Raw genomic sequence first — 72,089 nt, forward strand, 5'->3', positions numbered from 1 at the left:
CGGATTAGCAAATGTACAATTTTATGAAACAAAATTACATCGAGGTAGAAAGAGGCATTGAGTATATGAATTATCAAAAGGAAGTTGCCATATTAACTGATTTTCGACAAAAAACAGCTAAAAGATCCAAAAATGAAGAAATTAATAGAAAAAAAACCAAAAATTAACTAAAAAATCAAGAAATATGTGCCAATTTCGCATTTGAAACGCAATTTCAGGCTATGCAAAATACTGTGCTATCGATTTCCGGGGTTTACATTTCAACATAGCATCGATTAAAAAATATTTCTACAAAAAACCAAATTACAAGAAAAAAAACTAGGCCACTTAGACGAAAAAACGGCTAAAAACGGTTATCTATATGTGCCATTCAGTCAAACCTACTTTTCAATGTCAAAAAGTCATTCACTAAACGCAGCGCATGATCAAAAAACTTCTCTCGCTCAGAAAAAATTAGTTCACACTGCAATTTTACTCGCTTTCGCTTTTAGGTCAAAACATCGTCTGAACGAATAGTACTTCCGGTAAAAAAAAAACCTTAAGAAAACCAATACTCCTCTTCGAGTCGTAAAAAAAACCAAGAGAAGGCCAATAATAGCCCCAGCTATCGCTGTGCGGCTATTAAAGACCAGCAGGACTAATATAACGGCTGCAAACCTCGTTTGAGAGCAATTAAAAAACGTTATTTTCCTTAAGTTTTGAGAACTCAAATGTCTGGATTTGATAAATCCAAAATAACGTCAAAAGGGTCTAAGCAGGCGCCATTACTGTAAAAATGGACCAGTGTTGGAATCGAACCAGCATCCCTTAATTGCAAGTCTAGTGTGCTAACCATTACAACTGCTCTTAAGCTCGAACTTGGGCATCTCCTATATCCCTTCTCACTCGTTCTTCAAGGCATCATTTATCTAGCCAAGTATACGTTGAACAATGAGAGCTTCTTGTCAAGCTTATGTTATGTATAATTTATATTAGCTTGTTCTCTCTCAAACTTCTAACAACAAACTCGGCCATAAGGGTAAATGGGAAAACTCACTTCTGTTTTCTAACGAAGTAATCATCAGAACAGCGAAACAGAATCCCAGATTTGGAATGAAAGATAGAAGAGAGACAATTCCCACATTTATCTGGTCGTAGAATCCGTTCGGATTGCCGGGGTCCAGGAACAACCAGGGAAAGTAGGTGAAGAACCATATCACACCAGTCATTACTGCGGCAGTGTTAGCTAAAAAGAAGAGTCAGTTCATTGCATTATTTCGGAACTAAATTTTGGTCTTTCATTCGTATCAATTATCCAAAACTTTTGCATCAATTCTCTCATTGTTGCCGCTAACTTCAAATTACGTGAATTTCTTTAATCTATTGTCGTGCTTTAGATGATCGTCCTTTAGATGTACTTTAGCTTTCCTATAAAAACCAACATTAACGTTCATGGAAATTGTGTTGAATATCTAAGAAGTTTCAAATGTTGCTTGAGGTGCTAAATTGGGATACAACTTTGCAAAAAGCAACTCCTTAAAAACATCCAGCACCAATATCAGAAATATTCAAAACTTCGCAAAAAAAATTTCGCTGAACTTTAAATCAACTTTTATCAGGGTCAACCCAACTTGAACATTGCAGTCTTGGACAGTCCTTTATCCCAACTTACCGTTTGAAAATAGCGTTGAGAGAAAGAAGCAGCATGCAATGGCTTGAAACGAATAGAAGAGGAACACGAGTAGAATTCCAATCACAGACGAGTTCGGGAATATCGCACCCTGCGCCACAATCTTTATACTCAAAACCAGCGTCATAATAATTGACACAACAAAGAATATTACTCCGAAATGTATTAGCCAGGCCACGTTATGGACCCAGGGTCGCAATCCCATCATCTTCATGGACTCTTTAAGTCGCCGCTCTTTCTCCAAAACCAACTGTTTAACCACAAGCAACACTAATGATATCATTGAGATCACGAAAGCGAATGGCAGCAACGTGGCCACAAATGTATTGAAAACATTATCGGTCCATGGTGGGTATGGCATCCGATTCATGACAATTTCTGTGGCGTCCAGGTCAACCTCTTGACCAAGTTGTTTGAGGATCCCCAGGTTGACTCCCAGTTGGAGAGTGAGAAAACCCTCCTCGTAGTATCCTAAAAAACATAACCATTCACCTAAATTCACTGTCGTAAGAAACCAATATAAACATTTCAATGCACAACTATTGTATTGGAAATGCGGCTCAGTTGTGTTTTTGAATCAGTGATGGACTTGGATAATTTTGAATCAAAACAATCGCATATTTTACATGTTTACTGTTTCGTCTTAGCATTTCTCTGCCACTTCGGCCTTAAATCTTCATTCCTACGTGACTCACCCAATTTTTTAAGCAATATTTTTGTGGAGAGTCACGTAGGAATGAGATTTAAGGCCGAAGTGGCAGAGAAATGCTAAGACGAATCAGTAAACATGTAAAATATGCGATTGTTTTGATTCAAAATTATCCAAGTCCATCACTGATCCAAAAACAACACTGAGCCGCATTTCCAATACAATAGTTTTGCATTGAAATGTTTCTATATTGGTTGTCTAATAGTGGCATTTCAATACGAATTCTTAAGTTAAACTTGAACTGTCAATCTTCAATCAGACAGTCAGATGATCAAATAGGAACCAATGCCTTTCATGTATCTCCTTTTTGCAATTAAGTAACCTCTTCTATCTTTAGTATCCCCATTGATTGTGTGAGACCACAGAGTTAGAGCTCTGAGCAGGCGCACATAATGTCAAAAAGAACCAGTACTGGATTCGAATCAGTACCTCTTACCTTGTAAGCATAGGTACAAATAAGTGGATTATTTTGAGTTATTAAAAACCGAGTAACGTCGGAAGAATTGCTCTCGAACGACTTGTGGGAGCTCTAACCTATTGCAGCCTGATTCAGACGGGGTGGGGGTATTATAACATCATTGGAGGTTATATGACTATAGTCAGTATCAAAATAAAGCCAAAAAAAATTATTTGACATTTTATTTGAGTTTAAGTAGTAAACTGCCGCCACTTGAGTTAAGCCGCTGACATTTCTAAATGAGAGAAATTTAGATCACGCAAAACTAAAAAACCAAGTGCGCAAAAGTCAACAAAAGAATTACGTGGTCTCATAAATGAAAAACACCGTGTCTTTAATGCGTGGAAGAAAAACCCAAAATCAGAGATTTATAACATTTACAAATCTTTACGCAATTCAGTGAATAGAAAACTGAAAAAAGCTGCAGATGATTACACAAAGAATTTTTTCCAGCAGCTACCAACTTCAAGAGAACAATGGAAATTCATCAAAAACAGGATCAATTCCAACAGCCAAATCGAAAAAATTGACAAATTAAGGGAAGATAGTCATTTTGTTGAGGATGACAGAGAGATTGCCAATGTTCTTAATAATTGTTTTGCGAGACTAGGATTATACAAAGGCAAAGACGTTGCTCCAAACTGTTCTTCCCTAACATTTGATGGACCGGAGTTTAGCTTCCGACCAGTCACCAGAAAAGAATTGTATAATGTTATTGATAATCTACCTAAGCATAAATCTCCCGGACCGGGCTATATACCAGCATGGGCGCTAAAAGATAGTAAACTGTCTATTGGAACTCATTTACAATTTGTCGTCAATGAATGTATAAATAAAAACACGTTTCCTAATATTTTGAAAACAGCGCATGTTACACCTGTCTATAAGAAGGGAGACCGACTAGAACCAGAAAACTATCGACCCATATCAGTCACACCAACTCTAGCAAAAATTTTTGAGCGATTACTACTTGAACAACTAACTCACCACCTAACTCTTAAAGGTCTGATTAACAAGAATCAATTCGGCTTTCAAAAGCAAAAGTCCTGTCTCGATACTATCATTTCATTAACTGAAAAGATAAACCAATGCGTTGACGAAAACGAAATTGTTGTCACACTCTTTTTAGACTTAGCAAAGGCTTTCAACTCAATATCTATAGATGTTTTTATGAACAAAATAAAAAGGTATGGAATTGGAGAAAATGCAAGACTCTTATTAAACTCTTTCCTTTGTGATAGAAAACAGTGTGTAAAAAATGGGATAGCAAAATCAGATTGGGTTGCCATAAATCACGGTGTTCCTCAGGCAACTGTCTTAGGGCCTCTAATTTTTATACTTTATGTCAACGATTTCAGTGAAGCTGTATCAACGAATTGTGATGTATTACAGTTTGCCGATGATACAGCAATTCTATGTCATGCAAAGAATGAAGCAAATTTGCAGCTAATAGCTGAAGATACATTAAACAAGACAGATCAATATATGAAACAAAACAGGTTAACTTTGAATGAGAAAAAAACGGAGTTAATGGTGTTCAGGAATGAAAAATTGCCGATCATTGAAACTGTCGATTTCAAGGGACACCGATTGGAAGCATCTGAAAAATGTAGATATTTAGGTGTAATAATTGATAGGGAACTGACATACCAAAATCAACTAAATAAGGTTATCAGTAAAATGGCTTCAGCAATCAGATCATTATATTTGGTTCGTTATCAGGTACCGCTAAAAACAAGATTAAATCTTTTCAAATCACTAGTTTTGTCTCATTTAGATTTTAGCGCAATTTTTTTTCAAAATTTACCATCTTACTCTATTGACAGAATTAACAAACAGATAAACTGGGGAATAAAAGTTTGCTTTATGAAAACCAAATACGATACTGCCAGAGATCTACTTCTGGAGACTAAAATTCTTCCAGCACAGCTCCAAATAACACGGGTGTCTTTAAATAGGTTTTTCAATATTCTCCAACAAACAAGAAATCGCTCTAATAAACATTTCAGATTTTTAGAAAACGTGCCTATTATTGTAAACAAACGAACCCATAACCTTTTCTTAGAACAAAAATGTAAGTCAAAATGGAGTAATGGTTCAATTGTTCGAAACTTTATTCGAAAATGGAACACACTTCCAATTACAATTAGAAAAGAAACGTCGAAGACCAAATTTAAACAAAAAGTTACAGCGGAAATGCTTAAACGACACGAAAGAGTTCCAATAGACAGAAGGGTTGCAGGATTTAAACATATTTTTTATTAAATTATTTTACGAAAACCGAACCTTAGTTTGTTATAAATTAGAACAAAATAATGTTTGATTAATAAATTCCTAACATGTAACATTAACCAAGTGGTTAGTTTAATTTACATGTTTGCAGATTAAAAAAAATGTCAAGCAAAAATTGTGCATAAAGAAGACCAGCAAGTTTAAAATAATTGCTTAAAATTTTCTGAATAACAGTAAATGAGAACTTAGCCCACATATTGCCGGAAAATAGCCACCGTTGATGCGCTTGATGCATATCGGGATTAAAACAGAAAAAGAAAGAGAAGACAGAAATTTACTCAGAGAGTTTCAAATTCGATTTCAAATTCGATGTAAAGACAGAAAGTTTCAAATTCGATGTAAAATTTCAATCGGATTCTAAAACTATACTTAATTCAGCTTCTAGGCTGAAATCTATTAAGCTTAATACTAAAGCCAGCTAGTAATCGCTTTATTGAACTTTGATAAGCTAATGCACTATGACATAAGGGCTCTATATGTTAATCCCGTTTCTTTGATTTTGCTTTTTTGACATTGACAGTATTCACCATATTGCGTAATTGAATGCGTGAAAGAATTTTAAAATCAATTCAGTTGAAACAATGAGTGAGGTAAGTCAGAAGCCAAGCGTGAAAAACGCCATCAAAAGGTAAGGCGAATTAAAAAAGGGATAGCGCCTAAATAATAGCCGTTTGAGTGGCTGACGGCGGCTATTGAAAAAACATAGCCGAAAGATTGCCAGTAAATAGCCGTCGTTGACGCTCTTGATGCACATCGAGATTGAAACAGAAAAAGAAAAAGTGACAAAGTGACCGAATTTTCTCTTAAGTTTCAAAAAGTGTTCTAATTCGATCTGTACTTTCAGTCAGATTCTAAACCTATACTTCTCAGCTGAAAATAATTAGGCTTAATACTAAAGCCAGCTAGTAATCGCTTTATTGAACTTTGATAAGTTAATGCACTATGACTTAAGGGCTTAATATGTTTATCCCGTTTCTTTGATTTTGCTTTCTTGAGCATTAACGAAATGATGTTAAAATCTCAAAGCTAAGAAACTTGAAAAAATTGAAACAAACTAAACAAAATATTCATTGCAAATAATCTTGAAGCTTGTACACTGAAGCCCAATTTGATCCATTTAAATACACCCAATAATCCATGCACACGCCTAGACAGCTTTATTGGCCACTAAAGATTGAAAAACAAGAAATATGACAAATGCTTTTAAAATTGAAAAATTTAATTTTCTGAATTTCACAAATTTAATATGGTCAAAACCACTTTTTTTCTTTCTAGAATCTCTCCAGCAACCCATCTAGTTTACCTGGCCACTGAAGCACAAAAAACTGAACAATAGAAACATTTTCGAATATCTTGAAGAGCGAAATTTTTCACGCCTACTTTTCTCGCTCTCTCTGAAATCAGCGATATGAACAGAAAACCACTCTCTCATCTCATCGCTAATTTGACCTAAACACTTTGTTTTCACGCATTTCCTTCCGGTTTCAAATACACTCCATTAAAATTACCGGTCAAAAAAAAGAATCCACCATGCTCCTTTTCGAGTCTGAAAAAGTCAGAGCACCAATTAAATCCAAATCTTGGATTGTAAAAAAAGAGAGCGCCTATACAATAGCCGTTGAGAGGCTGACGGCGGCTATTAATTACACAAAAATCAAGCGTGAAGACGACATTCGAAGTCAAATCGAAAAAATGTTCTGAAAGATAACAGTCAAGCAAAAATTTTGCATAAAAAAGAATCTCGAGATTACAATAATTGCTTTAAATTTCGGTCAAGATCAATTGATCATGGTACTCGCACGTCTTCAAGAACTATGAATTAGAGAATATATCAAAGTTTTTGTACAAAACGATATTTCAAGGAAAAAATTTATGAGTCTTTTTCCCATGTTTTGTATTAAGCAATTCATGCTACCATTTTTAATTGCCTTTTCAAATACAAGATCTGTGGAATTTTTTCGTGTTAACGGCAATTAAAATTTATTCAAAAATAGTTCATTTGGCGTGTTTTATGTTTAGTACAAATACTTTTCTATATAACCTTCAGTACTTTTTAAACATATATTTCTGGCACAGTTCCATATTCATATATACCATATTCATAAAAGATCTCAAGAATTGTTTCGCAACGTTTGAATATAATCGCTTTTTTGCAACGAAACCAACTAGTCTAACTATTATCTTGTTGCTCCACAGTATATCAAAATACCATTCTCAATAACTTTGCGATATCTTGTATTTGATCATTTCGATGTGGTTGTCAAAAATTAAGCAACCTATCATCAATCATCAAACCAAAATCTTTCCTTGAGCCTTCAGAAGTTTCAGCGTTTCCATTTAATTAAACCTCAAATTTTCTGTTTACAGAAAAGTCAAAATGCTACAATTTTGGAGATTGAAAGGAAACTTATGATCTACGAGCAATATCTGGAAATTTTAGTTCCGTCGTATCTGATTAATTTGTACTTCATAATTCTTTAAGAAAATTAGTATTGAACATGTGCCTTTCTTATAGACCATTCTCTAGAACTTGGGCCTCTCATATAAACCCATCTCTTGAAGTTTGTGACTCTTTTAAAGCTTTCTCTACAACATTTACGAGTTGCTCCACGCTTCATATCTCTAAACAACATTACTATGAACGAGTCAAGCTTCCATTTTAAGGGATGTCAAGATTTTCATGACGAGACACGTCATAATTGACGTATCTCATTTGATGATATTTAAACACGCAGCAGGTAAAATGGAAGTAACATTGCCACCGCTGACCCCCTTGACGCGCATTAGGACTGAAACCGAAAAAGGAGTGGGAGAAATCGGAAAATTCTTTTCGAAGTGTTAAAAAGTTATAATTTGGTGTGCAGTTTCAGTTAGATTCTAAAATTAAACTTAATGCAACTTCTAAAGTGAAGGCTACTGAGTTTAATACTAATGCCAGCTAGAAATTACTCTAATGAACTTTGATAGCCTAATGCTCTATGACTTAATGGCGGGCTTTACCGGATTATCACGTTTCGTTTGATTTTCCTCTTTTGACATTGACCGTATTCACTACATAGTGAAAGTAAAAATATCATGAAACAATGAGTGAGTTAAGTCATAAATCAAACGTCAAAGCCGTGTCTTATGTAGGACGAAAAACGTGATCAAACCCAAAACAAATTTCAAGAAAATTGCAGGACATGTCGACTTACAATTCTAAAAACTTTGATTGTCTAAGCAAAAAACAAAGAAAGGACTAAAAGATCGGGAAAACCGTTTACAAAACTTCCATAGAAAAAAGCGAATGTTATATCCACAGTCAAATTGAATATAGAACCACTACAGAAAAAGCGAATTTTGGTTCAAATACCTTTTTCAATCTACTTTAAAATTTGAGTAAATTTCAACCCGCAAAATACTGCTTTTGCGCTCCTCTTCCTTTTGCGGCGTCATCATCGCGTCAATTTGACTTCAAAGGTCAACACTGTGAAAAATTTTCAAAAAACAGCCGGAAGACACGACTCGCAGTTACAACTAACTCAGGCCCCATATTATCGTTAGTCACTTAATAACCATTTCTTCTGACTTTTACGATTCCTTTAATTAAAAATTTGAGTAAATTTCAAGCCGCAAAATAGACTGCTTTTGCGCTCCTCTTCATTTTGCGGCGTCATTATTGCGTCAATTTGACTTCAAAGGTCAACACTGTGAAAAATTTTGAAAAAACAGCCGGAAGACACGACTCGCAGTTACAACTAACTCAGACCCCATATTATCGTTAGTCACCTAATAACCATTTCTTCTGACTTTTACGGTTCTTTTAAATAAAAGATCTCTATAACAAAAAAACAGGCTGCAAAAAGAACAATCTGATTAATTTTTTTGCAAGATCATCAAGTCGTGACAGTGAACCCCTTCTTTTCAACAAACATTCTTCATTTTTGTACGTGATAACATGATGCATAATAGAAAATCCTTATACTCCATACTGACCTATACAACTAGAGCGGAAAAAGAACAAAATAAATTCAAAATCCGAGTTCAAATTTTTTGCACAAAATATTGTACAGGTTGAAGGATAAACTTTGTTAAGAACGCCTGACATCAGGAAAAGTCCATAAAATCACAAATGAACGAACAGATTTTCCTCAAACGTTCTAAATATGCAGACGATAATAAGAAAACCCAAAAGAGTATTCCAAAAAGGATAAACATAGCTGACAGACTGCCAAAAAATAGCCGCAAAAGCTTTGTAGGTCTGCAGCCTCAAAAAGATAAACAGACCAAAGAACAGTACTCTTTTTTATTAAATCCTGAGATGATGATAGATTTTGATTTAAAATCTGTATTATTTGTTATTGCTTCTATTAGCTGCTCTCAAATACCTTCAGTTAGATTGGCACAAACTCACTTGAACTTATCTTTTTGAATTAAAGTAAAGAAAAGTCAACTTCAGAGTTAGGAAGTCATTTTTGAGAGTGAGGTAAGTCATGTGAGACCAAAAAACTTAATCACGCAAATGAACAAGAAAACTCGCTCCACTAAGAGTGAAAATTTACGTCACGCACGCAATTGTTTCAATTGCATGACCTAATGAACAAAAAGCAGATTTGAATTGGTTGTGTCGTCATAAGGACGTAACAAAAATCTTGACGAAATAAAAAACATAGCAGGAAAAGTCCTGACCTACAATGCAAAGAATTTTCATCGACTTAACTACAAACTCGGCCTAGAATGGTTTATGAACGGATTGGGGAAATCTTGACGAAATTAAAAAAAAACCAAGCGAAGGCCAATAATAGCCCCAGCTATTGCTCTGCGGATTAAAAGCAAACGAAATACGCAGAAAACTTAAAAACAACGCCAAAATTTGTCAAAAAATAATCAATTTGCTGTACCAAAAGCAACCCATAACTGATTGCAATCGACTGAAAACGGCTAAAAAAACTGACTCAAATAACTCTCAAAATACAGCAACAAAAAGAACAGAAAAACTGCAAAAAAAAACATCAGAAACAGCAAAAACGACAAAATTAGCTGAAAAATGCATCTAAAAGTCTAAAATTTACTTCTAAGCGTACAATTACGAGTTAATATAATTGATGAAACCACGTTGACTGAAAAAGTTAAAAGTTGAAACCAATAAACTGCTTTGAAAAAGCCACATCTGATCAAAAACTTATTTAGCCTAAAGTAAATTGTTTCGCCTATTTTCTCTCGCTAGTTTTTCTAAAACAGGTATGAACAAACACCACTCTCTCTTTTCTCCATTCTTCGCTTGGGTTCAAAAACATATCTGGCAGATTGCCGGAAAATAGCCGCCGTTGATTCCCATAACTCTATTGGGATTGAAAGAAAATAAAATATCAACAAAAATTGACTTTTGTATAAAAACATTTTTAAGTGCTATTTATTTTGATGTCATTTCGTAATTGAATATACTCCTGTCTCTCAGTGAGAGAACACAGGGTCTAGTATCAATACCAATAATGGCTTTATGGGTTTATCCCGTTTCTATTTCTGACTTTGATTTTTTTTATACTGACTCTCTTCATTTTGAATTGCTTTGCTGAGCAGCTGCTGTTTAAAAGGACTTTGAACAGAATGAAAGATGAGTGAAACTAGCTTAGAGAAGTCAAAAAGGTTTCACGCTTAAAATGTCGAAAAAGCGGCAAATTGGTAAAGCGAAAGAGTTCGACGAAGTAAAAAAAAACATAGCAGGACAAGTCCTGACCTAAAATTCAAAGAACTGTCATTGACTAAACAGAAAACTAGACCAAGAACGGAATATGAATGGATTGGGAAAACCATTTAGAAAAAATCCGATCCAAAAATTCGCAAAAACTGTAAAAATCAAAGTGAAATTGCCACATGTGAACAAAAAAAACCACTAGCGAGAAAGCGAATTTTTGTTCAAAAACCTTTTTCTCACTCTACTTTAAATTTAGAGCAAAAAATTTCATTCCGCAAAACCACTCGCTTTTCCGCTCCACTTCCTGTTTCGGCGTGACCAAAATCACTACTCCAATTTTACTTCAAAAATCATAAAAATGTGTGAACAGATCTTAAAAAAAACATAGCCGGAAGAATTCCGGAAAGGACTCGAAGTGGAAATCCACTTAAATGCCATCCAACTACTCATACTCAGACAAAACGTGCCTCCACTAATTTAGGATTATCTTGAAACAAAGCCGTAATACAAAAAAGTAAAAACAATCAAATCTATTAAAATATGATAAAAATCGGATCAAATTTTGTCATAAAAAGAGATACTGAATTAACTATGTCTGCCAAAATTACTTTGTCAACACATCCAGTACCTACTAAAATCACTCATACGAAATTTTAAAAATACTTTAAGCCAAAAAATGAAAAAAAATAAGCTCTTACAAACAACTTTGACTAAACTGGAAAAAGTTTAGAAATTTTTTTAATATTACAAAAGCACCTGAATTCAAAGAAAAATTCTTTCCAGCCAATAGGGTATCCAAATGCTCGCACAACAATAGGCAAGCCATAATAGGCTTAAAAACTTGTCTGAAGTCCAGAAAAAAACGAACTGCGGAAAATTAAGAAAAATAGTTCCAATTTTTGCCATTTTCAACGAACAAAAGCTTTATATCAACAAAACTCCAGGCTCTTGCAAACTAAAAATTGCTCAAGTAACAGGGCTCTTTTCAGTGCCCATTTGAGGCACTAAAACAAAACAAAAGTCAAAAAGTCGCAAAGATAAGTTCAAAAATCATCAAAATACATGAGAAACCACCTAATTAGAATAAAATTCAAATAAATTTCCAGAAACGTTCAAACCACTGCCAAAACCAGCCTAAAGTTTAAAAAATCATAACCAAACCTCTTTCCAAAAAAAACTAAAAAAAACTGCTTTAAAATTCCGCACGTGAACAAAAAATTTCACTCGCTTACAGAAATTTTTTCACACCTCAATTTTTCGCTCTCTAGAAAACAGCGATATGAACAAAAAACCACTCTCTTTTCGCTCCACTCTCACTCTTCATTTTGTTCAGCAACAAAATCACGCCAAACTTTTTCACGCGTTTCATTTCCCGCTTCAAAATTCACTCCAATAAAATTGATTAAAAAAAGGACTTCTCCAATATCCTCTTCGAGTCGTAAAAAAGACCGCCCCAATACAATTCAAATTCTTTGAATTGTTAAAAAAATAGGAGCGCTATAATAGCCGGCTGAGAAGATGAGGGCGGCTATCAAACAAATGAAAATCAAAGCTCTAATACGTGCGACTTTTTGCCTTTTTTCAGAACAACTCGACCTATTAAAAAAATAGATCACCATGACTCCCCTTCGAGTCAGAGCGCCCCAATACAATTCAAAAAGAAAGCGCCCAAATACAATTCAAATTCTTCGAATTGTAAAAATTCTTTGAATGCAATAAAATGGGGAGCGCCTAAATAACTGCCGTTGAGAGGCTGACAGCGGCTATAAATCATAATTTTGATATCTTTTCTTGCGTCTTGAGTTACCTTATCTTGAGCTTGTATATGATGCTCTTTTATATTGAGTACTGTCAGAATTTATACAAGTACACAGGAGTTCACTTGCCCCCACGCTTTGACCGACTATCCTTTTAGGGGAAGGTCTTTCTTTAACTGACGTGTTTTTAATATTAACCTGGCGGAATAGGTGCAAAGCGTGAGCCATACTGTCGGGGTCCAAACGATTCACGTGGAAATTCCTCCCCCGTCTGCCAGTTGTTAAATCGGGGATTATCGTCTACTGTTGCGTTCGATAATTCCTCTATGCCATACCCATCATACCTGTAATCAAACTGATAGAAAATTCAAGCTTCATTTCCACTGTGCAGCTAACTCCATGAGCTATACACTGCTCATTTCGACTATTAATGGATTGGAACAAAGCCTGTTAGCCAATCATAACCCTGAGTGAAATAAATAAATGCCATCATAAATCCACATTTCTTCTCGTACATCTATGTTTCTTCTCGTACAACGGAGAGAAGAATCACGTACGATTGTAAATTTATAAACATAGCCATCAGATTACCAAAAGAGACTTCCATGCGGTAGAATATCGATAGCAACAGCTATTGAACGGAGTTGAATGGCTTAGCGGCGTGAAACAAAATCAACAAAAAATAAGAGACAAAGTACAGTTAAACAAACATAACCGACTAACGTCGGGCGAATTGCTCTCAAACGACCGGTGAGCGGTCGTTTGAGAGTCTCCAAAAAGTTTGAGCTGTGAAACAGAGCTGAAAGGCTCTAAGAGCACTTAATGCCCGCTGGGCGCTACCTGTTTATCCCGTTTTTGAGGACGAAAAGTCAAAAGCGTCAGACGAAAAATCGGTCAAGCGAAAAATCGCATAAAAAAAAGACCAACAGGACTAATATAATTGCTACAAACTTCGTTTGAGAGCAATTAATCAATGATGTCGGAAAAAAATGATTTAATTATTAACAATTCAGTTAAAGCACACTTGACCTTTTCCCTCTGAATTAAAGTAAAGAAAAGTCAATTTCGGAGTGAGGAAGTCATTTTTGAGTGAGGTAATTCATGTTCGACCAAAAACTTAAACATAACCAACTAACGTTGCCCGATTTGCTCTCAAAAGACCGGCGAGGGGTTGGCTACGTCAGTAGCCAGCCACGGTTCAATGGGACTAGCTTTAGCTTAATTGAAGAGGCGTGAGATGTGCACGGGAGCGTGCACCGGGGGGCTGATGGGGGCAACAACGGGGGAGGGGGCAACGGTGGGAGGGTTGTATTTGGCTGCACGGGGCCCTTACGGCCTGAAAAATGTGCAGGCGTGGGGATTGGGGTGGGGTGAAGTTAGGGTGGCTGATGTGGGGGGGGGGTTGTTTGGGAGGGGGTGGGGGTCAACCTCTTAAGAACCGCTCTTCACGCCATACGTATAGGTCTCCAAAACAGTTTCTGTGAATCGCATACTTCGAGACTAGTGAGCTGAAAGCTCTAAGAGAACTTAACGCCCACTGGGCACTACTTCTTTATCCTATTTTTCACGATGAAAAGGCAAATGGGTAAGACGAAAAAAGGTCAAGCAAAAAATGCACAAACATAGCCTACAGATTTCGGAAAATAGCCGCGATAGACGCTGGTGGCCTTCCATGAGTTAAAACAACCAAAGAAATAAGATAAAGGAATAGACCAGACTCTATTACTCAAGAATTAGGGCATATTAGTTTGGCACTCCTTTGATGCACACTTTTGATCTTCAACCAGTAAACGCTCATAAAAATTAAAGTTCATTAAGTGATTTCAGAAATAATTTTTTGAGTGAGGTAAGTCACGCAATTGACCTAAAAGCACAAAAGACGTCACGAACACAAATTTTAACTGCAAAGCAGTAGAAGTCACTGAAAAAGTCAATTCCAAGAAGTCAGGTTAAGACGAAACAAAAATCTGTTAGACGAAGCAAAAAAAAATTAGGACCGCAATAATAGCCGCCTGGAATTGCTGACGCTGCTATTAAAAAAAACCAAAAGGACTAATATAATCGGTAAAAATTTCATTTGAGAGCAACTAATTACGCAAATGAACAAATAAACTCGTTCTACTAAGAGTGAACAATACGTCAAACCTTAATTTCAGCTGAATTGCATGAATGAACAAAAAGCAGATTTGAAGTGGAATTCCTGAAATACAGCCCAAAGAATTAAATAACGAATTTAGATCCGTTTCTTTCTCTTCTCGAAATCATTATGTAACGCTTGTTGTACCTCTCCATTAGCTAGTTTTATATTTGTATAATTTTTTGAAGAATTGAACTTTTTCTGACAATCTCTTTTACTGTCACCAACTTCCGTCTTTCCAGATAATGAATTATCTTCGGCAGGGTTGATTTTTTGATAATCCAATATTCATTTTTTATATGCAGATAATTGTTTATAAACAATGTTTACATTGTTTATATAGATAGATAATTGTGACTGCCTCTATTGACCTCAATACTGCACACTCGCCTCTGTTATCGGGTTTATTAATTGATGTTCATCCCAGTTATTTCAAAGTCAAGTGGGGTCAAACTCAAGGAACCTTCATACCATAATACAAAACAATACAAGACTGATAATGCCTTGTATGACGTTCTGATTTATAGATCGTTCTAACTTATCGAACAAGAGCTGGGAGCCCGTAATGGCATTTTAGAGGTTCAATTGATGTTATTTCCATAGTATTTATCATTAATGCAAGCTGTCTCTTTAATGCTGTGAACAGGACACCTCATCAGACACTACGAAAGTTTAAATTAACTGGTCAGACTTTTTCAAAGAAGAGCCTCAGCCTAAACAACAACTGAAAACATTCTTAACCTACATCTACTATTGAGAAAAACCCCCTTGAATAGGCGATCTGATCTAATTATTTGGCACGATGTAATCAATAATAGTATTACACCACATCACAGCAACAAAAATCGACCTCTTTCAATTGAAGAATTAAGCAACTCACTGAAAACTTTTGAGAAACAACTTACAGCTATTGTTTACAACCGTAGATTTGGAACACCTGATTTATTCGATAAACTGGTACAATTGAATTGCTGCCCTTTCTTGAGTGTCAAGCGTCATCTTATTTCACGTCGCAAACGAACATCATATTATTATCAACAGCAACTAAAACAAATACATCCATCAACCCGAATCGAAATCAACTTACTGAGAACGGTATTACACCAAAGATAGATTAGATAAATTGATTTTCAAGAAAGGATGAAAAAGCAGAAAAAGGAAAAGCAAGAAGAAATCGAAGAAATAACGTTAGTAGTGCCCTTTGTCTTGTTGATCTAGTTCATAATAAAATTACTAGTGCGGTTTTTCCTTTGATTTCATTCTTAATCCTGCGTTGAATCCAATAAATTTCGTATTTTTGATTTTCAATAGCTTTACTCTCGCTGCTTCTTGAATCGGTTTGAGATTTAATTATCTTGGAACTGGTGATTGAAGCCGCTGATTGTAAAGATCTAGTGATTTATTTAATGCAATCAACAAAGTAGTTTTCCCCAATACTTGCCTTGACTTACCCAACGTCAGTTTAATATTCTAAAGGTAATAACTGACGGTGTTAGTTGTACACAAAATTATCTTGATTCTTTTTGTCCTCAACCATTCATTTGGCGCTGTTGATAGCAAATATACTTTATTTGTAGTTCTCTCAAGTTGCGTTTTCTTCTCAAATTCAGGGAAGCAAGTATATTTTTGTTTTGAAACTAGTAATTTTGTATATAAACTTCTTCCTGCGATACACCAAAATTTCAACTGCACGGAACATCGACTTATTTGAAAGAAACATGATTCAAAACAATGCCTTTGAAGTGAATGAACACAATGTATCGGTAAATGAAGCAGTGGCAACTAACCATGAGCTATGGGAATGCCCATTAAAGAGCAACGAAAACCAAGAAGTCTTGTTGTGCAAACGAACACTCCTCCCGTAATCCATCCACCAAAGGAATGGAAAGATGATGTGCTGTGCTAAGTCCCGTAAACAAAATTTCACTAGAACAAGCTGTGGTGAAATCAATTGAAGAGAGGATTCACAAATCAATCACTAGCCTTATTCCAACTATCATGGAAACTATTCGCAGCGAATTGAGAGTGACGATAGACGAAATAGTTGACAAAAAAGTAAATGAGCTGAGATCAGAGATGCAGTGTGAGCTGGATATACAAGCTGCGGACGCCAAATTAAAACCCCTCTCAGAAACAGAAATTTTTGAAACATACAATAGAAGGGACAATATTAAAATCATTGGGTTACAATCAATACATCGCGAATCTTATGAGGAAACGGCCAATTTGATCAAGGAACTAGCTTCTGAAATGAACGTTCACGTTGATGAACGAGATATTTCGATTGCACATTGGTTACCATCAAAAAGTGCAAACAAACCAGTAATTGTCAAGTTTACTGGACGTGTCAGCAAGATTAACATGCTCAGAAGTAAACGAAATTTGAGGTCTTCCAGTAAATATGGAAATGTTCGAATTTACGAAGACCTGAGCAAAGCGCGTTTAAATTTTTTTGCAAAAACTGACCCGAGAATTGAAAACGCGTGGTCGAGAGAGGGTGTAATTTTCTACAATTGGGAAACTTGACGGAAAAACTTTTAAGTTCAATGATCTCTATGAAGCCGTAGTAAGCCTTGACTATAATGTTGGATTAATGCTGAAATGTTTCAATCACTCGATGCTTTCCTCACAAACGAATTACGACCACACTATTTCCGAAGCCACTCAAATGGAAACAAGAACGGATTCGGATTCGCATCAAAACGAACAAACTTTTTTTCGTCGCTAATGATAATGTAAAAAAAACAACCCTTTGAATTACATAAATATTGTAAACGTTAATATTAGATCAATAAGGAAGCATTCAATGATCTAGAGGCATTTTTTTTGGTCAACAGTGTCAACCTGATCTGCTATGTAAAACGGAAATATGGCTTACTGATGAAAACGACCCTGGTTGCATGCTAATTGCAGGATATACGAGTTTCCTTAAAAAAAATCGTAAATTTAGAGGGAGTGGGGTAATGATTCATCGCAAACCAAGTTGCCAAATTATTAAGGAACGCGAAACAAGTTTTGATGAATCACTCTTTGCTGACATTAATATAAAGGGTTACAATTTGAGATAAGCTGTTATTTACAATCCACTCAGAACAAAAAAAAATTGACTTCATTGAAAAATTCGATCGACTTTTAGAGAACAATAACTCAGCCGATCAACCAATGACCGTTTGTGGGGATATGAACCTCGACATAGGCTCATGAAACCAACTAACTCAAAACTATTTAAATTGCATTGAAGCAAATAATTTTAATATAAAACCACTCGAAGCAACACGTGTGACCCTAAGCTCAGAAACAAGCTTGCACCATTTTATTTTTCAAAATTTGTTTAAAGAAAAGTGGAAGTGCTTGAACTGCAAGGTATTGCTGATCATTACCCAGTTAAAATAATGCTGTCAGCAAAAATTGAACGCAAATATAGCAGAAAGGTTTTTCGTGATATTAGTTTTACAAAAAGCCCTAGTCTTGTACTTGAATATAAGAATTCATTGCTACAACATATACAATCCAATGGAGATCTCATATATCAAAATAATTGTCCTTGCTCAGCTTTCAGCGAATTCTCTCGACTTTTCCGTGAAGTAACTGATTTTTTGCACCAATAAGAAATGCAAAGAAGAAATCCAAAATGCCCTATGGTTTAATAAACGTTTAAAGAAATTACGAAGCAAGCGACGCGAGGCACACTCCAAATGGAAAAGAGAAAAGGAAAACACGAAACTACTTGAGCAATTTAGAAATCGAAGACATTTGCTTGAGCAGGAAATAAAAATAGCAAAAAGTCCTTCTATCTGAATAAATTTAATTCTTGTTTAGGAAATTCTCGACAGACTTTCAAACTTCTAAATGAGTCGAAAGGCAAATCTTCAAATTCAACTAATATACAGCTTTTGAGATCAAGCTTCAACGCCAAAACTGAACCAACAGATGAAGATAATGCCAATCTTTTCAATAAATTCTTCGCTACTATTGGATATAAAATAAGTAAACACCTAAAAAAGTCTTACTCCGAATTTTCCATCTGAAGAAACCTCTATGTTTTTTACCAGACAAATAGAATCGAAGTAATAGGAATTGTGGCGCAGCTGGACAACAAATTTTCGTCAGGCGATGATCTAATAAATAATGTTCTAATTAAGACTTCGGTGGAAGTGGTAATACAATACTTAGTCTTCTTGATTAATTTTTCTATTCAGATGGGAGTTTTCCCAAAAGAATTGGCAAAAGCAAAAGTTTTCCCGCTACATAACGGAGATTGCAAAATCAAAGAAAACAACTATCGACCAAGTTCACTTCAAAATGCCGGGAGTAAAATTTATGAGCGTGTTGCTTTTAATCGAATTTACTATTACTTCGAATCACGACAACTCTTTTACTGTAAACAATTTGGCATTCGGTCTAAACATTGTACTGCTGTGTTAGTTGAACTTACTGAGAAAGTGAGAATGAGACAGAGCTCCTCAAACGTTTTATGTTTTTTTAGACCTAAAGAAAGCTTTTGACACAATTAACCGCGACATCTTACTTTATAAATTTGAAAGATACGGACTAAGAGGTAATTGACTAAGAGTTGGTTAAAATCATATTTGGAAAACAGATATCAAAGACTTGAAGTAAATGGAGTATCATCAACTTGGAGAGATATTAACCAAGGAGTTCCTCAAGGATCAATTTTAGGACCGTTATTATTTCTAATTTATATAAATGACATGCCAACGTCTGTAAGTGTTAACATTATTCTTTTTGCCGACGATACAAATATTGAAACCATAGGATGTACTAACAAAGAAATTAAATCAGATCTTGAAGCAATCAATGATTGGCTCGAAAGGAACAAATTAGTACTAAACTTGGAAAAAACAGTTCAGATGAAAGTGAAATCATTATCCGTAGACACAACATTTTACCTGAACTCCAATAATATAAAAATGAAACCTGTGTGCAAATACTTAGGAATAAATTTAGACAGAAAACTCTCATTTCAGTCCCATATTGACTATGTGAAGGAAAAACTCAGTAAGCAATGTGGAATCGTCTCTAAGCTCAGACATTATATACAACAAAAAAGTTGTTAGAATAATATATTACTAATTCTGTTCCTATTTTGCAGCACAGTGCTTTAGTTTATTGCTGCTGCAGCTATTCGTCTCTAAAACCCATCTCTCTTTTACAAAAGAAGATAATTAAACTTATTCACTTCAGAAAAAAAAGCGATCACTGCGACGACTTATTTGCAAAGAATTCAATCTTAACAGTGTATGAACTACACATTTACGAACTTCTCAAATTTCGTTCTGAAAGCTATAAACAGTCAACACACACAAGATTTTTGCAATAATCTTTTCACTTTTAAACAATCCTGCGTAAAGGTAACCAGAAGTTCCCATCTGAAATTGTTAGAAGAGCCCTTTTGTAAACGAAAGATCGATAAAAATTCCATTTGGTTTCGAGGTGCTAAACTTTATAACAGAATGATTAAATTTGGAGTTACTTCATCAGACTTGGATTTGTCTTCTGGAAAGAAATTTTTTGCCACCAAGTAAAAAAACAGCTATTTAGTCACTAATTATGAACTAATAAGGTTTATATTCGAATGAAAGTCAAACATCTTATATATTTGAAAATCAAAAATTTAACTCGACTGCAATATGATGACTAGTCAATCTCTGGATCATGTTTTATAGTAACAAATTTCTTTCCCCGCTGGACTTTCCATTAATCTCTTTAGAAATATTTATCATTAATACTACTCCAATTGTTTGTTAGTTCGAGATACACTGAATTTAAATGATGCTAATAGGTTTTTAATACATTATGATTGTTACGTGATTATGTTTATTTGTAATTAGTGGCAGATTGAAATAGCAGATCAGCTTGATCTCGTTATCTGTCCTCGCTTATTGTTAATTTGTATCACAATAACGAAATTAATTCTTTCTTTCTTAGATACCTAATAAAGATCGTTTGAGAGCAATTCATAAAGCAAAAACTGTTCGAGATTGTATCATTAACAAGAGGATGATTCACTGTTATTAATATGCTTATTGATCATTATATGGCATCTATAAGTCAGAACGTCATACAAGACATTATCAGAGCAAAGACACCCATTATTTTGCTGACAGGTTTGTTTACACGGTGGGAAAAGAAAAACACTCATTAATTAGTCTCACCGTCTTGTGTAGCTCAATCTAATCGAAAATTTGACCTCTGACGGAAAGGAACCATCTGTAGGCCAATCTATCATTGATCCGTCAGCAGATAACGCCTCGAATTCAATCATTCCAAGTTTGCTACTCTCAGCCCAGATTTCGTCTTCCAGGTCAACAAAGGCTGCATCACGCTCCGTTGTGTCTGCTAGACCCTCGAAACTCACTAAAAATCACATCAGATGATTGGTTTTAAATAAACTGAATAGTAGAATATCTTTTTAGTCATAACTGGCCATGAATTGACAAATTATTTGGTTATCAAACGCATCGTTAACAATAGTATCTTTATCAGTTTATGGAACTATCCAAGAACAGTCTATTTATCCAAGATTTGATCCACACAATTTAGACATTGAAATGCCTACAAACTGAACCACACCTAGCTGGGTCTTAAAATTATGTCAATGGACCCACAGAATCGAGTCTTCAGTTCACGAGCGCGTGACCAAAACAGTGAAATAAGAGACTCGCATACATCTGCTTTCGCAAAGCTAGTTCTGAACTGAAAGGTGGTCAGCAACTTAGATAGATATCGCTGATCAATGCAGAACTCACACCTAATTTTGTTCTTAATTTTGATTCCTCAACAAGCTAATTGAGAGACACTTGAGAACGGGCCATCGGCCCAATATTGCTTTTCCACAGTCAAACTTCAAGAATAAATTGAACAATTGACTTTGAAGATTCTGAATGACTGCTCGAAACAATTTATTGTTATTAATAATTACATGAAGTGAGATCCGCTCGTTGGATATGCAACAAAATGATGGATATTGTTAATTTATTAACAATTCACCATCTAATGTCGATTACGGAGATATCGCTCAAGGAAGACAAACTTTTTCATGTCAATGCAATTAATTGCGCTAATTATATCTTCATTGGAACAAATCGCCATGAAAGATGTGGAGTTGGTGTCTTCCTGCCTCGGTCAATGAAGTTAAAAGTACAATTAGAGTACAATTATTAGAGTACAATCCTTGATGACTTTAGTATGCCCCGATAAAATTGATCTGGTCAAAAGTTTAACAGGTTTATAGACAAAATTAATTTGATCAAACACGTCTCTGTGCCCACAGAGGTCAGTGGAAATTTATTGGATCTCATTTTTTTAACGAATTTCCAGTTAACTATCCGATTAGATATTGTCCATATTTTAAAGACAGGCCATTTTTGTTTGAAATTTGAACTTCCTTTTGAAGGATTGAAGCCATTGAAGATGCGAGTAACCTCTCAAGATCTGCTTTTAGATGGCAATCACTAAATGAGAAGATGTTTCTGGACGATGTTGCATCTATATTCGGACCAGAAACTGCCCTCATATGATTGTAAGTGTTTTTAGAAAATGATTGTAAGCAGAATCCTCTATACTGAAGGTGCGAGAACTTATGTCCTGAGTACGACATACAGGCCTCGAATTGGAAGACCACGGTACTTTGACACTGAAGGCAATGGATCGAAAAGAAAGAAAAAACAACTCGAACGTCAGTTGAAACGTGATCTTTCCAGTAGCAATGAAGTGATATACGAATCACATTTATGTAGTTACAATGAGTTCTTGATCAAAGACGAAATGAGTTTTTTCATGACATAACTTTTGTGGATTAGCGTGAACGCGGTTTTAAAAGAAGGTCACTTATGACACACGCGACATTCATAGCATGCTCACAAGTCACCTGAGTACCAGCAAATACGTTCAGTATCTTCTACCAAGAGAAAGAAGACGCCATTAAAAAAAGCATACCAGACCCAACCTTACATCTGCGAATCTCAAAAACTAACTGAATTCAACCCAGATTGTGAGACCGTGGAAAAAGTGTGGATTCCTTATCCTCAGCCTCTCCGTTTAAAGAAGGTATATTTACGCCATATACAAGACAAGTTGACAAAGACAAGGAATCTCTTTCAAGCTACCGACCCGATAACAATCTTACTTGGAAGTTACTTGATCGTATTGCGCAAGAGCAACTAGCTGATCATCTCAACGAAACTGACAAGTGGCGTGCAATGCAATCCGCTTACCGACCAAACCAATCAACTGAGACCGCCATGATTTGGCCTTCTAATCTAGTACTGAGCAATGTTTCAATAAGTATCTCAATGATAATCCCTTGACATCAGTAAAGGTTTTATTAGTGAGCAGCATGAAGTACTTGTGGAAATAATGAAAACATCATATAGATTTAGTGGAACATTGGCAAAATTTTTCGACACATCTACGAAATCGCACTGTGAAAGTTCTCATTTCAAATTATTTATCTGAGGGCGTCGAGCAGCAAACTGGAGTTCCCCAAGTAAGCATCCTGGACCTTTATTTTTCAGTCTGTCTAAACCGTCCTTTTGGGAACTTGGACACATTTGGATGCCTCCACAACTTCTATGTAGATGATGTAATTTTTCTCCGAGATAAATCATGAACACTTGACACCAAAACAGTGAAGAAACTTTAAGTCATGATGAACGTTTTAATTCAATGAAAATGAAACAAAACTGAGATAATCGTTTACAAGCCAACTCTTTATAGCAGAAATGCACTAGGTAGAGCAAGTAGGTAGAAAACACTCTATAAAAGTTCTTGGCGTTTGACTTGACTCAAACCTTGATTTCGACGATCAAATCAGCGCGGACAGAAAATCCTGCTAATTTTATCTTTGAAATATTTAAGTCTGCAAACAATTCCGTGAACAAGAACAGCGTAGTTTGTTTGTAAGATGTTACATTTTATCTCGACTCGATTACTGTTATGCACTATATTTTAGTGTACCTGATTAAATACTGAAAAGACTTCAAAGAACGCAGAATGCTGCAGCACGATTTAACTTTGGAAAACCAAGATCATCAAGAACAAACAATTTAACAAAACATTGGCATTCGCTGCCAATAAAGCATCGTATTCATGAAGCGGGCTGTGTGATGCATCAGGTCAAATGTGGGAATGCTCCCAAGTAGTTACAGAACCTATTTCGGCTGATCGTTACCTCACCGAACCCTTTGCGACATTAACTATTTCGTATCAAAGCTGTCAATATTAATTACCAGAAACAAGCGTTCATGTAAAACGGAGGAGGTCAAAACTGGAACACCTTCTTTGATTAGCTGAGGAGTAAGTTGAAATACAAGCCTTTTAAAAAGACGCTAAGAACAATGCCGTTCTGTCAAGCCGGCTGACTGTAAGCCTGCAACCTTGAGATCACAAAAAGTAATTGAACCTCCATAATCATCAAGTTAGAAAGAATGTTTACAGTAAAAATGATAACCGAACACAAAAAAAACACATTTTTTTGAAGATGAGCATTGTGAAAGAAGGTGCTCAATATAAATTTGAAGCAGCTCGATGTAAAAATCATTAGATCACGCATTAAACCAGTTCATCGCGGCAACAAACAGAAAAGTGACTGATAGCAGGAGTCGAGAGCAGTTTTTTAATTTAGGAAAACTGGTATTGTCAATATAATCCGAATTTAAAAATAGAAACAGCCAACAATCAAAAAAAAATTCCACCGCACAAAATGCATACTTCTTGAGAGCAGCAAGAAATGGTTAATGAATGAAAAAAAAACAGCCAGAAATGCAGGAAAAAATCTAACATCAATTCAAGCCCCATCAAAGTCAACCAACTCAAGCTGTGTACTAATATTTTCACAAATCTAGTAAACATCATTAGGAAACACATATGTATGGTTCTTTATTGATTACATGAATTGACAAGGAAACAGAGTGTTCTCAGAAACCTCAAATCAAACCTATGAACTGGCTTCTGTCATATTCAAAGAATCAGAAAAATAACCGATTAACTATTGAGGCAACATATAAGGGTCAATTGAGAGCACTACAGGCCGTAATAATACAAAACCGTTCAAAAAGCGAGACGACCGCATAAATATTTTTGAAAAGCGGCCTGAAGACATGTAGATAGTGATTTCGTTAATAATAAATTTAAAAAACAACAAAACTATAGGCAACAAATGAAGGAGATTTTCCCTCTTTTACAACTTTACTCCGTCCAAAATTTGAATGTCTGTCAATTATGAAGCTATTATACAAAAGCAACAGGATCAAACATAGCCGGCAGATTGCCGGAATAGCTGCGAAAGAATAGGCCTGCGTGCCATATAATAGAGATAGAAACAGATACATATCTAAATTGAAAAAAAAATCGACGCCGCTCAAAAAACTAGGTAAAAAAAATTTAGCGATAAATTAATAAAGCTTGTTAAAATTCATTCCGCAGAAGCCTCTTATTAAGGACCTTTACTGCACATATGAGTTCTTTTGACCTTAAACAAATTCAAATTAAACTTAATTAAGTTTCAAAGTGCAAAAGTCATTTTATTGAGTGAGGTAAGTCACTTGTGATCAAAATCTAATCACGCAAAAAACTTTTGCTAAAGAGAGTGAGAAATGACGTCACGCGCGCAAACGCCGTTAGTGAGAGGAAGAAGTCATTCAGAAAATTTGACTTTTTCAGCTTTGCTGTGTGAACAAATGTAAAACCAAAAAAGAGCGTCAGACGACGAAACAAAAAAAAACCAAGAGCACCGCAATATAGCTACGCTCAGCTTACAGCTTCGCAGCTATAAAAAGGATTTAGTATCTCGCGCATTAGCATCCTGACTGCGACATGGATTGGTAAAATCAATATTTGTTTCGTTTGAAATTCGGAAATGGAACGAAAAACTCATTTTGACAAAAGGAGGCCTCATTTGCATGACATGTTTCGGTCCATTCAATTTTTGCTTTAGTTCTTTCATCGAATACATTTAACCAAAAATTTTGAAAATTTCAGATGGAAAAGAACTGCATTGAAAATAAATACAATAAACTTTGAGAGCAAAAATAGAGGTTCTAATTTCTTGGAGAAAACGCCATCTTTATTTTTTTAACGCCAATTTCTCAGAAAAAGATATTCGAACGCTCTTCACGCAAAATTTCAATTTGAAAAGACTTTCAATGACAGTACTTTTGCTTTTTGGTGATCGAAGTTAAAAAACGAAAAATTCAAGGTAATTATTTCAACAAAAGGAGGCTTTCTAACGTTCATTTGCATATTTGCAGCAAGATTGAAGTTATTCAAGGCTCCAAAAATGCAAATTTTTTGAAAGAAAACCTGATTGATATGATTGAATGCACTAATTGATTTAAAACGGCCACCAGATGTCTTTTTCAACGGCCAGTCAATGGCCAAAAAACGGTTTGGAATTGCCGCCATTGTTGCAAAAGGAAGTCACGATCTCAGTTGGTTTTCCCTAAAAATTTTGAGAAGTGTTAGCTAAAAAGCACGACTCTAAAAAGCCAAAAAACATTATGGCTCCAAAACTTTAAAGTGCCCAGTGGCCAACACGCTGTTCCTTGTTATTAAGGACCACTGCAGTCAACAAAAACGATTTAAATTTACTGGAATGCATATCTCAACGTGCAACAAGTGGCGTATTTCAATATTTTCAATGAGCAACAAATGAAGAAAAAAATTCAGTAAATCAACTGAAGTTTTTTTTATCAAAAGTTGCATTAAACTGCAAATTTGTGATACAACCTCATTTCCCAAATTAAGCTTGACAAAGTTTTTGAGCTTATATTAGTTTTGGTTATTCAACTTCCAACTCTTTTTTGCAAATTCAGTATTCAAAAATTAAGGTAAACGTGCATCAGCTCCAAATTTCTATTTATAATTATTTCAGCTATTCCACTACCTTGTCGCATGGCATTGTCAGTGCTTCAGTTAGAGGATGTTAGCTTCAACTTAATTGAAGGGGCCTGAGTGAGCATGGGGAGTTGGTGAGCGCGCGACTGGGGGAGGGGTAGATCGAGCTGGTTTAGGGATGAAATGATGTGGACGGGAGTGGGGGAGGAGGAGAGGAGTGAAGTGAAGTGAAGGGGAAGGAGCGAAGTGGGGGAGAAGTAGTGAATCAAATACTTAGACTAGCGAGCCGTAAGGCTCTAAGAGAACTTAATGCCCTCCAGGTATTACCCTAGGACGGAGAAGTCAAAAGCGCCAGACGAAAAATTGGTCAGGGGCGAAAAATCAAACAGACCCCAGCACTAATATAATTAATACAGACTTCGTTTGAGAGTAATTAATAATATCATGAACATTCGGAACACCGCTTTATTCAAAGTAAACGCAACAATATTTTAGTACTTGATGTACTTGCTATCAACGCCATAATTTCGGCACATCAATATACTGAAGCAAAAGAACGAGAATTTTCAGACTTTTGTAAAAGGAGCTGGCCTTTCACGTTTTGATTATCATAAAAAGCCATTGTAATAATTGGTTTCTAGGCTTCTAGACTCAGCGAAACGCTTTTGAAGTTCAACATATAAACAGTTTGCTATCAAATCACGTTCTTCTATTTGACTTTCTCAGCGACTTCAAACTGAGGGCTAGCAAAATACAGTTACCTGTCGAGGATTTCCTTAATTTGCCTACATACTTTTTATCTCTTGTCGCACAAAACAATAAATCTCATTTTATGTGATGGCAAATAATTACAAAAGGACTACCAAATGAGGAAAAATGACAAGTTTGATCAACTATAAAAATTACAAAAACATGGCTAGGTAATATGTTATAACAGAAAACTCTAATCAACTTTGTATTGAGTCAACTCGCTGGCGGCACTTCGATTCTTTTTGAGACAAAAAAAATGGAGTCATACATCAAAGGGCATCATATAAAAAACAAAGATAACTTAATAGCTAGAAGAAAAAATGGTAATTTGAAATCGAGGGTTGAATGGAATTCGTAAGTTGATTAGAGACAAAAATTGCCTTTTCATGAATTACATTGAAACCAATGATTTTAAATTTAAACACAACTTTGCAAAAAGCAACTCCTTAAACATAACCGACTAACGTCGGGCGAATTGCTCTCAAACGACCTGCGAGGTTGGCTTCGACAGTACCTAGCCACGGTTTATTGAGGCTAGCTTTAGTTTAATTGAAGGGGCGTGAGCGCAGCGGGGGCGGGGGTGCACCAGTGGGGGAGGGGGGCAACAGTGGGGGAGGGGGGTGTGCAACGGTGGGAGGGGCTACATTGAGCCCTTACGCCCTGAACGATGTGCAGGGGTGAGTATGGAGGTGAAGTGAGAGGTGGCTGAGGTGGAAGGGATGTACGGGTCAACCTCTATGAACCGCCCTTCACACCATTAGTTTAAATCTCCAAAACGGTTTCTGTGAATCGCATACTTGGAGACTAGTGAGCTGAAGGGCTCTAAGAGCACTTAATGCACGCTGGGAGCTACTTGTTTATCCCGTTTTTGAGGACGAAAAGTCAAATGGGTCAAACAAAAACAAAAGGACCGAAAGGATTAATATAATTGCTACAAATTTCGTTTGAGAGCAATTAATTAAATGCTTGAATTATTATTGATGTCTCAAATAAAGCTGCTTTCAAGAAACGCCATTAACCAGGAAAAGTTATCAATGTACAAGGACATACGCAAAAAACATCACAGACATGAATGAGTAATAGTATTAGAAGAAGAGCCTTCAGATGACCGCAGCACCTCGGGTGTAATCTTTCGTATTAAATTTGGGAGTAAAATTGTGTGGATTCCAATTCTCAAACGATACTTAACCGCCGAGTTCATGTTTAACCGCCGAGTTCACGGCGATCTGTCAATATTTTATAATATTTTTGTTCGCTTGGTAAAAAAAGGCTTTCTAATTTTGCAAATCGGACCCAAAATTTTTTTACCACTTTAATTATACTTTGTCTACTATCGAGCCAGACGCTAAGGACATTATTCTCCTCCAAAGCATAATTCCCATTCAGAACTGATAACAAAATGGGCATTACTTCAATGAAAATTGAGAGGTGCAAAACGCAGAGCGCTATAAGTTCATCTTTGCATAAGTTGTTCCCAGAGATCTTTGCATAAGATCTAAATCGTCGCTTCTTGATCTTCCGAATCAGCTCGTATTTTTTCGCGTCAGTTCTATAATGGTACCAAAACGGATAAACATAAGTGATGACTGGGGCATATGTGGCCTGTGCAAGCAATTTTGGTTGTGAGCGATGGCTTTTAGGAAGTATTCCTTTTCAGAAACTAGAAAGCTTCTTCTTACAGCCTCTCACAGCTTTCCGTACAGCTGTGACTACTCATAGGTCTTTCTGCCACTTTCCAATTTCAACTTCAGTGGTTGTTGATTCTCTTTTCACGCATCAGATTTTGCTTTTGTCCAGATTTAGTCACATGCCATTCGCGCGGCTCAAGATTTTCAATTCTCTTCACAATTTTGATGGCTTCTGATCAGTTTTCTGAGACCAGCATAAACAAATGAGTTGTAACTAATCACTGGGCCTGGAAAGCCGTCAGCGTAGACTAGAAAGATTAGCAGACCCAGGATTGACTCGTGCGGGACATCGTTTCTTATTGATATGGTTTCAATGAAACTGCTCTCCAACTGAGGAACTTTCGATCAACATTATTGAAGTAACGTGCTAAAAACTTTCCGCCATTAACTTGGCGCAGCTTAGGTATCAGTTTTTTTTTGTCAAAGGCTTTTGAGAAGCCTGTGTAGAGAGATTGCAGTTTGAGTCGTTTGTTGTTTTTCACGCTTATTCGCTTAGCGTATATGTCATATACATCATATCACTCAATGATTGTTGCTCTTAAAAGATTGTTGGTTCTTTTAGGTTTAGACCATTTTTAACATGGACGTTTACCTCATGTTGAAAATATCCTAAACAGCGTTCAACGTTGTTTGATAGTTGCAAGACCTTTCGATAGTGTCAAGTTATTCGATACCATGATGAAAGATATCAGAATGACACAAAAGCAGTTAAAACTGCTGACTTAAAACCTAACAGATTCAAATAATTATTAAATGCAATGCTCCAAAAGTTGCCGCACATGTGCAGTGTATGAACAAAATTATCCACAAGTACGAAATTGTTTGACGTCATTATTTTTCAACAGTATTCTCATGAATTTTTGTACAGTTCTCTATTTCTAAGTTACAACAGTTCAGAAACACAAGCATGTACATACATTCATTCTCGACATCTTGAGCACAACTAATTCCGACACTAGAGCGTTCTTTTCTTGATTATCAGAAATAATGTAATTGGATCTGAAACCACTTAATATTGTTGCAAGTGTTTTGAAGTTCTCTCTTTTCCAAAGCTCTCGTTACATAATGTTACCGCATACCTACGAAAATTGATGTAATAAAAATACAAGAGCACTTCTATGGCCTGTTCTATTTGCATTTCACAGTCATATTACAAAAATAAAAAAGAACACACCTGTATCAACATAGGCGCCCGCATTTGACATAATTCCATCTGTAAGAGAGTTAGATGGGTAGTAGTACACTGTGAACGTTCTGTTTGCAGTTACCGTACTGTAAGAGCCCCCTAATGTAAACATTGATGCCCAGGGAAGCACAGCAAACGAGTCATAAGCTGTAGGCGATTCATACACTTTATTGTCTACAATTGTTCGCAGCCACACCATGAGGGCAGCAAAGACGACTAAAAACCAGAATCAGAGAGCTGACACTAAAAAAATTGGATCTTTTCCTTGTGCCCCCCGCTTAGTTGGTGCATATTATTTGCAGCCCCCAGACGTACGTGCCATATTGTTACATAAGGATTTACTATGTGATGGCGCGTGCTCTGTAACTGGGGGGTGCATAACGTACGGGGGCACAAACGGAAAAGATCCAAAAAAAAACTAAATAGATAATTGATAAATTCACTCACTTGGAAGTAGAATAATCAAAAGCGACAAAATCCAACTCCTCGTTTGAAGCAAAAGATTTTTCCAGAGCAGAAGCAAGAGCTGCTTCGAGGCGCCAGCTTTGCCAGACATTGCTTGATTTACGACGTATTTGTTCCCTATTTTTATGCACTTGTAGTCATTTCACCTGAAATGGGACAATATTCGTTACAATTGCAAATAAATAGAAGTTATGCGGAACAAATATCTTTCGCAAGAAAATCTCAGAAATCAACAAAAATTATTTTAACAAGTGGAAATCTGCTCTGATCGATAACAACACCTACCAACAAAAATGACTACAACAGAAGCGGGGAACATATTAGTTCTAGATGCATTGGCGCCAAGTATACAATGTAACATTCATACGCACGCAAAATAGCAGAAAGGGCAGAAGTGATATGAATTGGAGTCTTTCCTATTATAGCCCCCCATTATGGTATGTTTACCTTAATTGAGGGGTGAGGTTGTATGTTAAATGACAGCTACGCTGGGGGGGGGGGGGGTTATAGTGGAAGTAGAACCAGAAATTGAAGATAGGCTGTTTAATGAACGGTTTCACACAAATCAACTTAACATTAAGAGAGAGCTTGTGTGAGTCTGTACATGGCACAGAGTTCTAGCGTAGTCAGCTCTATAATTAATGGATATAAAATAAAAGATTTTTCAAAACAAAAACTCACTATGTCACCACCGAATTTAGATTGCTGCATTCGAATGTCAGGCATCTTTGTTTGAATCATTTTAAATTAAACACTTGCACACTAAGAAAACCACGCGTAAACATTAAACCAACAGGCAGCATTCTTTAGATTTCTTGAAGGCTTTTGACTCAATTTGCCGTTCAGTCAAGGAAACAGCTTACAAACATTGGATTTGAGCTCTCCGTTAATAATTTCAAACTTTACGCCTGAACGTAGTAGCAGTAGTGCAGGATTTAGAGTAAGACTCTTGGGTTTCCACCCAATTTACAGTTCAGATCAGTTTTATCTTCTTTAGTATGTTGCAGTTTCCACATCTGCAAATCAGTCTCCATGTGCATTCATTCTCTTCCACATTATGATTTGTGAAAAAATTCCAGAATATTTTCTGTAAGGTAATTTTGTTTAGTGTCTTTCCAACTCTAGAAACGTAGTTGAAGAGCAATTTCGATCTCCTAAAAAGTTATCGTTAGTTTTGTTAATTCTCGCTTTTGTGATTCGATATTCACCCCGTTCAGTCTGACATGTGGTTTCTAATCCCCTCGAATAATGGATAATAGAAGCCAAAGATCGTGAACTTCAACACAGAGACTCAGTGGCAACAGTTTTAAGGTCACTAAGTGATTCCTGCAGCTCTGATTTCAGTTGAGTATCCATTTTGTCGCATGATGTTGGACCTTTTCAAATTCGTAGTTACTTCTGCTTGGCAGCCACGTTTGAGAGGCATAGACGGCAATCGGCACAACATATCCAGAGTATGCATTTAGTTTCACTTTCCAGTCACATGAGCTCGACAAATTATGTTTCATTTGAAAGGGTGCGCTCATTGCTTTCCCAGACCTACTAAGGTAATTTTTATTCCAACTTAAGTTTTACTGAAAAATGAGTCCCAGATCACGTTGAGACTTGACTGATTCGAGATCTTTCTCGCCAATTTTCGCCTTAAAGCTCCCTTTAATGATAAGTGTATGACATTTCTTTGTATTTAATTTCATTTTGTTGGTCTCAAACCATTTCTGAACAGTTTCTGTTGCCTTAATTATGTCCTTTTGGTTGCGTGCTATCGCTTTAAAATCATCTATCTAACCGTAGTTTTCAAACTCTTGCATCATTTTGGGCAAGTCATTAATGAACAGGAGAAATAGAAGTGGCCCAAGAATTGACCTTTAGGGTACACTGCTTGCGACATTTTGGAGGGAAGAGCTTTAGCCGTTTATCTGAACAAATTGCTTTCTGTTTGAGAGATACGAGTTTATTAGTCCCCTTATGCTCCCACCAATTCCAAGAAATTTCAATTTTTCAAGTAACACGGCATGCGAAACAGTGTCAAAGGTTTTGTAAACATCAAGATACAGTACATTTAATTCTCTAGTTTCTTCAAGATCATTGTATTCAAAAAAGATTGATCTGAAGTGTGGCAGATCGTCGATTCCCAAAAACCGTACTGACTTGGGTGCAACTTTCTGTCGTAAAAGTAGTAAATTTTGTCAAAAATTAGGTTCTGAAAAACTTTTGAAGAACTGCAGAGGAGAATTATTGGCCGATATCATGTCACATCAGTCTTTCTACCTTCTTTAAAGATTGGCGTTACCTGGCTTATTTTTCAATATGTAGGAAACACTGTTTGTTTATGCATGCCTGGAACAGTAATTTCCTTGATCGACAGGAAGTTTTGTGGCGTTTCTTTAAAATGAGGTTCTCAATCGGGTCCTGTCCGGTGATTTTTCTGGATATAGATCACATGAATTATCGTCGATTTGCTTTTAATCACATGTCAGTTTATTTAAACTTTCATTGGTATTCGTAGTTATTACTTTTTCACACTTGATAAATACTGAAATGAAATACCGATTGAAACATTCTGCCTCGTCCTTGTCAACTGACGTCTCCTCATCATTTAATTTCACTATTGGTGGTATCAAGGTATTCTTTCTGATGCTATTCAGATATTTTTGAATCTCACTAAACTTTCTCTCTTCAAAAACCCATTTCTCGAAATCTCGTAAGTCAATGTTACTCGACTGTTTGATTTGTTTCTCTAGCGTTTTCAATTTAATCAATTTTTTTAGCGGGCACGCTGTTTTTTTATTGTATTCAGTCGTTTTAATAAATTTGACGTAAAACTTTAAATCCATGGAGCCTTGGTTGTTTAGATTGGCTTGGTGTTTAGTTATCCTCGGACCATTTTTGTCAATTTTTTGCGTAACCATTTGTACCATTGGAGCAATAGTTCGTCAAAATTGCTGTAGCAGAAAGGTAAAAACGGTTTTTGTTTAATGCATTCGTTTAATTTCTCCAATTGAACCTTTTGAAGGCATACATTTTAGATTTTATTTCGGACAAAGTTTCAAATTTGGACGACTCAATTCTTGTTTTCATCGGCTTGTGGCCAGAAAACGGGTTCTTATTCTGGAAAAGATCTATTGACAACCTTTCTTGATATTCACTTTTATCAACAATTCAGGATTATTACAAAGGACTACATCAATTAGGTCATTAGAAAAATTACTGAAATTAAGGTCAATTAGTTTTCCTAATAGCTCTTTATCGTAAACATTTTTTGACAACGCTTAGACCATCTTCTGAGCTGCTTGAATCATTCTCATTTTCATAAATAGAAGTTCTTCAGAAGGGTACCCTTCTTTTGTTTTCAAACACTTCTAGAGTAAGATTACGAACTCTTATATCTTTGGAGATTAGTTTGTTTTTAGAGCTCCCTATTAAATCTCTCCGCTTTTTGAGACTTTCGTTTTACTTTTTTGCATCCATGTTATTGATTTCTGGGCTTATATAGACTGTTTTCATGTACCTGTTGTAGACATTCAACCTAATGGCAGCTCTTAGGATGAGATCACGGCTAATAAGATTTTGAGTATTAATTAACAAAGTTCGCTGCAAAGTTTTGTTACGATCGTATTTTCCAAGCCTTTGCGCTTTGACAATTTTTGTGTCGACTTCAGCAATCTCAGCGTGTAGCGTGTCATCAGCAGAGGCAGTTTCTACAATTGTTTTCGGGATACCTCTACTGCATATTCCCAAAACAAATTTCTCATGAACTGGCACCGATTTCCCAGGTTTTACAGAACCAAGCGATTGTTTAAGAGTTTTTGAATCCTTTTTTACCGTTTTCAATTTCGTTTGTAGATTTGTCATAACATTATTTGACTTCTCATTTTTCTCAGATTTAATATTTGCTCTTGTTTTTTTCAATTCATCATTGGATTTTTTTAAATTGAAGTTAGTTTTTTTCTCGTTCAGGCTTTCATTTTTTGATTCTAATTTGTCCGAAAAATCTTGTTTTTTTGGTATACAGTTGTTGCAGACGTGAATGAGATTATTCTTGAATTTTACTAGAACATCAATACAATACTCATCAAACTCAATACACTCAACTGTTAAGTGAAGCCTTTTGTTGCAGATACAGCAGACAAATTTGCTGTTTGTTTTTATTCGCGACTGGCACGTGGCACAAATGTCTCTAGTCATTTCAGTTTTCACCTGAGTTTAGTTGTGCCCAGCCTGATGAAGTCGATCCCGAACGATGCGTTCCTGTGCACCATATTGGAACTCCTAAAAAATACCCAATCCATTTCGTTACGTGGTTTTGGAAAGCTTTGACAGTTCGCATATCACTTATAGTTAAGGTGTAGCACATGGATCCGAAAAGTGCGACAGTACAAGAAAAGTTCTGATCCAGTACGTTTCTCTTGGTCAGCCAAAAGGCCGAATTAGACTTCAATAGTCTTGTTCACAAATGGCGACAGAAAGAAAAGTCACTCACTCTTGATATGAACATGCAAATCTCTGACATCAACTTTTTTCACAGGCAGATTGAAGACTGTTAAGGGCGCAAAAGCATCAACGAAACGAGTTGTATAACACTTCTCAACAGCTAGCTCTATGCCATTTTGACTAACCCACTTTTTAAAATAAATAATTTCTTTATTTAGTTGTGCAGAGTTGGTATGAAATAGCTTGAGGTCATCACCAAACAGATAAAGTGTAGCCTCATTGGAAATGTTCGGCAAGTCATTAATAGAAGGGCAGAAAAAGGGCCATAGTAAGGAGCCCTGAGGCACTCCACTTCGCACTTCGACGACACTAGAAGAAATAATATTTTTTTCTACTCATATACATTACCTTGCGCATTCTAAAACAAAAATACCAAAGCAGAAGTGGACATTTTCTAGGCAATAGTCCCACAGAAGCCCCACAATTGTTACAAATAAGGCTAGTATTAAAAAAGAAAAGAAATCTGAATTCACACTAGATCAAGATATCGAATAAATTCTTTTTTATTAACAACACCTGGAGATGATCTATTGAACGTTTTTAGTGATGTGTCGTCTCCGCAAACAGGATCAACAATTAAGCCAATACCAATCATATAATTCAAGAGAACGCATCCACTTCAGGCCAATGTATTTTTATTTGATGCTTTATTCAGGCGTGGTTTCTTGAAGATGCAACATGAAACGCTCCTCGTAGTTCAAGTGCTGATATCTATCGAATTATTCGAACAGAAAATTACGATCATTGTTGTGATAAACATTTAAAAATTTCAGGGATGAACCAGCGAGGCCATTGTGTACATTTTTGGAGCTAGTGTTCTCGTGAAGGATAAGGAGTCATTACCCTACACTGCATTGAGTTGGGAAACTGTCAACTATAAAAATCAGATCTTTGCCCTAGGGGGTCTGAGCTTTAATCACAAGTGCAACTTCAAGAATTTTGTTCACCTTCTCACAAAGGGTTCTCTCAGCAGACGTTCAGATATGGTCCTTTGGCACGACGCGATCAACATTTCGGTGTAAAAGCACGACAGCAACCACAACACCGAATTCACCACCACAGAGATTGTGACACTGCTGAACAGGTTTGCTCCCCTATTCAAAGCAATAATCTACTATGGACATGCCGGGTCCACTGATCTATTCCAGGCACTTTCCAAAAAAGTAAACGTTCTGATAATTAGTGTTAAACTTCTTCTCTCAATACGAAAGCGCAAATCAAACGGGAATAACGACCAGCTAACCGAAGTGCACCCATATTAAAATATCCATTCAAATTTTGTGGAGAACATAATCCACAATCGACAAAACCTGAATAAAATCACCCTGAAAACAAGATCAGAAACGGGAAAGAAGAAATAAAAAAAACAAATGTGGCAGCATACGTTCACAGAAAAGTGGAAGCAAGAAGTATTTACCGGCAGTTAGTTATCTCCTTTCCCCTTGTTTCCTTGTGTCCAGTTGTTGGTACTCTCTTTGTTCGTAGCATCCTGAGGCTTCTTGTCCTTTGGAGCGGACAAAAGCAATTAGATCTCTATCAAACCCGCCCCCTGAGAAATGTTTTCTCTGCTGGTAGTTTCGTGACGTTTTTGTGCTTTGGAATGGGCAAAAGTAAATAAATCAGTGCTTTTTTCGTTTGCTGGTAGCTTCCTGAGGCTTTGTGCTTTGGAAAAGTTCTGATCCAGTACGTTTCTCTTGGTCAGCCAGAAGGCCGAATTAGACTTCAATAGTCTTGTTCACAAATGGCGACAGAAAGAAAAGTCACTCACTCTTGATATGAACATGCAAATCTCTGACATCAACTTTTTTCACAGGCACATTGAAAACTGTTAAGGGCGCAAAAGCATCAACGAAACGAGTTGTATAACACTTCTCAACAGCTAGCTCTATGCCATTTTGACTAACCCACTTTTTAAAATAAATAATTTCTTTATTTAGTTGTGCAGAGTTGGTATGAAATAGCTTGAGGTCATCACCAAACAGATAAAGTGTAGCCTCATTGGAAATGTTCGGCAAGTCATTAATAGAAGGGCAGAAAAAGGGCCATAGTAAGGAGCCCTGAGGCACTCCACTTCGCACTTCGACGACACTAGAAGAAATAATATTTTTTTCTACTCATATACATTACCTTGCGCATTCTAAAACAAAAATACCAAAGCAGAAGTGGACATTTTCTAGGCAATAGTCCCACAGAAGCCCCACAATTGTTACAAATAAGGCTAGTATAAAAAAAGAAAAGAAGAAATCTGAATTCACACTAGATCAAGATATCGAATAAATTCTTTTTTATTAACAACACCTGGAGATGATCTATTGAACGTTTTTAGTGATGTGTCGTCTCCGCAAACAGGATCAACAATTAAGCCAATACCAATCATATAATTCAAGAGAACGCATCCACTTCAGGCCAATGTATTCTTATTTGATGCTTTATTCAGGCGTGGTTTCTTGAAGATGCAACATGAAACGCTCCTCGTAGTTCAAGTGCTGACATCTATCGAATTATTCGAACAGAAAATTACGAACATTGTTGTGATAAACATTAAAAAATTTCAGGGATGAACCAGCGAGGCCATTGTGTACATTGTTGGAGCTAGTGTTCTCGTGAAGGATAAGGAGTCATTACCCTACACTGCATTGAGGTGGGAAACTGTCAACTATAAAAATCAGATCTTTGCCCTAGGGGGTCTGAGCTTTAATCACAAGCGCAACTTCAAAAATTTTGTTCACCTTCTCACAAAGGGTTCTCTCAGCAGACGTTCAGATATGGTCCTTTGGCACGACGCGATCAACATTTCGGTGTAAAAGCACGACAGCAACCACAACACCGAATTCACCACCACAGAGATTGTGACACTGCTGAACAGGTTTGCTCTCCTATTCAAAGCAATAATCTACTGTGGACATGCCGGGTCCACTGATCTACTCCAGGCACTTTCCAAAAAAGTAAACGTTCTGATAATTAGTGTTAAACTTCTTCTCTCAATACGAAAGCGCAAATCAAACGGCCAGCTAACCGAAGTGCACCCACATTAAAATATCGATTCAAACTTTGTGGAGAACATAATCCACAATCGACAAAACCTGAATAAAATCACCCTGAAAACAAGATCAGAAACGGGAAAGAAGAAATAAAAAAAAACAAATGTGGCAGCATACGTTCACAGAAAAGTGGAAGCAAGAAGTATTTACCGGCAGTTAGCTATCTCCTTTCCCCTTGTTTCCTTGTGTCCAGTTGTTGGTGCTCTCTTTGTTGGTAGCATCCTGAGGCTTCTTGTCCTTTGGAGCGGCCAAAAGCAATTAGATCTCTAACAAACCCGCCCCCTGAGAACTGTTTTCTCTGCTGGTAGTTTCGTGACGTTTTTGTGCTTTGGAATGGGCAAAAGTAAAGAAATCAGTGCTTTTTTCGTTTGCTGGTAGCTTCCTGAGGCTTTGTGCTTTGGAGCGGCCAATAACAAAGAATTTCCCCATTCTTACTTCCCCCCGTGTTAAAATTTCTCCGATCAACAATGTGTCATGTAAAATACAACCCCGAATAGTGCGATCCACCTAAATCATGAAAAAGCGAGTGGCCAAGTGACACACCTTCAACGGAAACATTAAGAAAGATCAATTCTAATGCCTGTTCTGCTCAAAGTCAATGCATTTGACCCCAAACTGCAATGGGTTTTATCAAAAATGCATTGATGTCATAATGAAAATGAAAGAAAACCTTCTCCGCAAATGCAACGACTGCACAGACAATCGCGAAGAAAAATTCTATGAGAGAAAAAACATGAGTCATTAAATATCGAATCTGATTTGAACAAATTAATACGCAACTGGAAACTTTCCAAAAAATTATAGGAAAATCAAATGTCTTGATCGAAACAGTCCAGTAGGGACTTAAACGAATGAAAGAGAACCAACAGAAAAACTATAGCACAGTTGTCGCAAGCAAAACAGCAGAACAATCCACAACTAACCAATACCACCTCACTGCTCAGAAACTTGGCATTAGAATTGCGGGAATTCACCAAAGCTTATAAAAGTCTCCCAACGAACGAATGCACTCGGCCATTGAAAATGTTGAAGAAGTCCTGGAGTTTCTCAAAATCAAAGATAAACGACTAGCAGAAATCCACAGGATGGGAATAAAGGAGGCCTGAAAAGAAGGCTCGCGAAAGGTTGATATCCAGATGGAAAGTGAAATCATCACAGATCTGGTAATTAAATCAGCTCACCTGTTGAAAAACTACGACAAAAAAGTATTCATTAGCCCTGAACTCTCACACGAAGATGCAAAAAAAGAAAATGATTGCCTCCGAAAGAGACGACCGATAATAAAGAATCATCTCAATGACTTAAAGAATTTGCGAATCAGAAATTTGGAACTGGAACACAAACTCAACAAAAAACAAGTTGTCTATGAGGGTGAACCCATGGAGGACGCTTCGGAGAGCAATCGCGAATGACTACAAATAATCACATTATTAAATTTTAACGTTCGAAGCCTACTTAATTTAGGCAGAAGACTAACCCTAGCAAACACACAAACTAGAACTGGCTATGACATACGGTGCCTTGTGAAACGTTGTTAACCGAAGTCGTTCCAAACAATGCTTTTTTTCTTACAGACTTCAGCATCTACCGAAGGGACCGCAGTGCTAATAGCTCTCAAAAAGTGTATTAATCATGACAAAGTGTCCTTCAGCAGTGCTCTTTTTAATGTGTTGGCAGTCAAGATACTCACAAGACGAAAACTCGACTCATCTGCTTTGCACACGATCCACTTTCCAGAAAATCCTACCTCTGGGATAAGCAAAAGTTTTAATAGTATCATCAAGGAACTCAACAATGAGAGCAACTGCGAAGCTTATGAATGCACACTGATAAGAGCAGACCTAAATCTTTTGAAAACTAACTGGAACACAATGTCGTCATCCAAAGACTATGAGGCTGAAATAGTTGACCTTTTATCAGAGTCAAATTTTACTAACATCACATCACAGAAAGTGGATGTTGTATCAACCGCTAACCCAGAGCAAAAAATTGAATCAACACAAAACGAATACTTAAACCGAAAATATTCATTCCATGGTAAACCAGTGTCAGACCGCCTCCCAATTAAAACGACCATACAGACGACAAACATGATTTTCATAAAAAAACAGAAAAAAAACCAAATATGCCTAAAAGAAAGCAGACTGGGCAATTTGAAGAAAACAATTTTAACAAATCCTTTCAAACCACACTGCATCGTCAATGTCGGTTTCCTGCTTAAACAATGGTAAGATTGGATTGAAATCCATATCGATAGTAACAATCCAAAATTCACAAAACATCGGCAAGCCTCCCGCCCTTGATTGCTCCCCCAACGTCTCATATAATAAAAAACTGCAAACCAAAAAACGAAAATGGAAAAATCTAAATCTCAACAGAACGCTCAAACTGAAACGCCTAGAGCAAGAAATCAAGATTGCAACAAGCAATGATCTCGCAAACTATGAAGCGGAAATGTTTCAAACAAGACAGTTCAGTAACATCCAGAAGTACTTAGCCAGCATCCCAAAAGGGAGGCAAAATACCCAAAAGTGCCTGCGATAGTATACCTCGGCAATAATAGAGGTGAAATTGACAGAAAGAAAGCTGACCTATTCGACCGTTTCTTCAAAAGTGTTTTTAATGAAAAGAATACAACGCAGCTCAATCTCCAACATCGAATTCTAAACAGCATTGAAATTACAGATGTTGAAAATGAAAAAAAAATATTGGAAAATCTGGAGTTAAACAAAACAACGGGACCAGATGAACTGGGAAACATCATCTTGAAACAGTATCAAAATCTGTTAGGAAGTCACTAAAATTAGTACTCCAGACAGTACTAAACAAGGGCGCGTACCCGAAGTACTGGAAAATTAGTCAAATCTCACCAATATTCAAAGAAGGTAATAAAGCTGACGTCAAGTGTTACCGACACATTTTTCTTCTTTGCTGCAACTCTAAGATCTTTGAAAGGTTTATGACAAACTCACAATCTTGTTTCTCAAACTCACAAAATTTCCCATCAAATCCTTATAGAGAAGGTTAAAAAATTTGAAGTAGGTGCTAAATTGTTGACACTTCTGTATTCATAACTTGAAGACAGGCAACAGTACGTAAAGATGAAATATGATCGCTCCAATTATCTGGATGTCACGAGTGGTGTGCCCAAAGGATCCATACTCGGACCCCTACTGTTCCTGTTTTTCATTAGTGATCTACCCAATATGAAACCTGAAATAGAAAACTGAGGCTTTGCTGATGACTTTAAAATGATCGCACAAAGCCAAACGGAATTGGAATTCGGAACCACCCACATCGAAATGTGGTGCAAGGAAAACCAAATGGACCTCACTGCCTGAAAATGCAAGGTACTGAATCAAAAATGTCATACCAAAACTGCAAGGTCGGAGTGAATACGATGTTGAAATTGAGAACATGAAGAGAAAAACGAATCAAATACTAGGCAAAAGAGCAGAGGTGAATTTGAAAAAAAAGAAAAATAGTCTTGCAAATGCAGATGAAAACCTCTTCCGTCGAATAAAACAAATTTACAACATTGTCTCCCGCGTATACAGAAACTACGATGAAATACTCAACAAGCAAACAGTTACCAACATCTACAGGGAATACTTCACAAAATTTTAATCAACTGAACAAATGCACCTGGCAAATAATGTGCAAGTGGGAAACAAGTAACAAGTGGAAAAAGATAAACTGAAATAGACTGATAAACACTGGGATTGACATCCCAGTGGCAATAGCCCGAAGCTTGTTGTACTACTACTACTACTACTACTACTACTACTACTACTACTACTACTACTACTACTACTACTACTACTACTACTACTACTACTACTACTACTACTACTACTACTACTACGACTACTACTACTACTACTACTACTACTACTACTACTACTACTACTACTACTACTACTACTACTACTACATGATCTGAAGGACAATTTGAAGCGAAAAGTGTAAAGCTCATACCAATTTGAAACAACATTTTTGTTGAAATGCCAATTTATAAAAGTAGTAAGGGTGGTTGTAAGGGTTTCAAATTGGCATTTCAGATCAATTTTTTTAATATGATATTGAGATTAAGTTTTTTACTACTAAATTTTTACAATATTTTTCAAATTGGTATTGAGAATACGTTTTTTACTACCAAAATTTTTACAGTAGTTACAGACTATTTTTTAAAAAAATTAACTTTTTCTCAAATTTTACAGACTTTTTTCTCAATTTTTACAGACAAACAAACATTGCGTCGGACGTTTGGTCTATTTTTCACTACTAAAATCGTCGGACGACTGATTAAACATAGTACTCTTGGTAGAAAAGACAGGTACTTTAGGTAAGTTATGATTGAACAATTAAATAACGTTAAACAATTACAAGGTTAAACATTAAGTTATGATTACAAGGTTAAACATGTTAAGTTACAAGGTTAAACAATTAAACTAGGTTAAACAAGGTTAAACAAATATAATGGCTAAAACAATAAAAAATTTATCTATGTTTGAATACTTGAACAGCAGACTTTAGTTTTGTGTATATCCGCAAATGCGCATCGTTCGATAATCTAATTCCAGCTTCCTCACATCGTGCCTTGATGTCGGGAACTGAAACTGTGGAACTGACTCCGGAAAACAGCAAGCATGCTTTCTTTTCGGGGTCAGTCCACGCGGGGGCTCCCGATTTGACGCGGAATGATTTCAAAGACTTTATAAACTTCTCTCGGAGAACGTCTTCACTACTCTGACCTATAGTTGACCTCCGTCGAGCGTCTGCAGTAACCGTTTGTTCCCGAGTCACGTTTGCAGCAGGTTGTTCTGTTGGAGTAACCGGGTTAATTGGAGTTAGGTTAACTGACGGCCTAATTGCATTGGTTCCGAACATATAGGCGTCTCCATTGGCGTCTGTGGATCAATGGGATGTGGCTCTTCGGGCGCTTCAAAGTCAGACTCTACATCAGACTCTTTGTCGTCTACTTCTGCTTCTTCGGCTTCTTCGGCTTCTTCCGGTGGGATATCTGACGACAAATCGTCACAATATATCGACAACAGCTGGTCGCGGTCCTCTGAGGTTCCCTCTCTACCAATGTAGATATCCTCAGCTGTTGTCTTGTTGTGAGCCGTTTGTGCCAAATGCGCTTTTGTCACACCTTCTGGAACCTTGCCAATGAAACTTTTCCATCGGCGTTCCCAATACTTTCTGATGGAGTTGGCGTTAAATCGCACTTCGTTTGGGTCATCGCCGAATAGAGTAAAGAAAGTTTCCTGAATGTGTTTTGAAATGGGCCGCTCAATTTTGTTCTGCTTCGAGCTGAAGACAAACTTCGACTCCATTGAATCATTCTCGTCGGCAAATGTCTCCTTTAACTTGTAAAGCAGCGGTATTTGATCGGCCTTTATTTTCAAATACAGCGTATAAAACTTTCCCGTCTTGTGCCTATCAGTTTCCAGAACGCTGTTTTCTTCAATGTACTTGACGTCCTCCCAAGTGAGTGCCAGTAAGGGACCAGACCGTACATTAAGTCTACCTTGTAGCACAAAGAAATTTAGGGCCTGTTGTTGCTTGTACGTTAAGGTAGATGTTGCTAAGTTGTCCTTTAGATGACTCAAGGCCAGCTTGTGACGATTTCGTACCAGAGCAATCGACGGGACCCGGGCTCGCAATTGTTTGGCTGTGGTACGATAGTTCTTAATAGCTGCAGTGGAGAACGCTTTCCTTACACTTTTAATTGCCGCCAACATCGTTGAGTGCTCTCGTTCCATCCTGTTGGAGACACCGTCTGAATACAAAAAACAGTAATCAACGAAGTTGCTGAAAGTTGCGAGATAGTTTAGCATCGTTTGAGGCTTCAATCCTCTTCGCTCTTGCAACTGGAGGCAAGCTTGTAATAGTTGCTGTGGTCGCCTCAGACCTTGTGTTTCCCCATACAATACAGCCATCAACTGAATTAAGCCTGATCTGTCCTCGTTGCAATATTCATTGCCCGCACATTTTGCCAACTGTTTTTGGTGCTCAGTGAACCTGCGGGCAATTTCTAAATCGCTGGTCCTCGCAATTACTGAGGACTTCAATTTGGCTCTTAGATTGTCTGGAAGTGAACTAAAACAAACAAAAATATAACTCAACCGAAATACATTGTAATTTATTGCCCAACATTGTCAGACGTTTGACTCAACATTGGAGTGTTTATGCAATTGTCAGACGTTTGACTCAACATTGGATTGTTTATTATGCAATTGTCAGACGTTTTAGTAAACAATAAATTGGTTATGCATTGGAGTGTTTATTATGCAATTGTTAAACGTTTGACTCAACATTATATTGTTTATGCAATTGTTAAACGTTTGATTCAACATTTAATTGCTTTGCAATTGTCAGACGTTTGATTTAACATTGGATTGTTTATGCAATTGTCTTACGTTTGACTCAACAAAAATGGTCTCCGAGTAAAATAACTTTATCACTTACGCCCTGCTTTCCGGATTCTCCACTCTCGTGACTGCAGAACAATCGCACTTGTTGGTGTACTTGTGCGTCACCAGAGAAGCAAATCGTCTGTAGCAAGCCATACAGTCGTAGATTTTGTGCTTCGTCTGTACATTTTTTGTCCTGTAGAAATCGATGATAAAGGTTATCTCTGCTTTTTCGAGAATGTCATTGTGTTGCTGCAAGTGCTTGTCCATTCTCTTGACAACGGCATGACAAACTAGGCACTCCAGAACGGGATCAGTTTTAACTTTCTTTGGTCGTTGGAGTCGAGCCTTCTCCTCGACGTTTGGTAACATTTCAACGATTGCTTCATCATTCGGTGCTTCCTCGACGTCTGCTTGTTCAACATTTGGTAACATTTCAACGATTGCTTCACGGATGGGTACGATTTCAACGATTGCTTCTCTGGGTAACACTTGAACGATTGCTTCATCAGGCGGTGCTTCCTCGACGATTGCTTCACTGGGTGACACTTGAACGATTGCTTCATCACTCGGTGCTTCCTCGACGATTGCTTCACTGGGTGACACTTGAACGATTGCTTCATCACTCGGTGCTCCCTCGACGATTGCTTCACTGGGTGACACTTGAACGATTGCTTCATCACTCGGTGCTTCCTCGACGATTGCTTCACTGGGTGACACTTGAACGATTGCTTCATCACTCGGTGCTTCCTCGACGATTGCTTCACTGGGTGACACTTGAACGATTGCTTCATCACTCGGTGCTTCTTTCATGCATGTGGTGCACTGGCAATTCCTATTATTATCTCCAAAATAATCAGGGCTATAAAAAACTGAAATTTCTTCGTCAATTTCGACTGTTCTAATTGCCTGAATTGATATGATCGTTTTGTTCTTTTCACCGGACACAACATATCGGGCGTTTGGGTTGCATTCGTGATTGACGAATGAAGCAGGTCCGAGCATAATCCGTGTGCTCTTAAAATTGTTTGTGGGGGCAAAAACCGAAAAAGACATGTCCTCCGTGAGCTCGTCATCAGAGACAGTTTCTGTAAAACCCTCCAGACCTGAGATGACTGTTTTCGGCCTGAATTTCTTCTTGGCGACAACGCGCATCTGTGTAAAGCCATCTTGTGGTTCATATTTTGAAGTAGTGAGGAAACTAACATTTTCAAGGGAGTCGAGATATGATTTGAACATCTGCGTGTACAGAACTTTTGCTTTCGGATCTCTCAATAAAAGAGATTGAAAGTCTGAATGAAAACAGAGCTTGTGTGTTTCCAACGTTTGGCAGTCAATTAACTTTTCAGTGAGCTCAGCATCTATAAAACCAAGAATTTGCCAGTTTGCGTTTACGATATCTGTGCCAACATCTTCGGGTTCCTCGTGTACCTCTTGTACGGGTTGTCTATCGTCTATCGTCGGGCTGTCGGGCTGAAATCGTTTTCCAGCACTTGTTTCGTCGGACTGCTGCTCGCGACTTCGTTTCTTGCTCAACTTACCCTTCCTATTATTATTGTTGTTGTTATTGTGATTGTCATCAGCAATAACTCTGTTTCTGAGGGTTCGCGTACGTGCTGTCTGACTTCGCAATTTAACCATTTTTGGATTTGAATCTGACAAAGATTTGAATCTTATTGTTGTAAGAGTTTACTTTAAAATGGCACAATTTTGAAATAGTTTTAGTGGCCTGAAATTTGAGTCCAAAAAGAAAAAGAGTCTGCGATAATTTGTTTATCTAATTGTTTATGAGGCAAGTACTAGTTATTAACTTTGTTCATCTATTTGTTTATTGTGCAAGTACTAGTTATTAACTTTTAATCGATTAGCGTCAATAAAAATATGACTAATTATCGGTTATAATTGCCATTATCTTTTACCATTAGAAATGATCATTAGAAATGTCTCTTTTGAAGTTGTTCATCAATCGTTACACGATTGCATGTATCAATCGTTACACGATTGTTCATCAATCGTTACACGATTGTAAATGATATATAATATGCAATTGTTCTTGGGTGGGGGATTGTAAAAATCCCCCTTTCAAAAATTGCCCAGTTCAAGGTGACGGTCCCCTCAAACCAAACTTTAGATGATGATTCGGAGCATTGTAGATTTGGAGTCATAATATTAAATATTAAATATTAAACTAATCTACTTAGATGAGTAGAAACCCAAATGAAAATATATTCATTTTGACGTGATAGGGGCCAAACGGGGGTCAATCAATTTTCTTTTATCGATCAAGTTTTTGGGCATCACCTACTGGCTATTATTACATAAATGATAAGTTTCATTGATGATTGACCATTTCTTTGGTGATGATTGAATGTCACAATCGACCTTTGAAATGATTTAATTATGTATCAATAACAATCGTTTGACGATTGTAAAACAAATGAAAACATTTTCCAATAGAGGTCGCACGATTGCATTTACAATACAGCGAAGTTTTGAATTTAAAATATAGACGGTAATTAAAACTTGCTTATAATGTAAGTCAAATGTAACTGAGCCAGTTGTTCAACAACTGCAAAGTAATACATTGTAATTTGATTTTAAACCGTTTAAAACCAGGAGATGATATTATTATTATTATTAGCTGAGCTTTTCAGGACTGAAGAGTGATGATAGGTATCCGACATTTTAGCGTGAAAACAATGAGCTAGAACACTTAATTTTTGTACCATGGAAAGTAGGTGTTTGATATATACTAATAACTAAGGTCACTCGTTCACTGTTGGAAACAAGTTGTCATCGTTAACTACGCTGTCTCAAGTTGTTCACCGTTAACAATCCGTAGGGTTACCTATACCCACCACCATGACAGCCCGGCTCCATTACGAATACGGCACTTACCGTGCTCGGGTTTCCTCGCTGCAGGCGAGCGGGTGATCTTATTGAATTTCTAAATCTGATTTGCATTTGTGAAACGTTCTCATTTACCGTGAAACGTTCTCATTTAGTTTATTTTGGTATAGCTAATTTTGATAGCTAATACACTTCCCAGTCAGGGGTAGTTTCAATCAAAGCACCTTTGCAACAACGCGGAACTTTTAGTATAATTTGGTTTAGCTAACTTTCATAGCTAATACACTTCCCAGTCAGGGGTAGTTTCAATCAAAGCATGTTTGCAACAACGCGGAACTTTTAGTATAATTTGGTATAGCTAACTTTCAAAGCTAATACACTTGCCAGTCAGGGGTAGTTTCAATCAAAGCACGTTTGCAACAACGCGGAACAATTTGAAGCAAACGTCGAACAATTATCTCTAATTCTTCTTTTGAAGATTCCCAACATCTCTAATTCTTCTTTTAAAGATTCCCAACAATCGTCGCACGATCGGAAAAAATATTCGAGATATCAATAGAATTGAATTAAAAGTTATGACTCTCAATATAAATGAAAATAATGAAATAATCAGATCTAAATTTATGAAATAAGTAGTTTGACTAATGAAAATAATGAAACAAGTTTTACAAGTCTTTTGGGCTTAACGCTTCCCCACAACATTCAGTTATGTTCAAAGTAGTGTTATCCAGCGACAATTGGGGTAAAGTGGAGTCATTCAAAGCGTCGAAAATTGCAGATGTATTTGCGGTCAATTCGGCCGGCAAAGCATTGGCAATTGCCGATGTACTTGCGGTCGGTGCTGGTTGAACCTCAGCGGGGTCCTGTGAGGCAATTGCCGATGTACTTGCGGTCGGTGCTGGTTGAACCTCAGCGGGGTCCTGTGAGGCAATTGCCGATGTACTTGCGGTCGGTGCTGGTTGAACCTCAGCGGGGTCCTCTGAGGCCGATTCCCCATATCGAATTACAGGCTTTGACGGTCTGCTGCTTTTTCTCGTGCCCTCCACTGCAACCTCCTCTGAAAGTTCGTCAGGCACGTAGGAGTCGTCGGACGAGTCGTTTCTAGGGCGTTTGCTAGGGCTTTTGCTAGGGCTCGCAACATCATTGTCGAAGCTCTTTTTTCTTGGGGAGCAGGTGAACTCTCTACGCTCGGGGACTTTAATTCGGCAGACCTTCACTAGGTTGGCTTTTAGTGGATTTTTGTCCTCGGCCGTTTGTGAGCTCTTCCGGATTAGCTTCTCGCCCGTTAGTTTCCTTCTCGAACTTTCGGCGTGACTACGAATTCGTTCAACGAGTGCTGAGTTAACGTTCGCGTCCGTCGATTGTTCCCTGGGTCGCAGTAGGTCCAACGCTGAGGGGCATTGACGCACCGTTCCGTAATTGGATAAGTCGGACTTAAGCAATTTCGCTGCAGGAAGTCCAGGAATCCGCAATGTTGCCACCTCGCTCGAGGTCTTCTCAATTGACGAACCCTCGGGCAGCTGCTCATAGACTCCCCGTAAGTTCCTGCCCCCTTTTTTGTACGATTTCCGTCGTTTGCGCTGATTCTTCTCGTTGACTGGCAATTGAGGAAAACCTTCTTGTAACGAGACCAACTGATCGCCACTCAGTCCTTCAAGCATTTTCCTCTTCTTCAATTTAACCTCACTGTCACTGTCGAGGTCTTCTTTTGGCCACACTTTCTCCTCTATAAGAGCCTCATCACCGATCGTTTCTTTATCTAAACAATGAAAACGTTTTAAGTAACAATCGTTTAACGTTTCCAGCATATCACAACGTTTCCAAGTGACAATCGTTTAACGTTTCTTAACAACTTTGACCGTTGGGTATTTGTAGAACTATTTGTTGAAGCTGTAAAAATAAGCTAGAAAATTCCTGATTAAGAGGTTTTAAAATCTTACCAATTTCGGTACAAGGTTTGCATGTCCTGGCTTTGTTGATCAGATCCCGAATTGAAAAGGGCCACCAGACCTTCTGCCCCATCTCAGTCATTCCCCAGCTTCCTGGATGGCTGGCATGTATCTGATCAACGACTGCCTCTTTGATAGCGTTTGGGATCGCCATCTTGTTGTTGACAAACACAATGCCGTTTCTGACGGTGAGCGATTTCCAGTGACTGTGTATATGTTTACTCAGCGACCTGCATCTCTGCTCGTCTTTCAATTCCACGCATTCTCGCACTTCTCTGAGAACCGTGTCGCGGTTGGTCAGCGCTGCGACTAAGGTGTCGTTGAAAATGCTCCTGATTTGGTTCTCTGTGACCATGTCCACTCCAGTGCTTTTAATTGGGGAGACGAAAGGAGTCGATGTACTTGGCACTGGATCAGTTAACGACCGAACTATTGGGTTTGATTTAAGAAACCCTCTTAGATTCACTCTGCTGCCAACCAAATTTGAGTCAACCGATTTGTTTAAATCAGGCGAATTGTGTGACATTATTGGGCAACTAATTTAGGATTAAACTATTTCAAACTAAATTAAACTATTTGAGGCAACGAATGAGGATGAAGTTAAACTATTTGAAATGTGAAGTTAAACTATTTGAAGGCAACGAATGAGGATGAAGTTAAACTATTTGAATGGATGAAGTTAAACTATTTGAGGCAACGAATGAGGATGAAGTTAAACTATTTGAATGGATGAAGTTAAACTATTTGAGGCAACGGATGAGGATGAAGTTAAACTATTTGAGACAACAAAAGTTTCAAGATGAAATTAAACTATTTGAGGCAACGAATGTTGAAAAGTTGAGGATCAAGTTTATTCAAGCAGAAATTTTGGGCAAATGATACTTGGTAGCTCTGCTCTCACTATTAATACTTTTGCCTGGATACGACTCGCCTTGTAAAAGTGACTTGTAATCGTTCGGTTAAAACTTCTACTACAAATTCCAACAACGAACTAGTAGTAGTGAGTAGGTAGTGTATAATCTGTTCGTTGTAATCGTTCGGTTAAAACTTCTACTACAAAACCCAGCAACGAACTAGTACTATTTAATTTCGTCATACGATTACAAATTTCCGCTTTAGTATTCCACTACAAATCTAGTATGCCAACAACCACCTCACGATTGTTAACCAAATGAACAAATTCATCAATCGTCTTACGATTGCAGTCTTATGAAAATATTCGACAATTACCCCACGATTGTGGGTTAGATGAACAAATTCATCAATTGTGATACGTTTTTTAGTTAGATAAACAATTGTAAAACAATTGTGAGTCAAAAGAACAATTGTCACACGATTGTGAGTCACATGAACATATTTAACATACTTAGCTTGAACAAATTGGATGCATGAACATGCATGTTTAAAATGTTCATGCATGTTTAAAATGCATGAACATTTTAATCCGATTAGAGTCCAGCATTTTGGTTTTGAAATAAAAATATTCAAAAATAAAATTTAATATTTTCAAAAATTAACTAAATGAACTAAATTTCGGGTCTTTCCCATTATAGCCCCCCTCACAATAATATAGCCACCTTCACGATTGAGTGATCACGATTGAGTGATCACGATTGAGTGATCAACGGTTGCAAATATTGTTTTTATTGTCCTACAATTGCAAGCCTTTTAAATGAATTGTTACACGATTGATACTTCCTTCTGAGAGACTAATGAATCAAGGGTGATACGTCCTGTAAGACTTCCTTCTGTCCACCTCATCATCCTAAAACATTTATTTATATATACAAAAATTGACTTTCATCAAGATTTGTCAATGGTAGACTGCATATGGTTTATATGCAAACGCTTGGCTTTTGCACTGATAGTTTAGATTGTATCAACTAACTCTTGGCTTTTGCACTGATTTTGTTTCAAGTCCCAGCAAACAAGTGCACATGCAAATTTAGTTTGAACAAATTGGACATGTTTAAAATGCACGAACATTTTAATCCGATTACAGTCCATTTTAATCCGACTCATTTTGGCCAACACTCGTGTACATACATTGTATGCAGCACTTTGGTTTTGAAATAAAAATTAGTTTTTTTTAAATTTTGAGCTATTGGTTGGCACAAATTTGACTTTTGTATTAGATTTTAAGACGAAAAAAATTTGTTTCGGTTCTTCTTACTACCAAGATTTAGTGATGCCAAAATGAAATTTTGATGTTTCATATTGGCAGTACGACGAAATTTTTGCTTCAAAATGGTATATAACTCAACTCTTACAACTTCGAGGAAAAATTTTTGAAAGTGAAAATTAAAAATTTTTTTTGGGTCCAATGACCTTGCTTTCTGCTTTTCTGGAAAAAAAAAGTTGATAGTGGTCACCGAAAAAAAAATATAGGTGATGCCAATTTAAGTGCCAAAATGAATAATAGTAAATTTCATATTGTCCCAAGATCAACTTTTTCTACTACTTCAAATTGGCAGTCAGATCAATACTACTACTACTACTACTACTACTACTACTACTACCACTACTACTACTACTACTACTACTACTACTACTACTACTACTACTACTACTACTACTACTACTACTACTACTACTACTACTACTACTACTACTACTACTACTACTACTACTACTACTACTACTACTACTACTACTACTACTACTACTACTACTACTACTACTACTACTACTACTACTACTACTACTACTACTACTACTACTACTACTACTACTACTACTACTACTACTACTACTACTGTCTCAACACTTTAATTCCAAATATGAAATAAAGGCACGGTTAGCAACAAATACAAACAAAACAAGAAGAGTTATTTGTTTGGTTATTCTGTGAAGTGCTGTACGACGAAATTGTTGAAGGCATTCTTTGACCCGGTTGCTGCTTTCTCCTGCAATCTGGTGAACGATACTTTGTTTCGTACACAGTCTCCTTCGATTTGACTCATCCACGTTTTCCGTTGCCCCCCAGGAGCGCGTCTAGCATGGACGTATTGATCGGGCGGGTCCCAATCGAAGGCACTGCGGGCTAATCTTCCTGGTTCCATTCTCTGGATGTGTCCGTAACATTTTATCCGTTTGAGCATGATCATCGTGGATAGTTGGGGCATTCGTGATCTTGACATAATTTCTTCGTTCGTTGCTTTCTCCAGATATGACACACGTAGAATTCTCCGAAGACAACCACAGTGGAAACTCTCAAGTTTTCTCTCCATGAATTTCGAAAGAGTCCAAGTCTCTGAGCTGTACAGCACGGCTGATAAAACGAGTGCTTTGTACAAATTGCACTTGAGGTGCACGCTGAGCTGCTTGCTCTTCCAGAGATTTTGGAAGTTAGCAAACCGTTGTCTACCTTCTGCAAGTTTGCAATTGACTTCCTGCAGGTCTCCATGCTTGAGGCTGACATATGATCCGAGATACTTGAACGCTTCTATGTTTTCAAACTCGTTTCCGAGAACATCTTGTACTTTGCAGGAAAACACGCGTGTGGCAACTGCTTTAGGTTTGCCACAGTATCTCGATTGGTGAACTTTTCGGCCATTGACTGTTTTGAACTTTCTTTCACACTTGTCACAGGTAAGGCTCGCCTCTAGTTGCTCGAACTTTGACTTGTCGACGACATTCTTTGACAAACCGGCTTTGCAGAATCTTGTTTGGTGCACTTTGCGTCCGATAACTGTACTGAATTGCCGCTGACAATTCTGACATCTTAAAGACTCTTGGTCAGCCACCACTGACCGACTCTCATTTTCTAGCGACTCTGAATCTGCTACCGCAGATTGTTGTTGTGAAGCTACCAACGCTGGCTTAGCCACCGCTAAGCTTTTCAATCTTAGCTTCCGGCCATCTTGTGTTTCGAACCAGCCCGCTTTCTTTTTCGTTCCCAGCAGCACCTCCGTGCTGATGGTTAGTCGTGACTGGCTAGATGTCTCTGCCAGGAGTCCTAGTTTGCCTTTATGTGTTCCAGTGAGTATCTCCACGTTCTGTTGGATACTAGGCACTGCAACAACATTTGGGCTGTCGCATTTTACGCCCATATTCTTTGTTTTGGCCACATTAATCTTCAGACCAGCGGCTTCCGCAAGGGCCTCGATTCGATGTAGGTTTTCTTGCACCTCACTGTCTGAGACCCCCACGAGAGCAACATCATCAGCAAAATCTAAGTCAGCCACCAATCTCCCAATGTCTAATCCTCCATGCACCGAGTTAGCCAAAATGTAGTTGATGACAAGGCCGAATAGGATTGGGGACCACACATCACCCTGCCTAACGCCCGTTCTGACATCAAATAAGCGTCCTTTCTCACCTTCGGCTTTGACTCGACATTTGAATCCATCATAGCTGTTTCTTATGATGTTTATCACTTTTTGCGGAAAACCATAGTGTTTCATTATCTGGTACATCTGCTCACGATCGACAGAATCGAATGCCGCTCGAAAGTCTATGAAACAAAAGCTAATATCCAATTGAAACGCCATTGATTTCTCTATTAATTGACGCAGGGCAAAGAGTTGATCGGCGCATCCTCTGCTTTTTCTGAAGCCGCACTGCTCTTCCCTTAAGACGCGATCCACTGAATCTTTGCATCGATTGAGAATAACGGAAGCGAACACTTTGCCTGGTACTGACAATAGAGAGATCCCTCGGTGGTTCGAACACTCTGACCTCTTTCCTTTACTCTTGTATAATGGGACAATTTCTGCTACCTTCCAGTCATCGGGCAGAACTTCCGTCGACCAACACTTATCTATGATGTCCCAGAGCCACTCGACAATACCCTTGTGTGCTTTCAACATCTCACAGGAAATGTTATCGGGTCCACTTGCCTTGCCATTCTTCAACCTGCGGACAACTTCAAGCACTTCTTCAAATCGAATTGGGCTCAGGTCAATCGACAAGCTTTCAGCTGCTTCTTCGGGATCCAATCTCGTACTGCAACTGGATGTTGAGGGATTCAGGAGTTGACTAAAATGTTCCGTCCAGCGTTCAAGTCGTTCCTCTTTTGTCCGTAAGTTGACGCCAGTGCTTGAAACTAATTTGGTCAACTGGGGACTCCAGTTTCGGCAAATCTGCTGTGATGCCCCAAAAACCTCCTTCAAGTTGCCTCTGTCCGCAAAGCTCTGCACTTCTTGGCCTTTGCGTTCAAGCCATGCCCGTTTGTCTGCACGTAGAGCTTTTCTGACTTCCTTACAGCAGTTTGTGAACTCTAACAACGCCACCGCGCTGCTGTGTTTCTTAAACTGTAGATCAGCTCGTTTCCGGATAAGTTCCAGAGAATCTGGAGAAATCCAAGGTTTGTTCACTCGCTTGTCCGGAAGGAGGCATTTCACTGCTGCTTGGTTCAGGGCTTCTCGAAAATTGTCCCAAGACTGCTCTGTATTCTCGAAATCGCCGCTCTTATCAAGATGTAACTTGACCTCCTGCGTGAATAAGTCACGCGTTGTTTCATCTTGCAGCTTCGCAGAACTGATTCTGGGCGTGAAACATGGCTTTTTAGACAAAAGTTTCATAGATACTTCCGCAATGACCAGATTATGATCGGTAATTGTGGTTTTCCCTCTTCTGGTCCTCACATTCGTCAGACATCCTCTGTATCTCTCTGCAAACAGAATGTGATCCAGCATCTTTTTTCGACAACTCGGATCGGGAGGGTTGTAGGTGTACCGATGCACTTGTCGATGCTGGAACCATGTACCACCTACGAGCAATTTGTGTGAAGTGCAAAATGATAACAACTTTTCCGAGTTTTCATTTTCTTCACCCATTCCAAACGGGCCTCTGCAGCTCATGGTGTCATTCAACTGGTGTCCAGGCTCTGCATTGAGGTCACCGATGACACAAATACGCTCCCTATGTTTGAAGCTGGAAACTAGGTCTGAAAGTTGACTCCAAAACAAATCCTTCTCTTGGAGACTAGCTTCATTCGTAGGTGCGTAGCAGACAACAACAGCTAGATTGGCTCTCCTCCGAGCCGCGAACTTGATGTAGCAAATACGTTCACTTAGAGCCACTTGTACTACTACTACTACTACTACTACTACTACTACTACTACTACTACTACTACTACTACTACTACTACTACTACTACTACTACTACTACTACTACTACTACTACTACTACTACTACTACTACTACTACTACTACTACTACTACTACTACTACTACTACTACTGTTTCAACACTTTAATTCCAAATATGAAATAAAGGCACGGTTGGCAACAAATATAAACAAAACTACTACTACTACTACTACTACTACTACTACTACTACTACTACTACTACTACTACTACTACTACTACTACTACTACTACTAAGGCAATCTTCCAAGTCACGCTGATAAAAGCTGTTCACATACCGATAAGGTAATTTAGCATTGACTGATTGCAAACTAATTTCAATAAATCCGGAAAGTGTAAATTGTATAAACTTAGGAAAATAGATTCTGAGGAAAGGCAGGATACACTTTCTCTGTTTTTTGAAAAATATCAATTTACGCAGTTTTCTCGTCACCATATAAATATGAGGTAACTTGGACGTTGCTCATCCATAGACAAAAAAAGTTATCGCATTATCGGTTCAAAAAAGGAACAAAAAAAAGAATGAGAAGGTCTCTACTGACGAATTTCCTAATTCTTGCCACTGCAAACACATGCTTTGACAGGCGTTTTACAACTTATTCGACATAAAAGTCCGACGAAAGACTTTTGTCTAAATGAATGCCCAGGTACTTCACAGAATCTGAGTTGTTCGACTTTTCATTTTGAAACCTAACATCTGTCGACGGTTCACCGAACCACATGATTTAAGATTTCTTAACATTCAAATATAATTGATTACAAGTGATCCACTTTTGCAGGCAAAAAATGTCAGAACTAATGTGTCTCTCATCCAGAGCTTCTGAAGGGTACATAAGAGTTGTATCATCCGCATACATATACATGTCGTAAATTTTTTAGCTACTAAAAAGTCGTTTGTATTTAAAATGAAGAGGAGAGTGCAGAGTATTGACCATCGTGGCACACAGCTACTGATTACTTTGAAGTCTGACAACGCTGCATTGATGAACAGAGTGTGTTGCCGGTTCTGGAAATAACTGCTGAACAAACTCAAAAGGACTCCTCTCACGTCAAAATTTTCCACGTTCTCAATCATCAAATCACGATTAACTGTATTGAATACCTTACTGAAGTCAAGTAAAACACAAAACCGTTTGGTTGACATGTTAAATCGTTGTTTCTTAACTATCTCTGCAAATTCAAATACCGTACTACATCTAGTTTGAAAGCCGAAATGTTTTTCATAGAATCGTTTGTTCAAAAAGCCATACAATCTGGTATACATAGCTAACAACAGGCAAGATTGCCACTGGTTGAAAAATGCTCGCCTCAAACATTGAGTATTTTTTGAAAAACGGAGTTACGCGTGACTTTTTGAGACAATCTGGAAAACTTCATCGGGAAAATGAACTGTTTATAAGTGCAGTTAAGCATAGCAAAATCACCGGAAGCATAAATTTTAGTCTTTTCACAGCCATATGATTTTGTCTATGAGTCCATTTGATTTTTTAGAATTAATTTCGATCACTATTTTCTCTACCTCTCCATCACACACTGAAAAAATAAACATTGACTTTATGGCTGGTTAAAAACTGAATTTCCTCTAAGTCTGATCAGGCTGTTCCAGATTGTTGCCAGCAATGGAAGTGAAATACTCATTGAACATATCAGCTACGGTCTCACCAACATAAAAAGTTGTGCCACGTTGATTTGGAAGTGAAATTCGTTTGCTTTCTACCAGGTAACTGTTTATTTCGTTGATGTCTCTGAAAAAATTGCCTTCTGTTAAAATTTTATGCAGGACTTTTTTGTTATAATACTGGCTTTTCTTTTGGCTACTACCCTGTTGACCATTTTCCTGGCCATTTTTAATTCCGGAAAATATTCGAATGTTTTCTCGACTTTTTGAATTTACTATTTCATTTTACGGTTGCTTGCTGATCTTTCTTTTTAAAGCGTGGTACTTTTTGCCCACGAGAAACTATTGTCTCTATCGTTGTATAACTCTGGATGGCAGAAACAAGAACAATACTGAAACAATGGAAAAAAAGACCATTGATGCAATAAAAACATAATTTGGCAGCTAAAATTTTATTTGCAACCTTATCAAATATTTTTGCAAAATTAATGCGTAAAACTGCCTCACAAAACTTGTTCAATACACAGACCAAGTGAAAGTATTTAAAACGATTGAAGACTGGAAGAGACAAAAAGCGACTAAAAATAGGAATTAAAAATTAGAGCCGAACAGCCGCAGAGCTGAATAAGAACTAATGAGAATCAGAGTCCTCAATTCGATTGGCAGAAATATTTGATTAGTTTTAGGTAAAGTAAAACAAACATAAGAAATGGCAAAACACATAGTAGTATTTTGTTTGGTGGAAAAAGTTTTCGTCAATTCTTACCAGTTGATTTTGGCTTTTGTGTAGCTCTTCTATGTTTTGTTTGCGGGTCGTACTTTCTTTATTTTATTCAAGGTCTGACAGTAAGACGCGATTTTTACGTTTTGTTAACGCAAAAAGATACAACAACTCATGCATTTTAACGAAAAGACTAGGAGGAAGTGATTTTAAAGTTAAAAAACGTTGTAAATATTTGTTTGTCATTTGAAATCCAAGTTCTAGCAATTTGGCTAGTTTTTCAAATCTCTTCATCTGTGACTTGATTGGTATTTATTGGTGCAACAGGTATTTATTGGGGCAACGAATCCTATATAAGCGTTTCGTTTTGTTTTTGCTGACACTTGAAACAATTTTTTTTGAGTTGGAAAAGTGGACTATATCCTTTTCGTTTCCTAAATGAGCAGGTTTCATTCAAAGAAAAATTAGCTGAATTTAGAGCCCCAGGTTGCCTTGATTTTACACTTGATCTAGCAGACACGGTCGTAGTACCTTAGACGTTCAAGAGGTACGCTTTGCTATAAACAAGTCTCAATTGATCCTCTTTACACCAAAATGACAAATTTGAAGTTGCCTTTTCTGTTTTTTATTGCTTATTAGATTCATATCGACAGTAAAACAGCAAAAATTACATCATTTAGTTGTTCAGGCTAGTCCTTGATGAAACTGTGAGACACCACTGGTAACTTATCGCAAACCAAATATCTCAATGATAATGTCACATAATGCTTCCGGTTCGTTAGGTGAGACAAAAATTGGTCAATTAGATTTCCTCACAAAGACGATGAAGATATGGTGTCAAGGTGATGAGGTATGGTGTCAAATGTTTTCACACAGTCAAGATACAACATATGTAGGTCCTTGACGGCTTCGTTGTCAGAGTTGTGACTACTGTATCTAGAAAGGGAAGTAGTTGTAATAATGCAAATCGGTTTTTTGGAAACCAAACTGATTTTCACAGAAATGGTGTTGATCCAAGCCAGATCCATTTTTTTCCCGGGTCATAATTGACTTACTTTACAATATGTTGGATAGCGTCCCCTTTTATTCTCGATTGAAATGAGAAGGTGGCCGGCTTCATGATAAATCTACTGCAATATTTTTACACTAATCTTCCAATGTTTTCTGGTCCAGTAGACTTGTGAATATTGATATTGTTGAGCATTTTTCATCTTTAATCGAGTTAATTTGTAAAGTCAAATTGTGAAAGTTTTTGCGCAAGTTGTTTTTTGATTTTCGTTATATGATTAAAGACAGTTGAAAATAAAAATTCCAGCTCTCGGTTTTCTTGTTCATCGGTCGTCAACATCCGACCCTTCCAAAAAATTATAGGTGGTACTTGTTGGTTTTTACGGATTGTTTACAGAATTAATTTTGGTAAATTCTTGGTTTTCTAGAATTCCCCCTTCATATTTTTTACAGATCAGTGTCAAAAATATATTGAACCGCAGCCTCAAATTTTTGGACGTTCAGTTTGAAACTGAAATCGGATTCTGTTAAATCATATGAGATGTTGCAATTGGGATCCAAGGTTGCAAGCTGACTCGAGGTTTAGTGACAGGTTGTATGTTTTTGCTATTTTTGTGCAAAATTATTCTTAAAGGAAATCGACACTGCGAAATCAGAAAAAGAACAAAAACGTCTTTTGTTATGTTGCTATCAAACTATTTCCAATCATTACTATTGACGGCAAACGTTTTGGCGCGTCAAGAAGGGAATTAATTTCAGGGAAAACTAGAAAAATATCATGGCACGATCTGCAATCAGTACTAATTTTTGTACAGAGCATAAGCAGAAAAAAAAACTACGATTTATGTCAGGATTGCTGCATAAGAACACGTGTAACTGAAATAAAGCAACATTTGAGAGATTGTCTTGTATAAGCTGATACAAAAATACTGTTCCAATTTCCTTCTGTGAGGACATGACTGCAAGTCTTTCTTTAAAAAAATGTCACCTGTAACCACGGTTAACGAATTAGCGTGCAATTAGGGTCATTTGAACTTTCGAGAAGTTTCGTGAAATCGGCTATTGACCACTGGTAGCTGCTTTGTTCGGGGGCGCATTGTAAATGCAGCAGGCTAAATACAAAGAAGTTGAAAAAAGTCTTGACAACAATGAAGTCGTCATGGCTTAAAAGAATGTTCAAAATTTCATGTTTGGGTGATTTTAGCAGCATTTAAAAACCAACCTGTTTACTTTTCAAATCAATAATGACCCTCAAGTTGTGGTCCTCTAAACCTTCATGAAGGATTTTTAGTTGTTAAAATTCTTTCTGCTAAACAAACTATGTCATACTTGCGAATTGATAGACCGTTAGCAAATTTCCTTCGCCGGTTTGGATCTAGCAGACTTCAAGCCTTAAAGGTAAGTATTTTTTCTCTTTTTTGGAATAGTCAATTTTATATGACTGCCCTCGCTGACAATTGGAACAACAACTCAATTACTTCTCTCTCTCTCTCTCTCTCTCTCTTTCTCTCTATCTCTCTCTCTCTTTCTCTCTCTCTCTCTCTTTCTCTCTCTCTCTCTCTCTCTCTCTCTCTCTCTCTCTCTCTTCATGTCCAAGATATCCGATACGTAACACATTTGGATGCATTCCGTTGGTGGTTAGCTCCTGTCTTCTTTTTAAAGCATTGTTTTTTTGGCGTCCTAAGGGTTGACATGGACTGATCTGTCAATATACTTGCTGTTTTCTGAGCATCCTGTTGACTTGAGTATGAGATCTCTACTACATTTGCTTGCTATGTGGACATGTGTTATTTTTTTTCTGTATTTTGATTTCCGATCCTTACAAAGTTTCATTAATTTTCTGTCTTCAATTTTCTTGTACTCGAGTGAATGCGCTACCTGGTAGATGCTCTCTTGCACTTTTTCAGCAGCTTCATTGGACTTTACTGCTGGTACGTTACCATTACTGAGTTGCTAGATCCAATTACACTAGCATTCCTTTCATTTGGGTATTTTATACCTTTGACGTCTTTTCAATAATTATCTAGAGATAAGTTCGTTTGCTCAATTTTATACGCAAATCATGAAATTTTTTGCGATATCTTTGAGCTGCTCATTCAGAGCTGTATTTTCAGAAGATTCAAATTTGAAGATATATTAACCTTTTCGTTACAAGTATAGAGTAAACTTTTCTCGCGTAAAATTAGGACGTCGATAAACATTTTATCGAAAACCTACACACGGATCTTAGGCAATACGTTTTTGCAAAAAAATACAACATTTTTTTCAATTTTGCTTGAAAGGTTGCATTGAAAGTTCTTTTTTGTTCGGTTTTTGTTATGACTGTTGTTGGGGCTTGTCGCGGTATCGATGGATTTGGTCTTTATTGAAATGATCGCTTCTTAAAAGTTGGCCCGGATTTCAAGTCGATGTCACTGTGAAGTCTAAGGGCCACTTTGAAGCTTAGTATTTTTTAAAAGCTATGTAACCTGAAGGTCACTACGAGCAGAGAGAACACAAAAACTATTTCCTTGTGTTCCTCTCTGTCACCTAATGGCCACATCGAGAAAAAAAAACAAATTAAAAAACAATCACTCTGGTTATCCACTGAAGAAACTACAGCCGCAGTTTCTGGTAATATGGCGCTCAATCGTCTGATTGTTTCTTTTCTTACGTAAATCTAGATCGTACCATTTGAAAAGGACGCTAATTTTATGTAAATTATATGGATCGCTGATTCCGGTCTCGTTAAGATGTATCTCAATTCTTCTGTACCGTTTACGTTTGAGAATATTATTTCAGGTTCAAAAATTCCAGCTGACGTCTTGGGCCGCAACTTGGCCGTTTTATAGTCTTTTCTGCGCGGTCGGGTTCTGCTCCACTTGACCACCTCGTGGTCGAAACTCCCCCTCTCTCCTTAATCAGGGGAGGTTGCGTTTTTGGATAGACCTTGTTAGTTTCAAACTTGTTTAAGTTCTCTTTTATTTCAACTAAGCAGCCGTACGAGAGAAAACAGACCACTGCGGTAGTGTCATCAATTATTGGCTGTGTTGAACTACCCAACTTTGTACCGGAATCCCTATCAATAGGTCCAAATCACTCAGACAAAGGCAAAATTATTACACTTCAAATAATTAGCGATGTGGCCCACAGTACATTATGCACCGACAGTTACAAAGCTTGTGCCATTACATGGTAAAATATTCAAATAAATATTTTGCGCGTGCATCGGGGGAAAGTGCAAATAATACGCACCAATTAAGCTGGGATACAAACGGATCAAAGTCGCGATATTGTTGTTGTTGTTGTAGGAGTTTTACAGCTCACTGGCTGAAAGGGGTTTTTTACCTGGCAAATTCAGTTTAAAATCTGTTCCAGTTAATTCTGCACATGCCACAATCGTAAACGTATTGTCGTGTGCAGACGGTTTCAATCAAGCAGCTCTTATTCACAAATTCTACATTGCCTTTAAGATTATGTCTCATAGTCCACCAGGTTTCAGAAGGTCGGTTTGAGATTTTATTCATTTTGCTTCTCTCGCTGTTTCTAAGATGAACTCATTTTGTGCTTTCTCAGTTTGTATTTTCTTCGAGACTTAAGATATCTGGGCTTCTTCCTCGGTTATCAATTAGAGCAATTTTTGTTCATGAGTTCTCTATCTTTTTGGAATCGCTATGACAGGATCATTAGGTCAAGCACCTGAATATGCATCGGTTGAAGCACTTTATTCAGAAGGTATAAACCTTCCATGTTTTGCTTTTCGTACTGTTCCGTTACCTATTTGACTGCTCTTTTTTGAAAATTATCAAGATTTTTCAGGTCTGCACTTGCTAGTTGAACACAATTGAGTCCATAAAGCATGAGTGGCATTACAAGCTTGTACAGGCATAACTTGATGTGTATGTTTACTGCGTAAGCAACATTTCGCTTTATAGAGTACTTACGCTTGTTGGCTCTATTGAGTCTCAAATTTATGTCTGTTGACCAATTCAGATTGTTGCTGATGGCGTTTCTGGAGGCCTTTATTTGGGTTTTGGTCAAAAGGAGCTCACCTCCGAAGAGGTGACAGTCGTTTTCCTTCTGAATAAAAGTTCTGCACATTTGTCAATAGCGAAATCTATTTTGTTTTAAAAGACGTATTCGTCTATGGCTCTTCTTGCACTTCAAACTCTGATCTTCCATCTGATAGGATTCTGAAATCATCTGCACAAATGTAGGGGCTGCTGAATTTGAGCACTTCCGATAGAACATTGATTAAAATGCAGAATAACAGTTGTCCGAGGAGGAATTCTTGTGGTCCGCAACTAGTTACATCCAGAACTTTAGAAACAATACCATCAGATGTCACATACTGCCTCCTGATATTTAGTTAATCATCCAGTACTCCCCAAAAGCACCCTCCGAATCCAATAGCTTTTGTCAAAACTCTTAATATGCAACCTTTTAAAGACTTTGCTGAAATCTGTGTAGAAGGTTAACGTTTCATCAGTGGAGTTCCTTTCTAGAGCTTCGTAGATTGTTCGCAAAAGTGAGACAATATTCGTTGTAAATGACCTTTGCCGGACAAAACCGCCTTTTAGAGTGATTGGTACATGCGTTTTGCAATTATTTTGCTGTTTATCTTCAGAAGATTAACTGATCGATAGATTTCAACAAGCAGTTTGTCTCCCTTTTTGAGTATTGTCTTACTGGCTGCAATTTTCTTATACTCGAGTGTATGCGCTTATACTTGAGTATTGTCTTTCTGTCTTAAATTTTCTTATACTCGAGAGTATGCGCTACCTGGTAGAGGCTCTCTTCCTCAGCAGCTTCATTGGACTTTGACACATCTATTCTTCTAATCCTGATTCCATGGGTTTTTTGTTGAAAGTTTGCTGCTGGTACTTTACCATTACTGAGTTGCTAGATCCAATTACACTTGCATTTGTTTCATTTGGGTATTTTATACCTTTTACGTCGTTTTAAGCATTATCTAGAGATGAATTTGTTTTCTCTATTTTATACGCAAATTTTAAAATTTTTTGTGGTATCTTTGAGCTGCTCATTCAGAGCTGTATTTTGAGAAGATATATTAACTTTTTCGTTACAAGTATAGAGTAAACTTTTTTCGCGTATAATTAGGACGTCGATACAACTTTTATCGAAACCCTACACTCGGATCTTAGGCAATACGTTTTTTTCAAAAAAACAACTTTTTTTCCAATTTTGCTTGAAAGGTTGCATTGAAAGTTCTTTTTTGTTCGGGTTTTGTTATGACTGTTGTTGGGGTTTATCGCAGTATCACTGGATTTTGTCATTATTGAAATGATTCGCTTCTTAAAAATTGGCCTGCATTTCAAATCGTTGTCACTGTGAAGTCTAAGGGACACTTTGAAACTTAGTATTTTTTAATAGCCATGTAACCTAAAGGTCACTGCGAGCAGAGAGAACACAAAAACTATTTCCTTGTGTTCCTCTCTGTCACCTAATGGCCACATCGAGAAAAAAAAACAAATTAAAAAACAATCGCTCTGGTTATCCACTGAAGAAACTACAGCCGCAGTTTCTGGTAATATGGCGCTCAATCATCTGATTGTTTCTTTTGTTACGTAAATCTGGATCGTACCATTTGAAGAGGACGCTAATTTTATGTAAATTATATAGATCGCTGATTCCGGTCTCGTTAAGATGTATTTCAATTCTTCTGCACCGTTTACGTTTGAGAATATTATTTCAGGTTCAAAACATCCAGCTGATGTCTTGGGCCGCAACTTGGCCGCTTTATAGTCTTTTCTGCGCGGTCGGGCTCTGCTCCACTTGACCACCCCGTTGTCGCAACTCCCCCTCTCTCTTAATGAGGGGAGATTGCGGTTATGGATAGACCTCTGTTAGTTTCAAATTTGTTTAAGTTCCCTTTTATTTCAACTAAGCAGCCGTACGAGAGAAAACAGACCCCTGCGGAAGTGTCATCAATTATTGGCTGTGTTGAACTAACCAACTTTGTACCGGAATCCCTATCATTAGGTACAAATCACTCAGGCAAACGCAAAATTAAAACACTTCAAATATTTAGCGATGTGGCCCACAGTACATTATGCACCGACAGTTACAGAGCTTGTGCCATTACATGGTAAAATATTCAAATCAATTTTTTGCACGTGCATCAGGGGAGAGTGCAAATAATACGCACCAACTAAGCTGGGGACACAAACGGATCAAAGTCGCGATATTGTTGTTGTGGAAGGAGTTTTTCAGCTCACTGGCTGAAAAGGGTTTTTTACCTGGCAAATTCAGTTTAAAATCTGTTCCAGTTAATTCTGCACATGCCACAATCGTAAACGTATTGTCGTGTGCAGACGGTTTCAATCAAGCAGCTCTTATTCACAAATTCTACATTGCCTTTAAGATTATGCCTCATAGTCCACCAGGTTTCAGAAGGTCGGTATGAGATTTTATTCATTTTGCTTCTCTCGCTGTTTGTAAGATGAACTCATTTCGTGCTTTCTCAGTTTGTATTTTCTTCGAGACTTAAGATATCTGGGCTTCTTCCTTGGTTATCAATAAGAGCAATTTTTATTCATGAGTTCTCTATCTTTTTGGAATCGCTATGACAGGATCATTAGGTCAAGCACCTGAATGTAGATCGGTTGAAGCACTGTATTCAGAAACTACAAACCGTTTATTTATTGCTTTTTGTACTGTTTCCTTACATATTTGGCTCCTCTTTTTTAAAAATTATCAAAATTTTTCAGGTCTGCTCTTGCTAGGTAAACACAACTGAGTCCATAAAGCATGAGTGGCATTACAAGCTCGTACAGGCATAACTTGATGTGTATGTTTACTGCGTAAGCAACATTTCGCTTTATTACTTACGCTTGTTGGCTCTATTGAGTCTCAATTTTATGTCTGTTGACCAATAATATGCAACCTTTTAAAGACTTCGCTGAATTCTGTGTAGTTGGCTAACACTTCAGTGGAGTTCCTTTCTAGAGCTTCGTAGATCGTTCGCAAAAGTGAGACAATATTCGTTATAAATGACTTTTGCCGGACAAAACCGTCTTTTAGAGTGATCGGTACATGCTTTTTGCAATTATTTTGCTGTTTATCTTCAGAAGATTAACTGATCGATAGATTTCAACAAGCAGTTTGTCTCCCTTTTTGAGTATTGTCTTACTGGCTGACATGGATTGATCTGTCCTTATGTTTGTTCTTTTTTGAGCATCCAAATGACTTGAGTATGAGATCTCTACTACACTTGCTTGCTATGTGGACACATGTTACTTTTTTCTGTATTTTGATTTCCGAGTCTTACAAAATTTCATTAATTTTCTGTCTTCAATTTTCTTATACTCGAGTGTATGCGCTACCTGGTAGAGGCTCTCTTCCAAATTTTCAGCAGCTTCATTGGATTTTGACACATCTATTCTTCTAATCCTAATTCCATGGGTTTTTTGTTGAAAGTTTGCGGCTGGTACGTTACCATTACTGAGTTGCTAGATCCAATTACACTTGCATTCGTTTTATTTAGGTATTTTATACCTTTTACGTCTTTTTAAGTATTATCTAGAGATAAATTTGTTTTCTCTATTTTATACGCAAATTTTAAAATTTTTTGTGATATCTTTGAGCTGCTCATTCAGAGCTGTATTTTCAGAAGATATACTAACCTTTTCGTTACAAGTATAGAGTAAACTTTCCTGGCGTATACTTAGGACGTCGATACAACTTTTATCGAGACCCTACACCCGGATCTTAGGCAATACGTTTTTTCAAAAAAAAAAACAACTTTTTTCTAATTTTGCTCGAAAGGTTGCATTGAAAGTTCTTTTTTGTTCGGGTTTTGTTATGACTGTTGTTGGGGTTTATCGCAGTATCACTGGATTTTGTCATTATTGAAATGATTTGCTTCTTAAAAATTGGCCTGGATTTCAAATCGTTGTCACTGTGAAGTCTAGGGGTCACATTGAAACTTAGTGTTTTTTAATAGCCATGTAACTTGAAAGTCACTGCGAGCAGAGAGAACACAAAAAATATTTCCTTGTGTTCCTCTCTGTCACCTAATGGCCACATCGAGAAAAAAACAAATTAAAAAACAACCGCTCTGGTTATCAGCTGAAGAAACTACAGCCGCAGTTTCTGGTAATATGGCGCTCAATCGTCTGATTGTTTCTTTTCTTACGTAAATCTAGATCGTACCATTTGAAAAGGAGCGCCAATTTTATGTAAATTATATGGATCGCTGATTCCGGTCTCGTTAAGATGTATCTCAATTCTTCTGTACCGTTTACGTTTGAGAATATTAATTCAGCTTCAAAAACCCAGCTGATCTCTTGGGCCGCAAAATGGCCGCTTTATAGTCTTTTCTGCGCGGTCGGGTTCTGCTCCACTTGACCCCTCCGTGGTCGCAACTCCCACTCTCTTCTTGATGAGGGGATGTTACGGCCGTCGATAGACCTCTGTTATTTTCGAACTTGTTTAGGTTCTCTTTCATTTCAACTAAGCAGCCGTACGAGAGAAAACAGACCACTGCGGAAGTGTTATTAATTATTGGTTGTGTTGAACTACCCAACTATGTACCGGAATCCCTATCCTTAGGTCCAAATCACTCAAGCCAAAGCAAAATTATTACACTTCAAATATTTAGCGATGTGGCCCACAGAACATTATGCACCGCCAGTTACAGAGCTTGTGCCATTACATGGTAAAATATTCAAAAAATATTTTGCACGTGCATCGGGGGAAAGTGCAAATAATACGCACCAATTAAGCTGGGACATAAACGGATCAAAGTCGCGATGTTGTTGTTGTTGTGGGACTTTTTCAGCTCACTGGCTGAGATGGGTTTTTTTACCTGGCAAATTCAGTTTAAAATCTTTTCCAGTTACTTCTGCACATGCTACAATCGTAAACGTATTGTCGTGTGCAGACGGTTTCAATCAAGCAGCTCTTTTTCACAAAATCTACATTGCCTTTGAGATTATGACTCATAGTCCATCAGGTTTCAGAAAGTCAATTTTGGATTTTTTTCATTTTGCTACTCTCGTTGTTTGTAAGATGAACTCATTTCGTGCTTTCTCAGTTTGTATTTTCTTTGAAACTTATGATATCTGAGCTTCTTCCTCGGTTATCAATTAGAGCAATTTTTATTCAAGAGTTCTTTATTTTCTTGGATTCGCTATGACAGGATCATCAGGTCAAGCACTTGAATGTGCATCGGTTGAAGCACTCTATTCAGAAGCTATAAACCTTTCATGTTTTGCTTTTTGTACTGTTCCGTTACCTATTTGACTGCTCTTTTTTGAAAATTATTAAGATTTTTCAGATCTGCTCTTGCTAGTTGAACACAACTGAGTCCATAAAGCAAGAGTGGCAGTACAAGCTTGTACAGGCATAACTTGATGTGTATGTTTACTGCGTAAGCAACATTGCGCTTTATAGAGTACTTACGCTTGTTGGCTCTATTGAGTCTCAAATTTATGTCTGTTGACCAATTCAGATTGTTGCTGATGGCGTTTCTGGAGGACTCTATTTGGGTTTGGGTCAAAATGAGCTCACCTCCGAAGAGAGGACAGTCGTTTTTCTTCTGAATAAAAGTTCTGCACATTTGTCAATAGCGAAATCTATTTTGTTTTAAAAGACGTATTTGTCTATGGCTCTTATGTCTTCTTGCACTTCAAACTCTGATCTTCCATCTGATCGGATTTTGAAATCAACTGCACAAATGTAGGGTCTGCTGAAATTGAGCACTTCCGATAGAACATTGATTTAAAAGCAGAATAATAGTTGTCCGAGGAGGAATCCTTGTGGTACGCAACTAGTTACATCCAGAGTTTTAGAAACAATACCATCAGATGTCACATACTGCCTCCTGATGTTTAGTTAATCATCCAGTACTCCCCGGAAGCACCCTCCGAATCCAATAGCTTTTGTCAAAACTCTTAATATGCAACCTTTTAAAGACTTTGCTGAAATCTGTGTAGATGGTTAACGTTTCATCAGTAGAGTTCCTTTCTAGAGCTTCGTAGATTGTTCGCAAAGGTGAGAGCATATTTGTTATAAATGACTTTTGCCGGACAAAAGCGTCTTGTAGAGTGATCGGTACATGCTTTTTGCAATTATTTTGCTGTTTATCTTCAGAAGATTAACTGATCGATAGATTTCAACAAGCAGTTTGTCTCCCTTTTTGAGTATTGTCTTACTGGCTGACATGGATTGATCTGTCCTTATGTTTGTTGTTTTTTGAGCATCCAAATGACTTGAGTATGAGATCTCTACTACACTTGCTTGCTATGTGGACACATGTTACTTTTTTCTGTATTTTGATTTCCGAGTCTTACAAAATTTCATTAATTTTCTGTCTTCAATTTTCTTAAACTCGAGTGTATGCGCTACCTGGTAGAGGCTCTCTTCCAAATTTTCAGCAGCTTCATTGTATTTTGACACATCTATTCTTCTAATCCTAATTCCATGGGTTTTTTGTTGAAAGTTTGCGGCTGGTACGTTACCATTACTGAGTTGCTAGATCCAATTACACTTGCATTCGTTTTATTTAGGTATTTTATACCTTTTACGTCGTTTTAAGCATTATCTAGAGATGAATTTGTTTTCTCTATTTTATACGCAAATTTTAAAATTTTTTGTGGTATCTTTGAGCTGCTCATTCAGAGCTGTATTTTCAGAAGATATACTAACCTTTTCGTTACAAGTATAGAGTAAACTTTCCTGGCGTATACTTAGGACGTCGATACAACTTTTATCGAGACCCTACACCCGGATCTTAGGCAATACGTTTTTTCAAAAAAAACAACTTTTTTCTAATTTTGCTCGAAAGGTTGCATTGAAAGTTCTTTTTTGTTCGGGTTTTGTTATGACTGTTGTTGGGGTTTATCGCAGTATCACTGGATTTTGTCATTATTGAAATGATTTGCTTCTTAAAAATTGGCCTGGATTTCAAATCGTTGTCACTGTGAAGTCTAGGGGTCACATTGAAACTTAGTGTTTTTTAATAGCCATGTAACTTGAAAGTCACTGCGAGCAGAGAGAACACAAAAAATATTTCCTTGTGTTCCTCTCTGTCACCTAATGGCCACATCGAGAAAAAAACAAATTAAAAAACAACCGCTCTGGTTATCAGCTGAAGAAACTACAGCCGCAGTTTCTGGTAATATGGCGCTCAATCGTCTGATTGTTTCTTTTCTTACGTAAATCTAGATCGTACCATTTGAAAAGGAGCGCCAATTTTATGTAAATTATATGGATCGCTGATTCCGGTCTCGTTAAGATGTATCTCAATTCTTCTGTACCGTTTACGTTTGAGAATATTAATTCAGCTTCAAAAACCCAGCTGATCTCTTGGGCCGCAAAATGGCCGCTTTATAGTCTTTTCTGCGCGGTCGGGTTCTGCTCCACTTGACCCCTCCGTGGTCGCAACTCCCACTCTCTTCTTGATGAGGGGATGTTACGGCCGTCGATAGACCTCTGTTATTTTCGAACTTGTTTAGGTTCTCTTTCATTTCAACTAAGCAGCCGTACGAGAGAAAACAGACCACTGCGGAAGTGTTATTAATTATTGGTTGTGTTGAACTACCCAACTATGTACCGGAATCCCTATCCTTAGGTCCAAATCACTCAAGCCAAAGCAAAATTATTACACTTCAAATATTTAGCGATGTGGCCCACAGAACATTATGCACCGCCAGTTACAGAGCTTGTGCCATTACATGGTAAAATATTCAAAAAATATTTTGCACGTGCATCGGGGGAAAGTGCAAATAATACGCACCAATTAAGCTGGGACATAAACGGATCAAAGTCGCGATGTTGTTGTTGTTGTGGGACTTTTTCAGCTCACTGGCTGAGATGGTTTTTTTTACCTGGCAAATTCAGTTTAAAATCTTTTCCAGTTACTTCTGCACATGCTACAATCGTAAACGTATTGTCGTGTGCAGACGGTTTCAATCAAGCAGCTCTTTTTCACAAAATCTACATTGCCTTTGAGATTATGACTCATAGTCCATCAGGTTTCAGAAAGTCAATTTTGGATTTTTTTCATTTTGCTACTCTCGTTGTTTGTAAGATGAACTCATTTCGTGCTTTCTCAGTTTGTATTTTCTTTGAAACTTATGATATCTGAGCTTCTTCCTCGGTTATCAATTAGAGCAATTTTTATTCAAGAGTTCTTTATTTTCTTGGATTCGCTATGACAGGATCATTAGGTCAAGCACTTGAATGTGCATCGGTTGAAGCACTCTATTCAGAAGCTATAAACCTTTCATGTTTTGCTTTTTGTACTGTTCCGTTACCTATTTGACTGCTCTTTTTTGAAAATTATTAAGATTTTTCAGATCTGCTCTTGCTAGTTGAACACAACTGAGTCCATAAAGCAAGAGTGGCAGTACAAGCTTGTACAGGCATAACTTGATGTGTATGTTTACTGCGTAAGCAACATTGCGCTTTATAGAGTACTTACGCTTGTTGGCTCTATTGAGTCTCAAATTTATGTCTGTTGACCAATTCAGATTGTTGCTGATGGCGTTTCTGGAGGACTCTATTTGGGTTTGGGTCAAAATGAGCTCACCTCCGAAGAGAGGACAGTCGTTTTTCTTCTGAATAAAAGTTCTGCACATTTGTCAATAGCGAAATCTATTTTGTTTTAAAAGACGTATTTGTCTATGGCTCTTATGTCTTCTTGCACTTCAAACTCTGATCTTCCATCTGATAGGATTTTGAAATCAACTGCACAAATGTAGGGTCTGCTGAAATTGAGCACTTCCGATAGAACATTGATTTAAAAGCAGAATAATAGTTGTCCGAGGAGGAACCCTTGTGGTACGCAACTAGTTACATCCAGAGTTTTAGAAACAATACCATCAGATGTCACATACTGCCTCCTGATGTTTAGTTAATCATCCAGTACTCTCCGGAAGCACCCTCCGAATCCAATAGCTTTTGTCAAAACTCTTAATATGCAACCTTTTAAAGACTTTGCTGAAATCTGTGTAGATGGTTAACGTTTCATCAGTAGAGTTCCTTTCTAGAGCTTCGTAGATTGTTCGCAAAGGTGAGAGCATATTTGTTATAAATGACTTTTGCCGGACAAAAGCGTCTTGTAGAGTGATCGGTACATGCATTTTGCAATTATTTTACTGTTTATCTTCAGAAGAATAACTGGTCGATAGTTTTCAACAAGCAGTTTGTCTCCCTTTTTGAGTATTGCCTTACGCTATCTTCCAAAGCTTAGGAATTTTCAGGAAACCTTTGATGTTCTTCATTAAATTTTGCAATTTTTTGCTCATGTG

At 37.4% G+C, this 72,089-nt stretch overlaps 1 protein-coding gene across 1 annotated transcript; it reads right to left on the minus strand.

Annotated features, from left to right (window-relative positions):
• Positions 1-971: 971 nt before the first annotated feature.
• LOC142351446 (phospholipid-transporting ATPase ABCA3-like) lies at positions 972-30,782 on the minus strand. Its single transcript, XM_075403458.1, has 6 exons — positions 30,623-30,782; positions 30,164-30,391; positions 20,872-21,073; positions 12,757-12,902; positions 1,652-2,140; positions 972-1,225 (listed from the first exon to the last, which is right to left on the minus strand). The coding sequence occupies exons 1-6, from the start codon at positions 30,729-30,731 to the stop codon at positions 987-989; spliced, it is 1,413 nt and encodes a 470-aa protein (XP_075259573.1). The 5' UTR covers positions 30,732-30,782; the 3' UTR covers positions 972-986.
• Between the last annotated feature and the right edge of the window lie 41,307 nt (positions 30,783-72,089).

This window comes from Convolutriloba macropyga, chromosome 13 (assembly GCF_964194025.1).
Source record: "Convolutriloba macropyga chromosome 13, txConMacr16.3, whole genome shotgun sequence".
Taxonomy (NCBI): Eukaryota; Metazoa; Xenacoelomorpha; order Acoela; family Convolutidae; genus Convolutriloba; species Convolutriloba macropyga.

Bases quoted from the DNA above. Each gene is read 5' to 3' on its own strand.
- LOC142351446 (XM_075403458.1), bottom strand. From the start codon at position 30,731: ATGTCTGGCAAAGCTGGCGCCTCGAAGCAGCTCTTGCTTCTGCTCTGG. The intron at 30,392-30,622 runs GTGAGTGAATTT...TCTGGTTTTTAG, and splicing joins TTTGATTATTCTACTTCCAA to TCGTCTTTGCTGCCCTCATG. The intron at 21,074-30,163 runs GTGTGTTCTTTT...TGTGATTTTTAG, and splicing joins GGGCGCCTATGTTGATACAG to TGAGTTTCGAGGGTCTAGCA.